General features: G+C 35.0%; 1 long non-coding RNA gene across 1 annotated transcript; it reads right to left on the bottom strand.

Moving 5' to 3' along the window:
- Nucleotides 1-15051: 15051 nt before the first annotated feature.
- LOC107970832 (uncharacterized) lies at nt 15052-69886 on the bottom strand. The gene is made up of 5 exons (XR_001713767.3): nt 69300-69886; nt 69026-69091; nt 59866-59953; nt 44936-45176; nt 15052-15228 (listed from the first exon to the last, which is right to left on the bottom strand). It is a non-coding gene; the product is annotated as an uncharacterized LOC107970832 (long non-coding RNA).
- Nucleotides 69887-72089: the final 2203 nt, after the last annotated feature.

Below are 72089 nucleotides of genomic sequence, written 5' to 3'. Positions count from 1 at the left end.
GTATATTGGGAAGCATATTAGTTTTCCTCTGCTACATAACAAATTATGACAAGTTTAGCAGCTTAAAACAACACAATTTATTACCTCACAGCTTCAATGCATCAGGAGTCTAGGGTCCTCACCTCAGGGTCATAAAAGTCTGCAATAAAGGGTAGTCTGATCAGTAGTAGTATCACTCAAAGTGGGAAAATCTGCTTCCAACCTTCCTCAGCTTGTTAGAAGTAGTAGTATCAGAAACTCAAAGGGGGAAAATCTGCTTCCCATCTTCCTCAGCTTGTTAGAAAGATTTATCTACTATAGAAGTGAGAGAACTGGACTTGGCATTGGTGGCTCATGCCGGTAATCACAGCACTTTGGGAAGCCGAAGTGGGTGGATCTCCTGAGGTCAGGAGTTCAAGACCAGTCTGGCTAACATGGTGAAACTCCATCTCTACCAAAAATACAAAAATTAGCCAGGCGTGGTGGCATGTACCTTTAATCCCAGCTACTTGGGAAGCTGAGGCAGAAGAATTTCTCGAACCCAGGAGGTGGAGGTTGCAGTGAGCTGAGATCACGCCACTGCACTACAGCCTGGGTGACAGAGTGAGACTCTGTCTCAAAAATAAAATAAAATAAAATAAAATAAAATAAAATAAAATAAAATAAAAAAGAAGTGAGAGAACTGTTACTTGAATATCACCAGTTGCCACCATCAGCTCCTAGAGCTCCAGAGACTCCTAGACGTTTCATGCCATGTGGCCATTTCCACAGGCCTTCTTATCAACATGGCGTTTTAATCCATCAAAGCCAAAAAGGGAGACTCTGTCTTCTCAAGAAGTGTTTAGTTCCTCCTTCAAGAATTTTGATTTAAGTTAGACCCTACCAGGATCACTTCCCTTTTGATTAACACAAAACCGATGATTTGAGACCTTAATTACACCTTCAAAACTCCATCATCTTTCCATGTACTATTGGTGATAGTAAGATCACTTGTCCTGCCCACACTCAAGGGGAAGGGATTAAACAGATGTGAATACCAGGAGGAGGCAATTATGGGCAGTCAACTTCGAGTGTGCTCACCATAAAAAGATGGCCATTATATTCTTTCTGTCCAACTATATAATCTTATTTGGTTACATTGGTGAAAAGTGTGGCATCTATTAGTTTCTAGATTTCTCTAATCATTTCTCAATATTGTGAAATTATTTTGTTAAAGATTGTCCAATAAATATCTTTAAATTTCTTCATTTATTTCTAAGAATTTCTCTCCTATATGCTACTTACTGTTTTGCATAATAAAATTATGTGGTTTTTTTTTAAATTTTCAATGAGTTGTATTTTTTTCAAGAAATAATTTTAACCTTGTGTTTATTTATATATTTTACAAGTTCATCTAGGCGATCCAGCCACAGTCAAGTTTACGGGCTGGTGATGTGCTACAATATAGCACATTCCTTATTTTTTTTAATTAAAAAAATCTCTTTGATATATTTATTTTCTTTAACAAAAACTTTTAGGTTCAGGAGTACATGTCAAACTTGTAAAGTGTAAACAGGTAAATTGAATGTCATGCGGGCTGGGCGTACAAATTATTTCATCACACAGGTAATAAGCATAGTACCTGATAGGTAGTTTTTCCATCGTCTATTATCTTCCACCTTACCTTCAAGTATGCTCCAGTGTCTGTTATTCCCTTCTTTGTGTCCATATATACTCAATATTTCACTCTCATTGATATGGTTTGGCTGTGTCCTCACCTAAATCTCATCTTGAACTGTAGGTCCCATAATCACCATGTGTCATGGCAAGGACCTGGTGGGAGGTTATTGACTCGCGGAGGTTACCTTCATGCTGTAGTCATGATAGTTACTGAGTTCTTACAATATCATATGGTTTCATAAGAGGCTTTTCTCCCACTTATTCTGCAGTTCTTGCTGCTGCCATGTGACGAATAATATGTTTGCTTTCCCTTCCACCAGGATTGTAAATTTCCTGAGGCCTCCCCAGCCATACTGAACTGTGAGACAATTAAACCTCTTTCCTTTATAAATTACCCAGTCTTGGGTATGTCTTTATTAGCAGCATGAAAAAGAACTAATACAATAAATTGGTACTGCAGAGCATGGGATGCTGCTGTAAAGATATGTGAAAATGTGAAAGTGACATAGGAACTGGGTAACAGGCAGAGATTAGAACTGTTTGGAGGGCTCAGAAGAAGATAGGAAGATGTGGGAGAGTTTGGAACTTCCTAGAGACTTGTTGAATAGCTTTGGCTGAAATGCTGATAGTGATATGGACAATAAAGTCCAGGTTGAGGTAGTCTCAGATGGAAATGAGGAACTTGTTGGGAGCTGGAGTAAAGGTCGCTCTTGGTATTCAAAGAGACTGGTGGTATTTTGCCCCTGACCTAGAGATCTGTGGAACTTTGAACTTGAGATAGATAATTTAGCATATCTGGCAGAAGAAATTTCTAAGTGGCAAAGTGTTCAAGAGAAAGCAGAGCAAAAATATTTGAAAAATTTGCAACCCGATGATGCAGTAGAAAAGAAAAATCAATATTCTAGGGAGAAATTCAAGTCCCCTGCAAAAATTTGCATAAGTAACAAGTAGCCAAATGCTAATTGACAAGGCAATGAGAAAAATGTCTCCAGGTTATGTCAGAGACCTTCATGGCAGCCTCTCCCATCACAGACCCAGAGGCCTAGGAGGGAAAAATGGTTTCCTGGGCCAGGTCCAGGGCACCCCTGCTGTGTGCAGCCTTGGGACTTGGTGCCCTGTGTCCCAGCTATTTCAGCCAATACTAAAAGAGGCCAAAGTACAGCTAAAGCGATTGCTTCAGAGGGTGCCAGCTCCAAGCTTTAGTAGCTTCCACATGGTGTTGAGTCTGTAGGCGCACAGAAGTCAAGAATTGAGGTTTGGGAACCTCTGCCTCGATTTTAGAGGATGCAATGAAATGCGTGGATGTCCAGGCAGAAATGTGCTTCAGGGACAGAGCCCTTACAGAGAACCTCTGCTAGGGCAGTGTGAAAGGGAAATGTGGAATTGAAGCCCTCACACAGAATCCCTACTAGGGCACTGCCTAATGGAGCTGTGAGAAGAGGGTTACTGTCCTGTGGACTCCAGCATGGTATTTCCACTGGCAGCTTGCACCGTGGGCCTGGAAAAGCTGCAATCAATGCCAGCCCATGTGAGAAATTATGTATTAATGTGTTTTGTGGCCTAACTCAATCTGTGTCTATTTTTTTCGAGAGTGAATTTTTATCATTTAAATTTTAATGAAAAAAATTTAAAAGTTTATATGTTATCTATTAAATACTTTTTTATTTCTGAATCGTTATAATATAATAATGAACATTGATTTAGAATCATAATATTCTTAAAATCTCTAAACAAAATTAACCTGAAATTCATAATCAAATGCTGTTCCTTGAAATTACATGAAGAATATTTAGAATGAGTTAAATTGTTCTAATAAACCAAGCACACACATATATATACAAGTATTATTCAATAAGTAATAACAAAAATATTATTTTTTAAACTCCATAATTTTCTTATAGAGTAAAAGTATGCATTTAAATTTTCCTTGTGCTTACTCATAGAAACTCATTTGCTAATATGAAGAATCCCCTAAGCCCTGGTCAGGTTTATTTCATACCATTAAACACTTGTGTTGATTTTATCTGACATTTAATTCTGTGCAAGCTCTAGCAGCTCTGTAACTCACATAAAAAGTGCAATTGCAAACATCCAAGTGGTGGAATTTGCAGTGATTCATAAGAGAAAATATTGTAAGCTACAGAAAATATAGGAATGTTGCCAAGACAATATAGCTGATGACTACTCTTATTTCCTCTCTCCTATCCACTGCCTACTATAAGAATTAATATCAGCATTCAGTTTTACAACCTTGGTAGGTTAATATTATTATGTAAAGTTCAAGAACTAGTAACAGCAGAGTAACTTTTGCTAGCTTCTAGTAACTAGTAACCTGGCATAAATATTACACAGTACTGCTTGTGATATTATAGGGAGGTCTCTTACAAGATCAAATTCATGAGAAAAAACTACAAGAAACAATTTTGTAGTTAGCATTTGTTCATATTAAAAACACAATATGGCATATTTCATTACTATTTATAACTGCCTTACCTATGAGAAAGTTATATACTACAAATTTACATCACAGAACAGAGTTGTTTCTTAATTGCAATCTCCAACATCCTGATAACCAAGAAGCTAAGGACACACACATACACACACACACACACACACACACAAACACATTTTTGTTTCTAATGCACAAGTTTTGGATGACAAGCTTACTATTTATTCAAAGCCACTTTTTACTTAATCCACTGTTACGATGGCTTAGGGACACTTAAAGCATCCATGTCCCATGAATTTGATGATAAGAACTGAAATAGATTGTATTAAGCCATTCTTGCATTGCTATAAAGAAATATGCCCAGACTGGGAAATTTTTAAGAATAGAGGTTTAATTGGCTCAGGGTTCTGCAGGCTGTACAGGAAGCATAGTGCCATCTGCTTCTGGGAAGGACTCAGGAAGCTTTCAATCACTGTGGAAGTCAAAGGGGAATAGGCACATCACATAGGGAGAATGGAGGCCAGCAAATGAGAGGGGTGAGGGGAGATGTCGCAGACTTTCAAACAACCTTGTCTTATGATAAGTCAGTATCGCAAAGACAGCACCAAGCCATGAGGGATCCACTTCTATGATCCAAACACCTATCACCAGGCCCCACTTCCAGGCATGGGGACTACAATCCAACATGAGATTTGGGTGGGGACAAATATCTAAACTATATCAACATGATATTATTAGTATCATGAAGGTGACAACTGGAATTAAGAAAAAAATAATCTAACCTGGAGTAAAACCAGAAAAATTGTCATTTTTACTTAATAATTTAATATACTCCTAAAAAGGTGTTACCACTTTAATAACACTCTGTAAATGTTAGAATAAACAAATAGTTATGAATTTTATGAATTTTCATCATTTTTAAATATGACAGTATTATGAAAAGATAAATGAAAGTTCAGATTGAATCTCTTTAAACAATTTTAACACTGATACTGTTTTTTAATTTTCAATGAATTACATAAGAATAGTAGCTAGAAAAATAATTCTAATTGAAATCTTTATTAAATGTTAAATGAATGATTATTTACTTATAAAATTTAAAGTCATAAAAATAATAAATGTCAATTTAAATAACTATTAAAACAGTTATATTATTATGTTTTGTACTTGGATGAATGATATGGATATTTGCATTAAAAATATTTCAGTAAAAAATCAATAAGTGAATGACAACATTTGAGAGGCTTCCTACAAGGAAAGGGTCTATAACTTTTAAAACATCTACTAGTTTACATTTGCTTACAATTTATTTTACATGCTGTTACTATTTCCAGACAGTTTTATATGCTGTAAAATATGTTCACTTTAGTACAGGCAGAATATTGTCATATAAAAATATAAAATCTAAATCCGAGAAGAGATTTTTGAAATGACTTCAAAATTGAAATCATTTTTAAAATATTTTATTTACTATATGAAAACCGAGCCAATGTATAGAGTCCTATGACTTTTCAGAAAATAATGGATGATAAATACCTAAAGAACTGCCATGTTTACCAAACTATAGAATTGCTATGTATTTCAGATGACCACCCCCCTCTAAAAAGCATCTTAGTAAACTAAGTAATGAGAAAATGATTTCCCAGAAATAATTTTTAGATAGAAAATCAAATCATATATACATGTTTTATTATGGTAAGTACTTTCCTAAGCGTGAAACAAAATGGTACTCTCCTCAAAAATATATATTATTTCAACACATTTTACAGTAAAATGAACTTATATCCAGGTTAAAAAAGCTTGCTATTTCACTTCTCATTACTAATAATTACAATAAGGCTTGAGAAAAATCAAGTAGAAACGTCAACATGAGGACTTCAAATGCTTTGCTGCTAAAGTTTGAAAATGTAACTGCAGAAATGAAACACCTTTTTTTTTTCTTGAGACAGAGTCTCGCTCTGTCACCCAGTCTGGAGTGCAGTGGCATGATCTCCCCTCACTGCAACCTCTGCCTCCCAGGTTCATACAATTCTCCTGCCTCAGCCTCCTGAGTAGGTGGGATTATAGGCGCCTGCCATCATGCCCGGCTAATTTTTGTATTTTTAGTAGAGATGGGGTTTCCCCCTGTTGGCCAAGCTGGTCTCGGACTCCTGACCTCAAGTGATCTGCCCACCTGGCCTCCCAAAGTGTTGGGGTTACAGGCGTGAGCCATCACGCCCGGTGAAACACATTTTTAGTATATATTTCCTTGTGGTAATGCAATAAAACAAAATTTCATAAATAAGCTGAGATTGTACTGCTTGTCGTTCTTTCCATTTACCGTATTGCATTTACTATTTGCCATGAAAATATGTGGGAAAGTATCTGTCATAGCGGCTGACAAAGAGTAGCCACTCAAACCTAGGCTTTTATTTACCTTCCTTTTTCATTGATTTCATTAGTCACCTGATTATGGTCCCTCCTGTAGATCATGCTTTGCTAAAATGGACATGCTTCAATATTAACAACTAATGTTTTAATTAGCTTTATTTAGGTAATATTTATATAGAACAAAATTCACCACATTTTAGTGTACAATTTCATGATTTTAAAATATGTAAACGTTAACTCCAATTAAATTTAGAACATTTCCAACACCTTACCAATTTTCCTTGTGATCCTTTGCAGATAAACTTCCTTTGACGCTGACCCTCAACAACATTCGATCTACTTATTCTTATCATTGTTTGGTCTGTATAGATTTTCATATAAATAGACTCATTTTTTTGTAGTCTATTGTGATTAATTTCATTTACAAAATGCTTTTGAGTTTCATTCATCTTGGTGCATGTATTGTATTTTCTCCTTCTTCATTGCTGTGTAATATTCAACTCAAAGTAATTCAGTTTGCTTATACATTTACCAGTCAATGTGTATTACTTTTTGACCCTATTTTTTAGCTATTACAAATAATGCTCCTATGAACATGTACATGCGAGTCTTTTTATAGACATGTGTTTCCGCTATTCTTGGGCTAATTACTTAGATAGATTGCTGGATCATATGGTAAGTTTATACAAAATTTAGTTTTAGTCTGTAAGAAATTGCCAAACCGTTTTATAAGTGGTTACATCATTTTTACTTCCGCCAGCAATTTATGAGAATTCCAGTCATTCCACATGAACACAAAAATCTGTTGAAATCAACAGATTTTTTAACTTTGGCCATTCCAATGGAATCTTATTGCTGCTCAAATTAAGATTTTTAAATGATTAAGGATGTTGAGCATAGTTTTTATGTGCTTATTTCCATTTATATATCTTCTTTGATGAAATGTCTTTTAAAATTTCTTGCCCAAGTATTTTATTTAACTCTTCATCTTATTGCATGGTGTTTATATATTTTTTAGTTTTTAAAAATGTTTGTGGCTACATAGTAGGTGTATATATTTAGAGGGTACATGAGGTATTTTAATACAAGCATGTAATGTGATATAATCACCTTCATTCTATACAAATGTATTATATTTATTTATTATACACAAATATATTTTAGCAATTTGTAGCTTGATTTTACATTCTCTTGACACTGCCTTTTAATGACTAAAAGTTTTAAATTTTAATGAAGCCAAATTATCTTTTTTTCTTTTACCGAGTATGTGCATTTGTGTGTTTGTCTTATATACTGTATAAGACAATTTTTTTCTAACCCAAGACAAATTTTACATCACAATTATTTTATTCTTATTTTGTTTAGTAAGCTTATAACTTCAGCGTTACTTTTAGATGTATATTGACCAGTCTTATTTCTATGCTCACACTGTAGCAGCAAGGGCACTTAGAAAAAAGCAAATATCTGGCTTCCAAATCCACCAAAAATCATACACTAAAAAATTCTCATAAACAGTTGTGGAATTCCAATATTGAACAACAAAAAATATAAATTACATCAATTTTAATTAATATTTTTGTATATTAGTCAATAACCTATAATAAAGATGTAACATGTATTTGTTTAATAATCTTATTATAATAAGTAGGTACTTCACATTGTTTTAACATTGAAAATAATGACACATTTTTCTTATAATTTTCTTCATATAAACATGTATTAGTGCTTTTTTAAGGTAGCTAATAGGAAGTAGAATTACGATATCACAGGATGATATGGTTTGAAGCTATGTCCCCACCCAAATCTCATGTTAAATTATAATCCCCAGTATTGGAGGTGGGGCCTGGTGGGAGAAGAGATTGTATTGTGGGGGAAGTTTCTCATGAATGATTTAGCACCATCCCTCTAGATATAGTGCTCATGATTGTGAGTGAGTTCTCCTGAAATCTGGTCATTTAAAAGTGTGTAGCACCTGCCCTCCTGATTTCTCTTGCTCCCGCTGTCAACATAGGAGATGACTGTCTCCCTCTTTGCATTCCACTATGATTGAAAGCTTCCTGAGGCCTCCCCAGGAGCAGAAACCGCTGTGTTTCCTGTACAGTCTGCAGAGCCGTCAATCAATTAAACCCCGTTTCTTTACAAATTACTCAGCTTCAGGTATTTATTTATAGCAGTGTGAGAATGGACTAATACACAGGGTAAGAGTATTTTGTAGATATCCTAAAGTTTAATAAATACTGCAAAAATGCCTTGCAATGGACTTTAATAATTTATACTCTCAACAATAAAAAATGAGAGTACTCTTTCTACATTGCCTTGCCAATATTAGATTGTTTCTAAAGATTGTATTTTGCCAGGCATACAAAAATATTATATTTCCTTTTATCATATGATTTTTATGATTTTTCTGTTTTCTATAAATTCAACATGTGTCGTATACTTATAGAAATTGGTTCACATATTGGCTAATTATCTCATTTAAATAATTATGAAAGTTCCTTAGGCTAATACACCCCAAAACATGCAAAACTCATGCACTTGCACTCAATAATATGTCTTATTTACTGCAAATATTTTTACTTGTGGTATCTTTGGGTTACAGATATTTTAAATTTGCTATTGTAAAGCTTTGAAAGTTATTTTTCTATATTTTAAGTATTATCTCTTGTATGTTATAGATATATATTCACTTCTATATTTCCTCTGGAATTTATATATTTTTAAATATTATTATTTAGATTTTTAAGCCAAATGGAAGATTTATCACTTAGAAAAAAATTTATTAGTTTTTCAAAATAATTTTTCATTCTTGCAGTCATTTATTTTTTTCTCTAATCTGAAATATCACCATTAAATTCAATGTAATTATATATTTCAGAACTCTGTTTAACTCATGTCAGCTGGCTAAGAAATAATCCATTTTGATTCATTGGTCTATTTTCTGGCAATATTAAAATGGCTTTTTTGTTAATAAACTAAATATAAAAATAGAGTAGATATAATAAAATGTATCTCATATATGTAACGTGTATGTTTATATGGGTTCGTATATTTAAATATATATGGGTGTGTGTGTGTGTGTGTGTATATACGTATATCTCAGTACAGTAACTAAGTTCTATATGATACATTGGCTAGGTCTATGAATAGGTTTTCACTGCTCCAGTGATTTTCAGGTGGGTAGAGAAACAGATTTATGCATGGAAGTTGGAGTATGCGTTTGGGGGCAATTTGAGCAGGCAGATAACATAGGAAATCTTATTATCTTATTCTGAGAATAGACAACACAAACATTTATAGTTTAGAATTGAATTATAAAACTGATTAAATTACCTTAATTCAATATGCAGCCCTTTCAAAGGGAGAGGAAATTAGGCATTTATGTAGTAAATTTTATTAACCCCACCATAACACAAAATTAACTTTTTCTCAAACGTGATGGGCACAGTGAAAAGGGACACAGTTAATTGATTTAGGCATAATTAAGAGAATGTATGTGTTTGTAAAATGCTTCTGAGTCAGTGGTGTAGAAGTAAAATAAGTTATTCAAGTGGATAACATGTATAAAATAAATTGCTTGTGAAGGCCATAGAGAAACCATCACTTAAATATTAGAAAAACTGATATTATCTACAGAGATTGAAAACTACTGAGAAGAGCATAATATTACATTGGATCTTCATAAATGTGAAGTGTTCCAAGAATTAAAACATTTCATATTTATAATCTAAATTCTATCATTATATAAAGTTAGTTTTTGTAAAAATTAATGCAAAATGTTACTTAGATTCATTTTTATCCTTACTATCTTTCATCTAATCATTCTCTTATTAACAGTGCATTTAATTCTTCGTTATATTGGAGGATATTGTTTTTCTCTCCTCCTTGGTGCTTAATCCATACTGAATGGTCTTTCTAATCTACCACTACCATTTTGTGTATGTTTATATTTTCATTCAGTTCTGTCAACATTTGCTTTATTATGTGAGGCTGTGTTACTAAGAGCAATTCATATCAGAATTTTTATATATTTTTAATAAGCCCTATTATCATTGTAAAATATTTCTCCTTTTTTTTGTGATACGGTCCCTGTATTAAAGTCTGATTTTTCTAGTATTAATAGACCTATCTTCCTTTTTATTATTGCTTGTCATATGTATTATGATTTCATCCATCTTACTAAGTATCTGAGTTTTATTTTTGTCTTAATCCAATTTGACAATATTACTCTTGCAACTACATATTTAGTTCATTTACATAAAATGTAATTGCTTACACCAAGGGCATTTATATGTTTGACTCCATTGTCTAATATTCTCTTGTTCAGATTTCATGCTTTATGAGAGGATAAACACATATTTTAAATCCATTTTTCTCTATTAAATTGTTAGTTGTATGTTATTAATATTTTATTAATTATTTTAGATACTAAATCATTAGTTCTTGACTTTTATGGCAGGGGTGCAACAGGGTCTAGCTCTGTCATCCAGGCTGGCATGCAGTGGTGCATACATAGCTCACTGCAGCCTTGTCCTCCTAAGATCAATCGATGATCCCACCTCAGCCTTCTGCATAACTAGGATCACAGGTGTGTGCAACCAGCCCAGGCTATTTTTAGTTTTTTAAAAACTTTTCATAGAGATGGGGTCCAATTTTGTTTCCCAGGCTGGTCTTGAACCCCTAGGCTCAAGCAATCCTCCCATCTTGGCCTCCCAAGCTACACACCCTGCCAGTTCTTGACTTCTTAAAGTCTAAAAGCAATCAGAAATTTTACAGTTTCTTTGATACTGCTGAAATCATAGACCACTTCACCAGATATAGCATTCTTTGTTTCACTTTGTTTTTGCTCTGTGGTTTTAGTTTCCATACATTTCAAGACAATTGCATTTATTTTTGTACTTTCAAAAATCACGTTTGCTCACATATACACACTGTCCTGTACTCTTTATTTCATGTCTTTTTTTCATATTTCTATCGGGAATCATTTTCCTTTTGCTGGAAATAATTTAGTATTTGTTTTAGATCGGGCTGACTTGTCATGCATTATTCTGGTTATGTATGCCTGGAAACATCAGTTTTGTAGCACTTTTTCTTCATTAGAAAATTACATTGACAGAAAATTTTCCTACGCTGTAAAATGTTATTCCATTTTCTTTTGGTTGGTCACCACTTTATTTTTATTTATTTATTTATTTATTTATTTGGGTAGAAGTCAAGTGAATGTCTACAATTGCTTTTTTCTGAAGGTAGTATTTAATCTTTACTCTGATAGTATTTTTGAGATTTTATTTTTTAAGTTTGGGTGAGAGTGTTTTGTTGCAATAAACCTAGTTGTGATATCCTTTGCTGCAGTTGTGATTTTTAATTCAGTGGTTTATGAAACTTTTTGAATATAAGTTGATATCTGGCATCATTTTGGGAAAATTCATAGTTATTAAGTTATTTTCAAAATCACTTTACCTCACTGTGTCTTCTGTCTGCTTTTAGGACTATAGTTAAATATGTGTCAGAATGTTTGAATGGTCCGAACCACATGTGTCGTAAGCTCTTTTTTCCTTTTCTCTGTTTGTGATCCAGCTTACATGCTTTTTTTTTTTTTTTTTTTTTTTTTTTTTTTTTTTTTTTGAGAGGAAGTCTTGGTCTGTCGCCCAAGCTGGAGTGCAGTGGCGCGATCTGGGCTCACTGCAAGCTCCACCTCCCGGGTTCACGCCATTCCGCCATTCTCCTGCCTCAGTCTCCTGAGTAGCTGAGACTACAGGCGCCCGCCACCACTCACGGCTAATTTTTTTTTTTTTTTGTATTTTTAGTAGAGACAGGGTTTCACCGTATCAGCCAGGATGGTTTCGATTTCCTGACCTCGTGATCTGCCTGCCTCGGCCTTCCAAAGTGCTGGGATTACAAGCATAAGCCACCGCACCCGGCCCAGATGTTCTCTTTTGACACGTATTTTAGTTCGCCAATGTTGTGCCCTCCCATATCTAATCTGCTCTTGCCAGTAGTCCTTGCCAGAAGTTCTTAATTCCATATTTTGCATTTTTAAACTTCTATTAATGTCAACTTTATACATTTTTATATTCTAGAACATTGTAGAAATTCTATTCTACTTTGTCTAGCTTGCCTACTTTTTCATCTATTTTCTTCATTTCTATTTTCATCATTTTTCTTTTCTTTCTCTTGAAGATATTTTTTATTTTAAACTTGCTTTTCAAAATAAAATATCACAATATGAAAATTTAAACGAGGCCACAAAAGAAAAAAAAATACATTGAATTTTCAGCTACCACTAGCATAAGAATTCTTCAGATTTTTTTTTTAATTTAGAAAAATTTCTGACAACCAGAAATTTAACCAAATAGTTAAACAAATTCTCTCCAATTAGAGCAGCTGATTTCTCATTGGTTAATGTAAAAACAAAAGTTATTATATTTAGATGTAAGCAAAGCATGATTCTTTTTCATGAAATTTAATTCCATTTGGAATTTAAATAATTTGATCCTTTCTTCAATTTAGCCTATATATCTTAAACTGAATATCACTAACAGTTTCCATATGTGACACTTTATTCTCAAAATATAAATTTGCGTTCACTTCATCTAAAAATGGTAAATCAGGAAAAAAAGACACAGTGGGGCCTGTGTGCATTTTACTTAGGTGCCAATCACTTTCACTGATTGAAGAAGATATGCAATTTTGACGGTCTACCTAGCACTAGGTAGTAAAAAGTCTAAAGCCTAATGTCTAGAGACTGCTTTGTGTTTTTAAAATATCTCACCTAACTTGATTCTACTTCATGTAAAGTTTATTAGCACCATTTATATAACTAATAATAATTCAAAGGAACATATTATTTATACCAATTGGCCAATGAGCAGATATTAGTGTCTCAGAGTATGAAGCTACTTGAACTAATTTTAATTCTTTAATATTATGTATCTGTCATCAGTACTCAAAATATTCCACTCTTTGTGAATACTGCCTCTCCTTGCATTGCCACATTCTATGATTATTCTGAAATTCATTGTAGGTTATTTTCAAATTGTCATACTCTGTTCTTCATGTCTATTGTCCTCTTTTTCAAAAGTCAGTAGTTTTCACCTTTGTATAATATCTTCAGCGATATTCTCCAATACATACAATTTTCTCTTTAACTCTGTCTAGTGTGCTAATTTAACCTAACGACTACAGTTTATTTTAATGATAATATATTTTATATCTGCCAAAATTAGACTTTGTAATTGTGTTCTACTTTTTCATTACAAAGTCTCTTCTCTGTTTAAAAATTTTTAATTATTTAAAATTATTTCACATTTAAAAAAATATTATTATATTATCCTAATTTTGGTGTGTCGTAATCTTTTTTGATGTTTCCCCTAATTCCTTTTCACATTTGATCTCTCTCTCTTTTTGTCTGTGTGAGTATATTTGTAATTTTAATCATGATCTTTCATCAGAGGCATTTTGTTTTGTAGAAGTTCCTTGCAATCTTGGTTTAATATTGTTTATATATAACTTTGATGTTTCTGTCTCCATTACCTCAGAAATCTCACTGGACTTCTAATTTTTTAACATTATTTTTAAAATGGAATACCTTTTCAGTTAATAAATGTGTATTGTGGATTATTAGGTGGAGTTTTGTAGATTTTTTTCCCTACTCAGAGCTTGAAGCATAGGTAAAATTTTCTACTGATACCTTTTTTTTTCCAAGTCTTTTTTTTCCTTTTATTTCATGGACGTAGCCCCTTATTTGTCCCACTTTTATTCAGATGATGTCACTTCCAGCTCCTTGTCTTCAATATTAAATCTTCAATACAGTTTTTTCCACCTCGTTATAAAATCTTCAGTCAGTAACCTTTAGACTCTCTGTCCCGTACCGGCACCTATTTAGGTTACTATTACATCACCTATTTAGGTTACTATTACATACCTGTTAGCTGTACTAATCTGGCTTTTAGTTTTTAATATTTTTGGTTATTCTGCAATTTTAACTTTATTATTCAGTTGCTTGATTTTATTTATTTTTTTATTATTATTATTTTTTTAGACTGAGTCTCGCTCTGTCACCCAGGCTGGAGTGCAGTAGTACAGTCTCATCTCACTGCAACCTCTGCCTCCTAGGTTCAGGTGATTCTCCTGCCTCAGCCTCCCTAGTAGCTAGGACTACAGGCACGTGCCACCACCTGGCTATTTTTTTGTATTTTTAGTAGAGATGGGGTTTCACCATGTTAGCCGGGATGCTCTCAATCCCGACCTTGTGATTTGCCCGCCTCGGCCTCCCAAAGTGCTGGGATTACAAGCATGAGCCACCGGGCCCGGTCCTGATTTTTTAATGTTATATTTTACTAGTCATTCTTGTTGAAAGATAAAGGAGGTTAAATCTACTTAGTCATTTTCTTGCTATTTCAGTTTAGTGACATTCAAGCCATGACACTTGGTCTATGTAGCATTTTCTCTGCATTACTTTCTCCCATAATTAAGACTCTAAGCCCAGAAATTGAAAATTGTCAATATAATAAAGAAAATTCATCTTGCATCTGGTCATTGAACATTCTGCACTCTTTTATCTGCAAAAAAATCACATGTTGGTTATGTTCTTTCCTATCTTTATTGCACTCCGTTTGATAAGCAGCTTTTCAAAGTGCTCTCTAGTTTTCAGTCTTACATGTCTTGCTGATTCTTCCTCCATTGGTTTTCTATTCATTGGATTTATTCTCTTATTAGGAGTCCTGGAAATAGGTGCAATTTTACATTTCTTCATGTAGTACCTGAATATTCTGTAAGATAGTCAAAGATGTTACTCTAAACAATACAAGCTCTTTCACAAATTCACTCTCTTGTTTAATAGTGTTTCAAGAACATTAGTTTGTGAATGAATATAGGGGTTCCACTTTGAAGAATTAGAGGGAGCAAGGGACCCTTTTGCATTAGATCCTCCAATTTATCAAACATCGTATTGTATCAAGCATTGTATTGTATCAAGCACTGTATGGTTGCCCAGAATTTCTCCTCTTAAGCCATATGAATTTATGGATGGCTCATTGTTTAACATTATTGAAGTGAGTCTGTGTAGTAAATCACAGGAGTACTTTGTTTAATTCTTAAGAAATCCTTGCCACATTCGAAACAAACCATTCTTGCTTATAGCGTATTTCTTATTAAAATCTGCTGTATTTGATAAATCATATATTTTTTCATGTATATCTGAAGCTGAGAGTTTATAGTTTGTTCGGAGAAAGGGAAAAACAACATATTTTGTTGTTTATCCACCATATTTTGTATTATGACCACACTAGGACAAGAGAATGATTTGTGGGCTTTCTATCATTTTATTTGCTCTGAAACAGGTTAAATAATATTTAAGCTATCTATCAACAAATTTTCAGAGGCTTATCTAGTCCATGCAATTTTTTTTTTTTTTTGAGGTGTAGTCTCGCTCTGTCACCCAAGCTGGAGTAAAATAGTGTGTTCTTGGCTGGCTGCAACCTCCGCCTCCCGGGTTCAAGTGATTCTTGTGCCTCAGCCTCCCGAGGAGCTCGGATTACAGGCACCCACAACCACATCTGGCTAATTTTTGTATTTTTAGTAGAGATGGGGTTTCACCGTGTTGTCCACGCTGGTCTCTTAACTCCTGACCCCAGGTGATCTGTCCACCTCAGCCTCCCAAAGTGCTGGGATTACAGGCACGAGCCACGGCGCCAGGCTTAGTTCATGTAATATTTTATAAATAAATTTGTGTTTATTTTAAAATTTATATAAGATAACTGATGGAGATATGTATGGCAAAAGGAAAAAGATATTTATCTGTGATTGATAGTATTATGAATGGTATTAATTTTCTCCCATACGCAATTTTAAATTTTCTAAATAACACATAAATAAATTGCTTATTTTTCTCTTTAATTAGTAAGAGATAATTGGAACTTCAATTGTGAAAGCCAGTATTTAAATAAAAAGTAAAAAGATGAGGGACTAGAAGAAACCTCAGTTTTATTTATACAATAAATTGCCACCTGATATATTTGAATTCTTACTCAAACTAACCTTGATGCAAAATTAGCTGATCATCAATAGGCAGCTTTCTATACTTTGCTCATAGAGCTTAACACATAACCAAACAATTTAGAGTTCAGAAAGAAGCCAATTAGTTTCAAACAATTTCATGGACAGACTGCCTTCTCAAGTGGGTCCCTGACCCTGAGTAGCCTAAATGGGAGGCAACCCCCAGTAGGGGCAGACTGACAGCTCACATGGCCGGGTACCCCTCTGAGACGAAGCTTCCAGAGGAATGATCAGGCAGCAACATTTGCTGTTTAGCACTATTCACTGTTCTTCAGTCTCCGCTGCTGATACCCAGGCAAACAGGGTCTGGAGTGGACCTCCAGCAAACTCCAACAGACCTGCAGCTGAGGGTCCTGACTGTTAGAAGGAAAACTAATAAACTGAAAAGACATCCACACCAAAACCCCATCTGTACATCACCATCGTCAAAGACCAAAGGTAGATAAAATCACAAAGATGGGGAAAAAACAGAGCAGAAAAGCTGAAAATTCTAAAAATCTGAGCGCTTCTCCCCCTCCAAAGGAACGCAGCTCCTTGCCAGCAATGGAACAAAGCTGGATGGAGAATGATTTTGATGAGTTGAGAGAAGAGGCTTCAGACAATCAAACTTCTTCGAGCTAAAGGAGGAAGTTCAATCCCATTACAAAGAAGCTAAAAACCTTGAAAAAAGATTAGACGAATGGCTAACTAGAACGAGTTTAGAGAAGTCCTTAAATGACCTGATGGAGCTAAAAACCATGGCACGAGAACTACGTGACAAATGCACAAGCTTCAGTAGCTGATTCGATCAACTGGAAGAAAGGGTATCAGTGATTGAAGATCAAATGAATGAAATGAAGCTAGAAGAGAAGTTTAGAGATAAAAGAGTAAAAGGAAATGAACAAAGCCTTGAAGAAATATGGGAGTATGTGAAAAGACCAAATCTACATCTGATTGGTATACCTGAAAGTGATGGGGAGAATGGAACCAAATTGGAAAACAATCTACAGGATATTATCCAGGAGAACTTCCCCAGCCTAGCAAGGCAGGCCAACATTCAAATTTGGGAAATGTAGAGAACACCACAAAGATACTCCTTGAGAAGAGCAACTCCAAGACACATAATTATCAGATTCACCAAAGTTGAAATGAAGGAAAAAATGTTAAGGGCAGCCAGAGAGAAAGGTCGGGTTACCCACAAAGGGGAGCCAATCAGACTAACAGCTGATCTCTCGGCAGAAACTCTACAAGCCAGAAGAGAGTGGGGGGTCAATATTCAACATTCTTAAAGAAAAGAATTTTCAACCCAGAATTTCATATGCAGCCAAACTAAGCTTCATAAGGGAAGGAGAAATAAAATCCTTTACAGACAAGCAAATGCTGAGAGATTTTGTCACCATCAGGCCTGCCCTAAAAGAGCTCCTGAAGGAAGCACTAAACATGGAAAGGAACAACTGGTACCAGCCACTGCAAAAACATGCCAACTTGTAAAGATTATCAATGATAGGAAGAAACTGCATCAACTAATGAGCAAAATAACCAGCTAACATCATAATGACAGGATCAAATTCACACATAACAATATTAACCTTAAATGTAAATGGGCTAAATGCTCCAATTAAAAGACACAGACTGGCAAATTGGATAAAGGGACAAGACCCATCAGTGTGCTGTATTCAGGAGACCCATCTCACATGCAGAGACACACATAGCCTCAAAATAAAGACATGGAGGAAGATCTACGAAGCAAATGGAAAACAAAATAAAGGCAGGGGTTGCAATCCTAGTCTCTGATAAAACTGACTTTAAACCAACAAAGATCAAAAGAGACAAAGAAGGCCATTACATAATGGTAAAGGGATCAATTCAACAAGAAGAGCTAACAATCCTAAATATATGCACCCAATACAGGAGCACCCAGATTCATAAATCAAGTCCTTAGAGACCTACAAAGAGACTTGGACTCTCACACAATAATAATGGGAGACTTTAACACCTCTCTGTCAACATTAGACAGATCAACAGGACAGAAAGTTAACAAGGATATCCAGGAATTGAACTCAGCTCTGCACCAAGCAGACCTAATAGACATCTACAGAACTCTCCACCACCAAATCAACAGAATATACATACTTCTCAGCACCACATTGTACTTATTCCAAAATTGACCACATAGTTGGAAGTAAAGCACTCCTCAGCAAATGTGAAAGAACAGAAATTGTAACAAACTGTCTCTCAGACCACAGTGCAATCACACTAGAACTCAGGATTAAGAAACTCACTCAAAACCACTCAACTACATGGAAACTGAACAACCTGCTCCTGAGTGACTACTGGGTACATAACGAAATGAAGGCAGAAATAAAGATGTTCTTTGAAACCAATGAGAACAAAGACACAACATACCAGAATCTCTGGGACACATTTAAAGCAGTGGGCAGAGGGAAATTTATATCACTAAATGCCCACAAGAGAAAGCAAGAAAGATCTAAAATTAACACCCTAACATCACAATTAAAAGAACTAGAGAGCAAGAGCAAACACATTCAAAAGCTAGCAGAAGGCAAGAAATAACTAAGATCAGAGTGGAGCTGAAGGAGATAGAGACACAAAAACCCTTCAAAAAATCAATGAATCCAGAATCTTTTTTTTAAAAAAGATCAACAAAACTCATAGACCACTAGCAAGACTAATAAAGAAGAAAGAGAGAAGAATCAAATAGACGCAATAAAAAATGATAAAGGGGATATCACCACCGATCCCATAGAAATACAAACTGCCATCAGAGAATACTATAAACACCTCTACACAAATAAACAAGAAAATCCAAAAGAAATGGATAAATTCCTGGACACATACACCCTCCCAAGACTAAACCAGGAAGAAGTTGAATCCCTGAATAGACCAATAACAGGCTCTGAAATTGAGGCAATAATTAATAGCCTACCAATCAAAAAAAGTCCAGGACCAGATAGATTCACAGCCGAATTTGACCAGAGGTATAAGGAGGAGCTGGTAACATTCCTTCTGAAACTATTCCAATCAATAGAAAAAGAGGGACTCTTCCCTAACTCATTTTATGAGGCCAGGATCATCCTGATACGAAAGCCTAGCAGAGAAACAACAAAAAAAGAGAATTTTAGAACAATGTCCCTGATGAACATTGATGCAAAAATCCTCAATAAAATACTGGCAAACCGAATCCAGCAGCACATCAAAAAGGTTATCCACCATGATCAAGTGAGCTTCATCCCTGGGATGCAAGGCTGGTTCAACATACTCAAATCAATAAACATAATCCAGCATATAAACAGAACCAATGACAAAAACCACAGGATTATCTCAGTTGATGCAGAAAAGGCCTTCGACAAAATTCAACAGCCCTTCATGCTAAAAACTCTCAATAAATTAGGTATTGATGTGACGTATCTCAAAATAATAGGAGCTATTTATGAAAAACCCACAGCCAATATCATACTGAATGGGCAAAAACTGGAAGCATTGCCTTTGAAAACTGGCACAAGACAGGGATGCCCTCTCTCACCACTCCTATTCAACATAGTGTTGGAAGTTCTGGCCAAGGTAATCAGGCAGGAGAAAGAAATAAAGGGTATTCAATTAGGAAAAGAGGAAGTCAAATTGTCCCTGTTTGCAGGTGACATGATTGTATATTTAGAAAACCCCATCGTCTCAACCCAAAATCTCCTTAAGCTGATAAGCAACTTCAGCAAAGTCTCAGGATACAAAATCAATGTACAAAAATCACAAGCATTCTTATACACCAATAACAGACAAACAGAGAGCCAAATCATGAGTGAACTCCCATTCACAATTGCTTCAAAGAGAATGAAATACCTAGGAATCCAACTTACAAGGGATGTGAAGGACCTCTTCAAGGAGAACTACAAACAACAAAATAAAAGAGGACACAAACAAATGGAAGAACATTCCATGCTCATGGATAGGAAGAATCAATATTGTGAAAATGCTCATACTGCCCAAGGTAATTTATAGATTCAATGCCATCCCCATCAAGCTACCAATGACTTTCTTCACAGAATTGGAAAAAACTACTTTAAAGTTCATATGGAACGAAAAAAGAGCCTGCATTGCCAAGACAATCCTAAGCCAAAAGAACAAAGCTGGAGGCATCACGCTAACTGACTTCAAACTATACTACATGGCTATAGTAACCAAAACAGCATGGTCCTGGTACCAAAACAGAGATATAGACCAATAGAACAGAACAGAGCCCTCAGAAATAATATCACACATCTACAACCATCTGATCTTCGACAAACCTGACAAAAACAAGAAATGGGGAAAGGATTCCCTATTTAATAAATGGTGTTGGGAAAACTGGCTAGTCATATGTAGAAAGCTGAAACTGGAACCCTTCCTTACACCTTATACAAAAATTAATTCAAGATGGATTAAAGACTTAAATGTTAGATCTAAAACCGTAAAATCCCAAGAAAACCTAGGCAATACCATTCAGGACATAGGCATGGACAAGGACTTCATGTCTAAAACACCAAAAGCAATGGCAACACAAGCCAAAATTGAGAAATGGGATCTAATTAAACTAAAGGGATTCTGCACCACAAAAGAAACTACCATCAGAGTGAACAGGTAACTTACAGAATGGGAGAAAATTTTTGCAATCTATTCATCTGACAAAGGGCTAATATCCAGAATCTACAAAGAACACAAATTTATAAGAAAATAACAAACAACCTCATCAAAAAGTGGACGAAGGATATGAACAGATACTTCTCAAAAGAAGACATTTATGAAGCCAACAGATGAAAAAATGCTCATCATCACTGGCCATCAGAGAAATGTAAATCAAAACCACAATGAGATACCATCTCACACCAATTAGAATGGCGATCATTAAAAAGTCAGGAACCAACAGGTGCTGGAGAGGATGTGGAGAAATAGGAACACTTTTACACTGTTGGTGGGACTGTAAAGTAGTTCAACCATTGTGGAAGACAGTGTGGCAATTCCTCAAGGATCTAGAACTAGAAATACCATTTGAGCCAGTCATCCCATTACTGGGTATATACCCAAAGGATTATAAATCATGCTGCTATAAAGACACATGCACATGTATGTTTATTGCGGCACTATTCACAATAGCAAAGACTTGTAACCAACCCAAATGCCTATCAATGATAGACTGGATTAAGAAAATGTGGCACATATACACCATGGAATACTATGCAGCCATAAAAAACGATGAGTTCATGTCCTTTGCAGGGACATGGATGAAGCTGGAAACCATCATTCTCAGCAAACTATCATGAGGACAAAAAAACCAAACACCGCATGTTCTCACTTACAGGTGGGGATTGAACAATGAGAACACTTGGACATATTAAGGGGAACATCACACACTGGGGCCTGTTGTGGGTGGGGGCAGGCGGGAGGAATAGCATTAGGAGATATACCTAATATAAATGAGGAGTTAATGGGTGCAGCACACCAACATGGCACATGTATACATATGTAACAAACCTGCACGTTGTGTACATGTACCCTAGAACTTAAAATACAATAATAAAAAAAATTTTCTATAATGTGTTTCACCATAAGAAAATAAATGATACAGTATATAAGAGTTCAAAGTATAAAAATCACCAAGTAGTAAGTTTTAGCATGATTAGCTAAAACTAATTAGCTAATTAGCAGGCTTATTTAAGTTAATTTAATTTAATTAGGCTTATTAAAGTTAAACGTCACTGGGATTTCTTATTATTCTATATTATTTGGAATATTTCTGTGTTAGAAATTAACTGAGTTAGAGTTTCCATCTTAATTAGTGAATAATTATTAAGGATCATCAAATAAAATAAATACAAAACACATCTGATCTTTATTAGTACCATACAAAATTGTACATAGTTTGAACATTAGTCAGTTTAAAATAAAGATGTATTTAATGTTAGTATAGTCATGTTGCAAATAATTGAAATGAAGTTTTCTGTGAATTACAAGATGAATATTTTTCATAACAATCTTATCTAACTAATGTTAAGTTAAATAACTATTCTTGGCTGGGCGCAGTGGCTCATACCTGTAATCCCAGCACTTTGGGAGGCCAAGGCAGGCAGATCACGAGGTCAAGAGATCAAGACCATCCTGGCCAACAGGGTGAAACCCCGTCTCTAATAAAAATACAAAAATTATCTGGGCGTGGTGGTGCATGCCTGTAGTCCCAGCTCCTCGGGACACTGAGGCAGGAGAATCACTTGAACCTGGGAGGCGGAGGTTTCTGTGAGCCAAGATCATGCCATTGCACTCCAGCCTGGGCAACAGAGTGAGACTCCATCTCAAAAAAACAAAACAAAACTATTCTTTATACAGTAACAATATCAGTTGGCCAAATCATTCAGTTTTAGGGAAATGACATAAAAATCATAGTTACTGCTCTTCTCAAAGAAAACATTTTGCCTATAAAAAGTAATGTCTTATAATCGTTTTAAATTTATTGGAAAATTGATGTAGTACAGAGAGTTCACATATGAACCCACACTCTATTTTCATGATTGTTGACAGTTTATTTTAGGATGGAATTTTTCTAGGATATATTAATACATCAATATTTATGCATTATCATTCAGTAAATTCTGTATGCTATTCAGATTTCTTCAGTTTTTGCCTAATACTCATTTTCTCTTCTAGGATCTCATTCAGGGTATCTGGTTAAATTTATTTAGTTGTCATGTCTGATTCAGGCCCTTCTCACTGTTCTGGCTTCTTAGATTTTCCTTATTTTTGATGACTTTGATTTTTGGAGCAATAAATACTGGTTAGGTGTTTTGTAAACTATTTCTCAAATTGGATTTTCCTATTTTTTTTTTAGACTATGGGTGTAGTTTTCCAGAGAAATAGAACCAATATGGTATGTATATATCTGTGTGTGTGTGTGTGTGTGTGTGTGTGTGTGTGTGTGTGTGTGTGTATAGATTTATTTTATAAAATAGACTCATGCAATTATGGAGACTGGTAAATCCAAAATCTGCTGAGCTTATGCCCCAATTAATTTCAAAGCTGAAATCTGCTGTAGAAACAGGAAAAGCTTATGCTCCAGTTCAAAGGTCAGTAGGTTGAAAAAGTATCTTACTTGAGAAGGAGTTAAACTTTTGTTCAATTCAGGCCTTCAACTGACTGGATGAAGCTCACTGCCATTATGGAAGGGGGTGGAAATTTTTATTTTATGGATTTTTATATAAACATAAATTTTCAACTCATATGATTAAATACCCAAAAGTACGACTGCTGAATCATGTGGTATAACTGTTGGACTTTGTGAAAAGCTGACAAACTGGCTTCCAAAGTGTGATACTATTTGTTTTAACCAGTCTACCCACTTAAATGTTTTTAATCTCATTCAAAAACACCCTCACAGAATAATGTTTGAACAAATATCTGGACACTCTACAACCCAGTCAAGTGAGTATATAAAATTAACTGTCACAAAATTTTAGGGAAAACAGACCATAGAAGCGCCATTACTATTACATCATACCAACAGCATCTTCTGTCAACATGACATTACTTTTTATTTTAACCTTGATCATCTGGCTGAGGTAGAGTTTGTCAGGTTTTTCATTGTAAAAAATACTTTTTCCCTCATTCCATACTGCATTCATTTGAGGTAAGACACACAGTGAAGGCCACACTTAATTAGTGGGGAGTAATGCTCTATTTCTCTGAGGGTAAACTATCTACATAAAATAATTGAAATCCTAAATAGGGAATTTTTGCTGTTCTTCCCCATTTATTTCTTAATTTATTTTTGTTGTTTAATTATTTATTTATTTTAGTATGGACTCATGGACATTATATGCTTTGGGTTATAATTCAATACTCTATTTTGTTGTTCAAAATTTTCCATTTTGGTTGCTTGAAGCTCTTTCAGTTAGCTTTTGTGTCTTTTTTACACATTATTTTAATTTTTTAGAGGACTTTCTTATTTCCTGGAGCCACAAGATGCTTTAACCTTATTTTTGTATATTTTGTTTCCCAGTCCTAGAATTAGCTTTCCCTAAAGAGCCCTAGTTCATTTTATTGGAAAACAGTATTAGAAATCACGATTTACATGTTAGGTGTGTGCGTTGCTACAAGAATATTATTCTTCTAGCCCTCTTCTTGTTAATGGAGGAAAGTAATATGTTTTAAAAGTTAGTATAAATGCGTTTACACTAACTCGTGTGTATATGCATACATGTAAATATTTCTATATGCACTCATCTTTATCTATATTAAGCTTAACATAGGTTCTTACTGATGTATCAAAATCGAATATAACACATGGATATTCTAGCTTTCTAATTAGCAGTAAATTTCTACACCAATGGTGAGAAACATGTCTGCTAACATCTACCATCAATTCAATTAATTGTTTAATTCCATCATACACGTATAATGGTTCCAATATTTTTAACCAGTATTCTCCTGATAATCATTATCAAATAGGGCACTGTGCTTAAGCACATTTCATTCAGACTTTTTATTCATTGCACCATTTCCAAAGTTAGTTAAGCCAGCACACTATCACGTCAGTGAGATTTTTAAATATATTTATAATACAGTTAGTGTTTTTTTTTTGTTGTTGTTTATTTGTTTGCTTACCATTCTAAATCCCAACCTGTGATATTCCAATCTCCTGTGTTTATAAAAAAAATTTCATTCTTTATGTTACAAAGCTCTATGAGTTTTGACAAATGAATAGTGGTATCTATTCACCATTACAGTCTCACACAGAATAGTTACACTGCTCTAAACGATACCCTGGATTTTACCTATTCAACTATTCCCCACCATTTACCTCTGGCAATCACTGATTTGTTCATCCTCGCTATTGTTTTGCCTTTTCCAGAATGTGATATAAATAGAATACTACAGTATGCAGCCTTTTCAAACTGTTTTTTTTAGTTAGCAATATTCAAATAAAATTATATTTTTTCAGGGCTTGAGAGCTATTTTTAATTATGATTACTAAACAGTACAACATTGCATGGACATACCACCGTTTGCTTTTGCACTCGACTTCATTGAATAATATCTTGGCTTCTTCTGTAATTTGATATTTATGTAAAATGTGTCTAATATTTGTGTCATGATTTTATATAAACATAAATTTTAAACTCAGTTGATTAAATACCCAAGAGTTCAGTTGCTGAGTCATAAACTGGCTTGCAAAGGACCATAATGTTACCAGCAATGAATTAGAGTTCCTGTTGCTCTGAGTCCTTGCCAAGAGCTGGTATTGTGGTATTACCAGTATTTTGGATTTTAACTATTCTAATATGTGTGAAGCAATAGCTCGTTGTTATTTTAATTTGTAATTCTCTAAGGACAAATTCTCTAAGGACTAAAGAATATTTTCATATGCTTATTTGCCATTGCATATTTTCCTTTGTAAGGAATCCCTTCAGATGTTTCGCTAAATTTTTAATTAATTTGTTTTCATACTGTTAGGTTAGGAATGTTTTTGGATTTTGGATGCAAGTTATTTAGCAGATAAGTATTTTTAAAATATTTTCTTCCAGTCTGTGGTTTGTCTTTTCATGCTCTTGACTTCTTTTTTTTTTTTTTTTGAGATGGAGTCTCGTTATTGTCGCCCAGGCTGGAGTGCCATGGCACAATCTTGGCTCACTGCAACTTCTCCCTCCCAGGTTCCAGCAATTCTCCTGCCTCAGCCTCCTGAGTAGCTGAGATTACAGGTGTGCACCAACATGCCTGGCTAATTTTTGTATTTTTAGTAGAGACGGGGTTTCACCATGTTGGCCAGGCTGGACTCGAACTCCTGACCTCAGGTTATCCACCCGCCTCAGCCTCCCAAAGTTGTGGGGTTACAGGCATGAGCCACTGCGCCCAGTTGACTGCATCTTTTACATACTTTAATTTTTAAATTTTACTAAAGTGCAAACTATCATTTTTTAAGTCATGCTGTTAGTATTATATTACAAAATTATTTACTCAACCATTGGTCACATGGATTTTCTCCTCCTTTTTGTAAAATGCATTATAGTTTTGCATTTTATATTTGGCTTTGAACCAATCTTCTGTTATTTTTTGTATAAGGTATCTCAACTCTGTAATGTTTAACTAATTAATATGTGTATTTTTTTGTGAATATCTTTCTGTCTTGAAAACTGTAGATTTACATTAAGTATCAAAATAGGGTAATTTGAGTCTTCTTTTTATATTCACAAGAATGGCATTGATTATTGTACATCTTTTCCTTATCCATAGAAACTTTAGAATCAATTCATCAATATCTATACTTGTCTATTAGGATTTTGATTGGAAAACATTCAATTAGAAGTCAAGTTGGGAAAAAATGTTATTACAATATTGAGACTTCTAATTCATGAGCATGATATAACTCTCCTAATTGCAATAATTTTTAATTTCTTTCATAGGCATTCATAGTTGTTTCTGTATAGATCCTATACTTATTTTTGGTAGATTTATACCTATTTCTTTTTGTTAAATGCAATTGAAAATTGTAGTTTTAAAATTACAAATTCTTTTGTGTTTATTGCTAGTATATAGGAAAACAATTGAACTTTGTATATTGACCTTGTTTCTCTCAGTCATACTATGCTTTCTTATTTTTTTTCCACGTGGGTGCTTTTCTAAATTATTTGGAATTTTCTGCATAGACACTCATCCCATTTGTGAACCGGGAGGCTTAAAAAATTTTTAAATAAACTGTATTTTTTAAAAAGCAGTTTTAGACTCATAGCAAAATTGAGCAAAAAGTGGAATTCTCATAAATCCCTTATCTCCACACATGAAGTCCACCCCATTATCAACATCCTACACCAGAGTGGTACATTTGTTGTAACTGATAGACATCATTATTACTTAAAGTCTATAATTTACATAATTACCTAATTTACATTAAAGTTTGCTGTTGTATTTATTTTTATTTTTATTTTTTTGTAATTTACAAATGTATAATGACACATACACACCATTATAGCATGATGCTGAGTGGTTAAACTGCCCTAAAAATCCTCTGTGCTTCTCCTATTCATCCTTCCCTCACCTCACCCCCTGGCAACCACTAATCTTTTTACTGTCTCCAGAGTTTTTTTTTTTTTTTTTCTTTTTCATAATGTCATACAGTTGCAACCATACAATATTTGACCTCTTCTATTGACTTTTTGTACTGACTAATGTGCATTTGAAGCTTGAAAGCTCATTTCTGTTTAGCACTGAATAATATTTCAATGTATGGCTGTATCACAGTTTATGTATAATTCACCTACTGAAAGATATCTTGCTTGCTACCAAGTTTTTGCAATTATGAATAAAGCTGATATAAATATACGTGTGCAGGTGTTTGTGTGAACAAGTTTTCAACTTATTTGTGTAAATACCAAGTAACGTGATTAGTAATTGTATTATAAGACAATGTTTAGTTTTTTAAGAAAATGCCAAACTGTTTTCCAAATCATTTGTACCATTTTGCCTTCCCATCAGTGATGAATGATAGTATTTCTTGCTTCACATCCTCACCAGCGTTTGGTACTAACTTGTATATTTTAGCCACTCTAACAGAGTGAACAGAGAGTTTTATTTCTTTTTTTTTTTCAATCTATGTACATTTTATTTGTTGCTTTTTTTCCCCCCAGACACCTAAGATTGCTGGTACGGTTTAACAACAGTGTTAATAAGCATAGAGGACATCCTTGTCTTTTTCCCATTCTTAGGATGAACATGACCAGGCTTTCACTATCAAGTGTATGAGCTGTACGTTTGACATAGATCATCGTTAGTAAGTTGGGTAAGGTCCTCCCTATTCCTAGTTTTCTATTTTTCTATTATGCATCGTTATTAGGTCTTTTGAAAATATTTTCTTTGCATTAATGCATAGGATTCTACAGTTTTTCTTATTCAGTCTGTCGATATAGTGGGATGCACTGATTGGGTTTCAAATACCGCAGCAAACGATGTCTTTCAAATATATCTCATTTAGTGGTGGTGTATATTCTAATACATTGTTGGGTTTACATAGCTATTATATTAAGATTGTTTGCATCCATATTCATAAGAGACATTGCTGTTCGTTTTTTTTTTTTTTTTTTACATATTTTTATATTTTGGTATTAGGGCAATGCAGACCTTGCAGAAGGAGATAGGAAGTGGTCACTGTTGCAATTTTTTTTTTTGACAGATTGCTGAGAATGGCATCACTTTTTACCCTGACATATTTGGTAGTATTCACTGGTGAGCCCATCTATGCCTACTATTTTATTTTTAGAAGATTATTAACCATTGATCTAATTTCTTTATGAGATAAAGAGCTATTTAAGTACATTTATCATACTTTGAGTAGGATGTGTCATTGATGGAATTAATCTATTTCATCTAAGTTGAAATTAGCCCACATTTGTTAGTAATCTTTAATTATTATTTTTATAAAGTTCATGAGATTGCTAGCAATGACCCTCATGTTATTTCTGATGTTAGTAATGTGTGTCTTCTCTCTTTTATTTTTAGTTATTCTGGTTAGAAGTTCATCACTTTTACTGATCATTTTTGCAGAATATGCTTTGGATTTTGTTAATTTTCTCTATTGTTTTCTTATTTTCAGCTTCATTGATTTCTGCTCTATTACTTTTTCCAGGTGAAATACTTTAGGTTTAAATTGTTATTTGTTCTTTTCCTAATGTAGAGCTAGGTTGTTGCTTTCTTTTTCTTTCTTATTTTTGTAACCCATACATTTAACATTATTGATTTTCTTTATCAGTGTTTATGTTGCATCCCATGAATAAGATGTATTTTCAATTATATATATGTATAAAATATATAATTTGTATTGAGAAATTATATATAACCTTATATATACAATATATATTATATTATATGTAATTTTTATTGAGAATTCCTTGACCCGCATGTTATTTAAAAGTGTGTTGCTTAATTTCCAAATATTTGGATATTTTTCAATTTTCTTTCTTTTATTGATTTCTAGTTTAACTTCATTTGGGTATTAAAAAAACAACATGTGAATTCTATTTAAATTTGATGAGGTGTATTTTATGACCCACAATATGACCTATGAAGGTGAATGTTCCATATGAGCTCAGAAAAAATATATATTTCACTGATGTTGTATTGAGTATTCTATAATTATCAATTGAATCAAATTGATTCATAATGCTATTCAGGTCAATTGTAAACTTTCTGATGTTCTGAAAGTTTAATATATCAGTTACAGAGGATTGTGAAAATCTTCACCTATAGCATTGGATTCTTAATTTATCCTTTCCATTCTGTCAATTTTGCCTCATGTATTTTGGCACTGTGTTGCTGGATGCATATGTGTTTAGATTTATGTCTCTGGTGAATTAACTCCTTTATCATTATTAGTATGTCCCTCTCCATTACTGATAATCCTTCTTTTTGTAAAGTCTGCTTTGTCTGGAATTAATACAGCTACATAGCTTTCTTTTAACTGGTCTTATTATCATATGTCTTTTTTTGTATCTTTTTTTCAAAGTGTCTAAGCTTTCTATTTAAAGTCAGTTTTTTGTAGACAACATATTATTTGGTCTTGTTTATTTATTCTATTATTTTTCTTTTATTTGTATATTTTGAATATTCCCATTCAAATGAATTATTAATTAGGTGGTTTTAATATCTACCATTTTCGTAAGTATTACTACTTTCTTGTTTTGTTTTTGTTCTTTCTCTCCTGCTTGTATGGTTCTATTTGAACATTTTTATGATAAAATTTTATCTCAATGTCCTTATGTTCTTAATGTCCAATGTTCTTAATGTCCATTATACTTATTTTATTGTTTTTAGTATATTTTTGACTAACCCAAGTCAATATTCAAATAAATCTTTATCAGTTTAAATGTAGTACAGATAATTCATAATTAATATTGCCAATTTTAGTTTTCCTTTTGTAACGTTTTGTTATAACTTCAAATATATCTCTATTTCATTGTTTCCTCTTTCTCATTTTTAATTGTGTGTATAGTATCACTTTTATAAAATTGTTATTCAGTTCAATGATCTGTTAATATATTCATTTTTTCCTCTTTGCATTTTGATTCGGCTTGTATCTACTGACCTATATAAAAGCTTACTAATATTTTCCTTGTCTGTTCCATTGTATAATGAGCCATAAAAGTCATTCTTCATTTCTGTTACAACATTCTTTATAGCTAGTATTTTCTTTTTAATTTTTATTACAGTTTATATCTCTCTGGCTTTGTTACTTATCTGTTCTTGCATAATGTCTACTTTTTCAATTAGAATCCTTAACATATTAATAAAAGTTATTTAAAATTCCCTTTCTAATCATTCCAATATCTGTCATGACTAAGTCTGGTTTTAATGATTGTTTTGTGCCTTTGGATTGTGGTTTTTAAATTATTATACTTAAGTTCTGGGATATATGTGCAGAATGTGAAGATTTGTTACAGAGGTATACATGTGCCATCATGGTTTGCTGCACTCATCAACCCGTCATCTGGATTGTGCTTTTATTTTACCTTTTGGCATGGCTTTTAAGCATTTGTTGAATTTTGGACATGTGGTATTTTGTACTAAGAACCAAGGTAAAAAGGCCTCTAGTATGAGGATTTATGTTAACTTGCCTAGTAATTAGTATTCTTCGCATTTTTAGAGCTGTTGAGAAGGGGCTACATTGTCTGGGCTAAATACCTGGAGTTTGTTATCTTGCGCCAAGAAAATTTAAGATGTGGACACACACGAGGAGATTAGGAGAGGAGGTTTAATAAGCAAAAGAAAGAGAAAGAAAAAGGATCTCTCTCTAGTGAGAGAGAGGGTACTTCCGTAAAGAAAGGATTGGCCCACGGCAGATGTGCCAGATTTCATAGTCAGGCTTGAGGAGGCAGTGTCTGATTTACATAAGGTTCACAGATTGGTTCGATCAGGTATGACGTTTACATAGTGCATGGGGAAGACTGGCTGCCCCACTCTAATCTTATTATGCATATAAATTTTCCCTTTGGCATGGGCCATCTTGTCTGCTCCTTACTCTACAGGTGGCTGACAAAGAGGAGGAAAAAAGGAGCCACCATCTTGAATATGATTGGCACGACTGCAGGTATCTATGTCTGCAGCTCGAATTTACAAGCTGCTCTGTGTTAGAAGGAAAAATAATTTGGGGCTACTTTTCATTAAAAGGAAAACCTTACCAAGGACTTCCATACCCTCACAATCTACCTAAGTAATTTCTTCTAAACTCCTTTATCAATGGAGTCAGATGCTTCATGTTCCTCACGTTCTTGCTTTTGTCTCCCCTCTTAACTTTGAATTCTCATACATATTACTGCCCACAGAGAGTTTGTGTCATGAAATATATTCAGTTGTAAGGCACTGTATTATGGTAGAGACTGGTTTGTGCAGCAATACAGTATGGGAGAGAGGATGCTCTCTATATTCTTCTAATTACGTGTCAATCTTTTACCCGGACTGTGTCTTTTGGCTGTTACTTTTACAAGTGTTTCTGCATTTACATAATTTTATTTTTGTTTATTCTACCCATTGTTCCCTACTGGGTTCCCTGGGTGGAGATTTTTCATATTTTCTTGAAGTTCTTCCCCTCACTGACTATTAATTTTTTGCTCCTTGCTCAGATAGGAAAGGTATAGAGGTGGCTAGAGTGAGAGAAAAGCCCTTCCTTAACTCTGATAAGGTTCTAACTAGTTCCCTTTGCAATATAGCCCATTGTTATGAAGCCTTCTCCATATTTCACAATGATTATACTTCTCTTCCATTTGCCAGAGACATGAGTAGGTATTTCTTGATTCTTCCCCAGAAAATCTTGTGAACTTCTAATAGGTAAAGTCCATGAAAGTGTAAGGCCCCCTAAGACCATGCTTCTTGGGACCTTCTCACTGACACACTAGTACACATTCAGTCTCTATTTGTCCAAATCGTCATTTAAATGCTATCAATTTATAGCTCAAGTATTTTCCCTTCCATATAAACAGATCCTAGCTGTTATCTTACTCACTGTTGGCTGTTGTAATATAATGCCATACCCTGGGTCTTAAACGACAGACATTTATTGCCTCACAGTGCTGGAATCTGGAATTTCAAGACCACGATGCCAACATAATGAGGTTATTGTATGCTTTCTATTCCTGGCTTGCAGGGGACTCCCTTCTTGCTATGTCCTCACATGGCCTTTTCTCCATGCAGGCATGAAAGAGAGCGAGAAAGAGAGCTATCTATAAAGCTTTCCCATCAGGAAAGCCCCACCTTCATGAGCTAATCCATTCCTAATTACTGTAACTCCCAAAGGGCCCAAGTGATGGTGAATATTGAGTGTCAACTCGATTGGATTGAAAGATGCAAAGTATTGTTGCTGGGTGTGTCTGTGAGGGTGTTGCCAAAAATAAAAATTAACATTTGAGTCTGTGAACTAGGAGGCGCAGATGCACCCTCAATATGGGTGGGCACCCTCTAATCATCTGCCAACATGGCTAGGATAAAAGCAGGCAGAAGAATGTGGAAGGACTAGACTGCCTAAGTCTTGTCGCATCCATCTTTCTCTGTGCTGGATGCTTCCTGTCCTTGAACATCAGACTCCAACCTCTTCAGCTTTTGGACTTTTGGACCTACACAAGTGGTTTGCCAGGGGCTTTTGGGCCTTCAGCCACAGACTGAAGGCTGCACTGTCGGCTTCCCTACTTTTGAGGTTTTGGGACTCAGACTGGCTTCCTTGCTCCTCAGTTTGCAGATGGCCTATTGTGGGACTTCACCTTGTGATCCTGTGAGTCAATACTTTTTAATAAACTCCCTTTTATGTATACATTTATCCTATTAGTCCTGTCCCTATAAAGAACTAATATACTTCATCTTTAAATACCATCACAATGGGGGTTAAGGCTTCAACACATAAATGTTAGGATAACACAAATATTTGCTCCATAACAGCTATGCTTTGGATGATCTTGTCTTTACAGATTTCAGGATGGTGGTTTGCCTGGCAAATTCTTCTATCTGTGGGTCTAAAAAAATTCAGTGATTTCAAATTTGTCTACCATTTTCTTATGGTGGGAAAGAAATAAGTATTTCTAATCTGTTTATATATCAGAAATGAAATCATAAGTCAGGTTTGCCTTTCTGTTGCCTCTATTATATACTTGTATTCTATTTCAATAATTTCTGCTCTTTCCTTAATAAATTCTTTTCTTCTGCTAATTTGGGTATAGTTGTTATTTTTTTCTAACTTCCTGAGATAGATATCGTAAAATAGAAATACATAGTTTTCAAAGTGTTTTCCTGAAGTTTGTCTGTCAACTGGAATGGATTTTCAAAGGTGTACATACATTGTATAAATTGTGTTTTTTCTATTTTTTTCTGTTTGTTTTACAAAGAAATATTTTAAAGTCTAACATATTAGAATTTTAAAAAATCTTTATGTTTGAAGAAGAAGAACAAAGTTACAAGGATTATGTGATTGATGGAGGTGAGAAGTGAAATTAGGATAAAAGTTTTTAAGAGTTTTCTTCAGGTGTATTAATAAATAATTAGAAAAGAAAAACTTGTAAAATATTGGATCTGTATAAAATATTGCAATTTTATAAGAAAGAAACAAGCAATAGATTTTTAAAATTAGGTAGTTGTCCCTGGAATAATAATAAAAACAGTTTAAAATAAGGTAAAAAATTAAAAACATATATAAGACAAAAGTGTATTTATATCATATAACCAACTCTATGTAAATGTGTTCACTATGTAGTTTTAGACAGTATTGCCTCATTCAGAAATAATGATGAATAATAAATACTTAAAGGTATTTCCAATAAAACTTTCAGATTTATATCTATAGAAAAAAATTAAAGCTCAGTCATCTAAATGAGGTGTTTTTGTTTGTTGGTTGGTTGCTTGGGTGAATTGTTTCAAAGAGGGCCTTGCTTTGCCACCCAGGCTGGAGTTCAGTGGCATAATCACGGCTCACTGCACCCTTGAACTCCTGGGCTTAAGCAATCCTCTCACCTCAACCTCCCAAGCAGCTGGGACTACAGGCATGCACCACCATGCCCTGCTGAATTTTTAATTTTTAGTGGAGGCAAGATCTCACTATGTTGCCCAAGCTGGTCTTGAATTCCTGGGCTCAAGAAATCTTCCTGCCTGGACCTCACAAAGTGATAAGATTACAAGCATAAGCCACTATTTCCAGCCATAAGGTTCTATTTCCAACGGAAATGGAACGTTTGCTCCTTAACAACTTTTTATTCTGCCACAAATAAAATTAAATATAACATTTAGCTTCAGTGTGCAGATTCAGACAGTGATATACATGGAGAATGTTTATAAAATCACATTAGCAGTAATGTTCCTAATATAATAACATGGGAGAGCCTTTGGTTTATCTTGAGAAGAGTGAAATGTTACAAATGTTTACCATGGAATGATTGATGGATATGTCTTAGCAAAGTTTGTACGTCAAATGAACATGTCTTAACACACTTTTTCCATTAATTTTCTTATAAAATGTCAAATAGATGCTACTGGCAAACAATTAGGAATTTCTGTGTTCCTAGTCTTATGTAAAAATACAACAACCTTTTTAAAATCACATAACTAAATTAAAAGATAATTGAAACCAAATTCATATTTATTAATAAGCGGTAATACTGAGTCAATCATGGCTATAACCACAGATACCCTTTTTCAGGGCATTTAGTATATGTTCTTCGCAGTCATATTTCTTCAGATTGGGTTGCTTTTCATTATTCTCACAAACATTTTATGTCATACTCATTCTTATTATCTCCATTTGTTTCTCATATAAGCAAAAAGCCTAGAGAGCTTAAATCCTTTGTTTAAGGTAAAATAAGCTGACAAATTGAAGACAGATTCCAGAGTTACACATCTTAGTTACTAGGTTACACCTGTTCCAGATACTGCTGAAAACATACAATGTATCACAGAAACAACAACAAGCCTGAAAATGAAACTATTTTACATGATCAAATTCTAGCATGCTGTTATCACATTCTAGAGATATCATTTATTATTTGGTGATAATAATCCTCAAACAAAACAACCTGAAACATTTTATCTTCATTAAAATTAATATACCATCATGTACCACAAAAAAACATTTCAGTTAACAATGAACTACAAATTCAGTGGGGTCATATAAGATTATAATTCCCTGTTCTACTGTTCTTTTTCTATAGTTAAGTATGTTTCGATATACAACTATTTATCATTGTGTTAAAGTTGCTTACAGTGTTCATCACAGTAACATACTGTACAGGTTTGCAGCCTAGGAGCAATAGGTTATACCATATAGCATAGGTGTGTTATTGGTTATATCATTTCAGTTTGTGTAGTACAGTCATGATGTTTGCACAATGATAAAATAACCTAACCATGCATTTCCTACAATATATCCTTGTCATTAAGTAATACATGATTGTTTTCTCAAAATATATGACCAAGATAATTCTTTCACATTTTTCTTAGTGGTTTATTTCGTTTTAAAAATCTTTTCACAGTGATAGTTTATTTGTAAAACTTAACCTAATGGTTTGCATGGTCCTTTAGAGCATAAAAATAGAATCTGAGATGAAGCTAATACTAACTTGGCTACTACTGATCTGTTTTAATGTTAAAATGTTAAACCAGTTAAGCTGTAGAAAATGGCATAGGCAGTCATTGGTAATTGAATGCCAAGTTTAATTATTTGATACCAAAAGAGTTTGAACACATATGTCTAACGTAATGTTTTCCAGTTTTTCTTCTTACATCAAGAACATATGAAGATATTCAGTCCTCTAAATATATCCACAGAAAAATAATTAAGCAGATATTTGAAGCATATGGATGTAAATTTTTTTACAAAGCGTCTACTTTATCATAAGCCTGTATTAAAATATTTATTTTAACACTACATTTTCTTCATAGGGAATTAGGGAACTGCCCTTTTTCTATTTTGTCTTTTGTTCTGTCTATTTTGAAAATTCAGAGAAGGTTCAGGAGCAATAAAATAGTATAGTTCACATTTATTGGAGACCAAGAAAAACATGATTTTAAAATAAAATAATATAAACTTTGGAAAATCTTAAATTTATTTCTTTCTTTTTCTTTTTCTTTTTGTAGAGATGAAATCCCACTATTTTGCCCAGGCTCATCTATAACTTCTGAGCTCAAGACATCCTCCTGCTTTGACCTTCCAAAGTGCTGGGATAGAGGTAAGTGCCCCATGTCCAGCTTAAAGCCATTTTTATGGTCTTCAGGCTGAAAGTGATATTCAGAAGAAGGCTGGGGAAAGGAAAAAATGTCAAACTAATGGCTCTGAGATTATTTTTTAATCCTAAAAAATTCATTAGTTTTGTTTCATCTACCATTAATGGGATACAATACATTAAAGTTTATAATAAAATTTATACATTTATAACTTGATTTATACATTTCTTGCTTTTTATAGAGCTAGCGGTACAGTTTGGCTGTGTCTCCACCCATATCTCAAATTGTAGCTCTCATAATTCCCACATGTTGTGAGAGAGACCCAATGAGAAGTAATTGAATAATGAGATGGGTCTTTCCCATGCTACACTCATGACAGTGATTAAGTCTCACAAGATCTGATGGTTTTATAAAGGGGAGTTCCCTTGAACACACTCTTTCTCTTGATTCTGGCCATGTACAACATGACATTGCTCCTCCTTTGCCTTTCACCATGATTGTGAGGCCTCCCCACGCAGGCAGAACTGTGAGAAAATGAAACCTCTTTTTCTTTGTAAATTACCCAGTCTCAGCAGCATGAGACTAATTTATTAGCAGTGTGTGAACAGACTAATACATTAAATTAGTATTAGGTGGTGGGGTGCTGCTGTAAAGATTCCCAAAAATGTGGAAGCAGTTTTGGAACTGGGTAACAGCCAGAGATTGTAACAGTTTGGAGGACTCAGAAGAAGACAGGAAAATGCAGGAAAGTTTGGAACGTCCTAGAGATTTGTTGAATGGCTTTGACAAAAATGTTGATAGTGATATAGACAATAAGGTCCAGGCTGTGGTGGTCTCAGATGGAGATGAGGAATTTGTTAGAAACTGGAGTAAGGTCACTCACTATACAAAGAAAGTGATGACATTTTGTCCCTGCCCTAGAGATCTGTTGAACTTTGAACTTGAGAGAGATAATTTAGGGTACCTCGGGGAAGAAATTTCTAAGCGGTAAGATGTTCAAGAGGGAGCAGAGCATAAAAATTGGGAAAACTTGCAGCCTGACAATGCAGTAGAAAAGAAAAACCCATTTTCTGTGAATAAATTTAAGCCTGCTGCAGAAATTTATATAAGTAATAAGAAGCCCAATGTTAATCACCAAGATAATGGGGAAAACATCTCCAGGGCATGTCAAAGACTTCATGGCAGCTTCTCCCATCACAAGCCTGGGGCCTCAGAAGAAAAAATCATTTTGTGGGCCTAGCCAAGGGCCCCTGTTCTGTGTGCAGCCTAAGGACTTAGTGCCCTGCATCCCAGCTGCTCCAGCTGTGGCTAAAAGGGGCCAAGGTACAGCCATGGCCATGGCTCCAGAGGTTACAAGCCCCAAGTCTTGGCAACTTCCACGTGGTGTTGATCCTGTTGGTGCACATAAGTAAAGAATTGAGGTTTGGGAACCTCCACCTAGATATCAGTAGATGTAGGGAAATGCCTGGATGTCCAGGCAGAAGTTTGCTTCAGGGATGGGGCCCTCATGCAGAACCTCTGCTAGAACATTGTGGTAGGGAATTCTGAAGCTGGAGCCTCTACACAGAGTCCTCATTGGGTACTGCCTACTGGTGTTGTGAGAAGAGGGCTACTGTCCACCATCCCCCAGAATGGTACATTCAATAGCAGCTTGCACCATGAAACTAGAAAAGCCAAAGACACTCAAAGCCAGCTCATGAAAGCAGCCAGGAGGGGTGGCTATACCCTGCAGTGCCTCAGGGGTGCAGCTTTCCAAGGCCATAGGAACCTACCTTTTTCATCAGCATGACCTGGATGTAAGACATGAAGTCAAAGGATATCACTTTGGAACTTTAAGGCCTAATGACTACTCTATTAGATTTCAGACTTGCATGTGGCTGTAACCCTTTTGTTTTGGACGATTTATCTCAATTGGAATGGATGTACCTCCTATTGTATCTAGGAATGCCTGTACCCCCCATTGTATCTAGGAAGTAACTAACTTGCTTTTGATTTTACAGGCTCAGAGGGGAAGTAACTTGCCTTGTCTCAATTGATACTTTGTACTGTGGACTTTTCAGTTAATGCTGAAATTAGTTAAGACTTTGGGGACTGTTTGGAAGGCATGATTAGTTTTGAAATGTGAGGACATGAGATTTGGGAGTGGCCAGGATTGGAATGATATGGTTAAGCTTTGTATCTCCACCCAAATCTCAAACTGTAGCTCCCATAATTTCCATGTGTCATGGGAGAGATACAGTGGGAGGAAACTGAATCATGGGCATGTGTCTTTTTTGTGCTGTTCTCTTGATAGTGATAAGTCTCACAATATCTGATGGTTTTATAAAGGGGAGTTCCCTTCCACATGTTCTCTCTCTTGCCTACTGCCATGTAAGGTGTGACTTTTCTCCTTCTTTGCTTTCTGTCATGATTGTGAGGTCTTCCCAGCTACATGGAGCTGTGAGTCCATTCAACATCTTTTTTTATTTTAAATAAATTACCCAGTTTGAGGTATGTCTTTATTAGCAGCATGAGAACAGACTAATACAGCTAGTAAAAATGATTGTTACATATAAGCAAACTAGTTGGCTGAATTAATATGCCTACAAATTATTCTATATGGTTTTATAACAAATATTTATTTTGAAGAGTCTCACAGTTTGTAGTTTATATATTTCAAATTAGATATTGATAAATAATTTATACTATACCAAAATTGCACTAAAATTTGCCTTTTATGGTTATCATCACACAGATAATATTAAATTTTATTAAGACTCAGGAATTTATCTTGCACATAGTAATTCATGGATTTAAAACACAATTTGAGCAGTTTTTACTTTTTAAATGCATATTCGTATATAGAAAATTTTATTTAGTTCCATCCTATGAGAATTTTTGCTGGTATATATGTGTCAGTTATTTATTTTGAGTAATTGTAATAAAATAATATAGGCAACCAATATATTATAGATTGTCTTTTAATAACTATAATCTTTAAAACTTGAATCTTCATGTGTTTTTAAAATGTCACCTTTCCAACTTATTTATTTTATTTATTTTTATTTTTTATTTTTTTGAGACAAAGTTTTGCTATTGTTGCCCAGGCTGGAGTGCAATGGCTCAATCTTGGCTCACCACAATCTCTACCTCCCAGGTTCAATCAATTCTGCCTCAGCCTCCCAAGTAGCTGGGATTACAGGTATGCACCACCAAGCCCAGCTATTTTTGTACTTTTAGTAGAGACGGGGTTTCTCCATATTGGTGGTCAGGCTGGTCTCAAACTCCCGATCTCAGGTGATCCACCTGCCTTGGCCTCCCAAATTGCTGGGATTACAGACGTTAGCCACCACACCCGGCCCAATTTATTTATTTTTAATAGTGAGATGAACGTGTATATGATCATTGAAAGCCTTAACTGAAGCCTCCTTGTCTATAAAATTTTCATTTATCCTTTATGTCCTGTTTCTTCCATCTGCACAGAACTCTCAGAACATTTGCTAATCAATACCCACAACTCACCACTAGATAAAGTCTTTATTGCTTCAGATGGGAAAGCTTAAGAACAGTTAAGTAACTTGAACAAGGTCAGTGGGAATTGGTTTCTGAGGTAGGGTTAGCATACAGGTCGATTATCCTCATAGCTATTTCTACATTCTCTGGGCATAGTTGTTCCAGACAGGCCAGTGACAAAGAATCTCTTTCAATTGTGCATCTTCATTACAAAGTTTAAACACAGCCAGAGACATATTTCCAATTGTACATTTCTGCATATTTTGACCAAGATTTTTTACAGACAGATTTTTTGGGAGGAACTACTAGAAAAAAGCCTCTGTCATTCACACACATACACAACACACAAACACAGACACAAACACACACACACACACACACACATATATAAAATACTAATATTCTGGTTTCTAATGTATTTAATGTTTATTGTTGTTTTTAGCTAAATGTTTAGAATCATGTTTCTGTCTAGTAACAAATGTTAAATGTATTCTAAAAGTGAACTTATACACTTATACCATGTTTCCTCTCTGTACTCTTTATAGAAAGCAGCATTAGAACTTACATTATTTTTCCACTATAATGAGATTTAGTTTTAGGTCTTATTCAGTTGATTGCTTCTTTAAAAACCCAAAGTTATGAATTGTTCTCAATAGTTTTAAAAGTATATCAAGTATGCTTAGATAATATTTTCAATATTTTATTATTACAGTACCTTGTTTTTCACAAATTGGATATATATTAACAAATACATAATTTTATGTCAAATGGTCTCTTAGTTATAGTAGAGTCTTTCTACTTTAGTATTCTACTATATTTTTTTTTCTGAAAGTACAATATACTATTTTCAGCATTATTTCAGCAGCACAGCTTATTTCTATGCTTAGCACATCCCACCTTCCCTTTAGTCTTGTGCATATTTTCCCCTTCACCCTTTTAGACTGACTGTAATATATAGGTCCAGTCAAATCTATGACTGTCTGAGCCACTTGGATGCCATATCCATTATTATTTTGCCTAGGGTCTTATGATCACTTTGACCAAGTTTCTAAAGCAGTCAACATTCATATAGTCTTCAAGTATTTAGCACTACTGCTGTCAGGGACACTTTGTAATGCTACATTACTTTCCTGACTGATTTGCTCTTAGTCATTATTTCTTTCAGTTTGAATCTCTCATCCTGTTTCCTGAACTAATATTTAAATAGTGTCTTCACTTTATGAATTTTACTTAATTTTAGCTTAATTATATGCCCTTTCAACTGATTTTTTTGTTATTAATACAATTTTTTTTCTTTTTTTGGATTACATAGAGTTTGTATATGACCTTGACACTCCCGTTAGTGCAAATTATAGCAATTTCCTACTTACTGACTTTAATATAATCACCTAAACTTAACCTCTGTGAGATAATTCACATCATCCAGTTTACATTATCATAACCTGTATGTTCCAAATATACAAGTAACAGAATACTTTCCCATTTTGTATCAATGGAGTTTGTTTCGCTTATTTCACCTAATGAATATGCCAGCTTCCTGTTAATTTTTTCCACTAATATCAAAAGAAAATATATTCTTTGAAAAAACAAATTTATATAGGTAAGTCAGTCATTTGTCCTAAAACCTGCCTTGAAATGGTAGGAGTATTGTGATGGTCATCTAATTGTGTATTAGTCATGATTTTAGGAAGTGTAAGTGTTATTTCTCATTGTTTCTTTTCAAAACAAAACTCCCACATATTGAAGTGCTATAGTAAGTATTAAAAATAATGAACTAAGATACAGCATATGCAAAGTAACTGATACTGTAAGGGTATTCAAAAAATATTACCCTTATTTTGCATTTTCCTCACTGAGTTGTTCTGGTTGGAAAATATATGCAACTAGAACAACTCAATGTACTGTTGGTTAGAATAAATTTAAGATCATCATGGTCATATATAAGTAAAAACCATCCATCATACCTAATACAAATTATTCTCATTAGTAATCAGTTTAATTTAAAATTTTCTATATTTGTGATACACATGGGTAATGGCTTTTTTCCCCATTGTTGCCTTCCATGATGTTTATTGACTCATTCTAAATTAACCTTTGAAAAACTCTCATCAGATTTAATGGCTTCTGGGGTTCAAATATAAGAACCGTTTTTATATTTCAATTAAATTTCTTACATTTTTAATTTAAAATGTTAATGCTTCACTTATTGAAAAAAATGTTATGTTCTAGTTAAATGTAAAACATTGATTCTGGATGCTTTTCAAAGCTTCTCCTCAACCCAGATTGGAAGTCAGTTTGGTACAGGCACTGACAGTAAAATAATTGGAAATGGTCTGTTTTTTAAATTAATTTTTTTGTCTCTCTTTTCTGGTTATTTCCAGGTTGAGGCAGTATTGTGTTGAGTTGATTAAAGGAAGGACTTATATTGTAATCATATTTGAATTTCTCTCCTGACTGCCAGAGTCCTGTTTATGGAAGCTGTCCAAACATAACTGTAGGCACATAGATTATTATCCTTATGGCAAACCATGCTTTTCACATATGCAGGGCATGGCTTTCATTCTTCCAGGGTGAACTTTTCTGACATGTCCATTAACTTTCAGCCCTAGTGGTATACCCCATGTCCTCTGATTAATGGTGCCTCCAAAATCTCTTAAGTGGATTTTTAAAAAGATATGTTATCTAAGAACCAACAGTCTCCTCTTGGCTCAGAAAAGACTCCTAAGATATTTTAGACTATATAAAAAGACAAAAGTGCAACCTGTCTTTGTTTTGTCACTATTTTTTGTGACATTACAAACTGTTCAAGAGACAGTAAGATAACAGCCTTCTTCTCTTGCAGAGTAAGAAACAGCCTTCCTTTCTAACAGAAATGGTCAGTTAGTCTGAGTGGTTCTCAAGGAAAACCACCTCACTTTGAAATTAACCATATATTTAATACACAATTGAACTATTTATGAAATACATACATATATATACACACACAAATACATGCTCTTCAAATTTCTAGTCTTGATGTTTACAAGTTGCCTGAGGACTGTCCCACCACTCCCATCAAAGCTAATGCATGTACCCTCTAATGAAGAGTATAAGCACAAGTTTTCCTTGTTTACATCTACCCAACTTTGTCCCTGCTCTGAGTCAGAGAATAAGATCCAGGCTTCTGGGGGTTCTGCAACCTAATCTAACACCTGAAACACCTGACCACTTCTACGAGGGAACACAAGTCAGGCATAAATCCCATCACAACCATTAAGCTGAATTTTACCTGCAAGCACCAAGTAGTTGCCTAGAGGCAAGCCTACATACCCATTGCAACAACTGCTAGCACAAGAGCATAATCCATGGTAACTAGAAGAGCTTCTCATGACTACTGCTACTGCCATCACCCATGCCCACCCAGATGCCACAGGAGGTTGAGGGCCTGCTCCCCTGACTGGTACACTCCTAGCAATGACTACAATTGGCATCCAAGAAAGTTACCCAGAAGGCCAATAATCTGCCTGCTTAAAACTGTCAACACAGGTGCCAGAATATGCTGCCCAAAGGCACAAGGATAGACAAACTTATCCCACCACTACTACCACTGGAACCTGAGGAAGGACCCATCACGCATTTCAGTCCCCAGCACAACCTTACCACAGCGACTACCGATAACCACACTCTAACACACCAAAGAATGCACAGAAACTACTAAGGCTATTTACAGCAAATGAAATTACAGAGAATTATACAGCGTCACACACCCAAAAGCCAAGTCAGACAGCTCTACCCAACCGATATTATCGTAATATCGTCAAGAAAAAGTTCCCCTCAACAAAAGTAAATTCAAAAATAAAAAGAATCTGCTGCTCTAGTTGTGCAGAAATCCACATAAAGATAAAGGAAACATAAAAAAGCAAGGTACTATGAATGGCAAGTTTATCAAAGAGACAGATACAGTCTTAAAAAAATCAGACAACAATTCTGGTAATAAAAATTTTTTAGAGGAATTATAAAGTATACTTGAAAGATTAGACAATAAACTATACCAAGCAGAAGAAAACAACAGCAGAATTTGAAGACAGGTGTTTTGAAATAATACAGTCATATTTTTAATACACATTTTTAAATAAATCTTTCAAGAAATTTGAAACCACATAAAGTAATAAAACTTAAGAATTATTAGTATTCCAAAGGGGAGAAATTATGAAAAAAGTTTAGAAAACCTATTAACGAAATCATTCAAAAAACTTCCCAAATCTATCAAGAGCTTTAGATACTCCAACAGAGATGCCTAGCAATTTCTAGAAACAATACATTGCAAAAAAAAGCACATCACCAAAAGTCATTGTTGCAGGACTTTTCCTTAGTTCAGCTAAAGACAGGGTCCTTGTTTCTCCCACAGCCACAAAAATTTATGCTTGCAGGTGTTTGAAGGGTGAGAAAAGCAGGGTTTTATTGGGTGAAAAGGAAGAAAAGGGGGAAACAGGGACACTTGCTAGGCCAGAGTCCCTGCTACAGTGCTTCCCACCTAGCCGTTTGAATCCCAGGTTTCACACAGGAGGAGAAAGGACTCCTCCTTGCTGCAGATAGCGTGAATTTCTGTGGCTCCACCCTAGCATGCATTTCCAGTGTGCAGGTCAGCTGGAGTATTTCTGGGGACCCCCCTCCCACCTGGCTGTCTCATTCCCCCGCTAAAGAAGTACATCTTACTGCCATTGGATTAAGTGTAAGAACAAAGACGGATCTTACCTGTTTCCTGTTGATAGGTGGCGCTGTCCTGGGGAAACGGCAGTCAGATCTCCCTCGGAGGCCTATCTAAGGGTTCCCAGCAGAAGGGGCCATCATCAGAGGCTCCAGTTTCATGACTGTTTGGGTTTCCTTCCCCTGAGCCCAATACTAAGCCAACCAGTTTAAGGTTTAGGAAATTAACTCTTTCCAGATTGGAGGATGCATCCAATGGGAGTGTCACATAGTACACAGACACAATTACCTATCAGTAAAGAGAGGACAGAGGAGAAAAAATTAAAAAAAAAAAAAAAAAAGGAAGGCATTTTTTTCAAAGGAGTCCCACGGGTTCAGGATGCATTCTAAAGGTATACAAACTGAGGATAAATGGCTACCCATTTAGAAAGAGGGGAGTGGGCATCCCTGGTTTCCTTTTCTTTCAAGCAGATACCCAGGGAGTATGAGGGAGAGAAGGAAGAACATTCTTTTTTCCTTCTTCCATCCTTGCATTCCCGAATTCAAGCGACCTAGGCAGGTGCTGCCATGGTTGTTAAAGCAGCTTGCACCCATGAAGCAAGGAGGGCCTAGAGAACAGGAATTATCCACTCTAACCTATGTCTGTTACCTACCTACTGTCAGTAGCCTTAGAGTTCCCTAGATCTCATTTATACCGTGGATACTAATGTGGTCTTTATCCATGAAACAGGAAGATTGGGGTTGGCTTATTGGCAGGAATCAGCCATGGTCAACTGTGCTGTGCCTTTAAACCTCTGTTGTCATTTGCCTCTGAATACCTCACATCCAGTTTTCCTTCCTAGGGCTTTGACCAGAAGCTTGGAATTGAGTTTGGGAAAAAATGTGCCTCAGGGGGTTGCATGGTCCTATCATAAGCTGAATGATAAGGTGAAACTGTGGAACAAGAGTCCTTCTCCAACATGGGAGAGGAAAAGATGTCTTGTGACCCACCCAGATAACTGGTGTCTATAGTTAAGCCTGCTAAGATTTGGATGCATGAGGCTTAGCTCTGATTAGCTCCCTTGGTCTTACTTTCCCAAAAAGAAAAACTCCAAGTAATGGGCATGGCGTTTATTCTCATCAACTGTCAGGATTTGCAGGATAATTGTTCAGAACTAGAATATTGATCCAGATTTTTGTATTACCCATTTCTCTTGTACTTTCTGAGTTCCAGCTGGAGATTGCTGGTAGGTTCACAGGAACGGGCAAGGTTAGTCTGAAATGTAGGTTAAAACTTAAAAACAACTAGTGAGTTTAGAATTTAATGAAAAATATATGATAAATTTTGACATGTGATTTCTCTCTCTCCAGTCGTGTTTATTAAAACACAAATCATCATAGGACTGAGTGGCTTGCAAAATAGACTTTAGTTTTATACTTGGTCTGATTATTTACAGAAAGTGCAGCAATAATAATTATCTCTACATAGGCTTTTGGGATTGGCTTTGATGGAAGCTCATTCCTTAAGTAATCTCAGAAAAGGCCTTTTAAAGCCAAGCCCAACTGTGGGTTTGCATCCTCAGTTACCTGTGAGTTGGGTGATCCTTTCCTCTTAAGGCCCCATAATAAACTGGAGCTCCTGGGCCTGTTAGAAAGTGACATTCTTTACTGACCACAGGTCAGACTCCCTGTACAGAGACTGTAAACAAGGGTTAGATGCCAGTCTCCCCACGGGGCTTTTATTTAGTCTGCAAATTGACATTGACTCCTTAAAAGGAAGCATATTTTTCCAGTAGAAGCCTTGGTAAAATAACCACTTTCTCCAATTCTGTTCCATAGCAAAAGAAAAAATGGATTCTTATTGCACTGATGTAAACAACTATATTTCCATAATAATACTCACAGTTAGTTTTCAAATTCTAGAGGAACAGGCAGAGAGAAACAAACATACTCCAAATCTTGATCACAGGAGTATATGTTACTTATTTATTAAAGGCCATAAATAGTTCAAAATAAGTTTCCTTGAGTGTGAAAAACATAACATGAATCAGCAATATTCCAAGCAAAAGTCAGAAAGTTTACTTTAGCTTCCTGAGTTCAGTTCACTTAGTTAACTCTTGTTTTGCTTGATATTCCTTAACATTTCAGCTCTTCATTAGTCCTGTATATTTTCCTTTATTCTAATGTTTCAATTTCCAATGTTATTGGAAGTCTGTATTTGAAAGCACCTTTTAAAGTTCTATAGTTTATTATAAACCATCTTTTGAAAATAATTAAAACAAGACAACAATTGTCTGTGTATAGCAAAATGTCCAGGGTAGTTGCAGTTATAAACACAATTGATAAAGAAGTTTAGTTACCTCTGGGGTTTAAAATAACATAAAAACCTTAATTATGATTGACAGCATATACTCAGATATTAGAATTTTAGAAATCCCATACAATTTTGGAACATACATCAGCATTATTTACCAAGATATAACCTAAAAAAGATTGAGCATCATTTTGGCCATCCTGTGTACCTAAATGTGTCAGCTAATCCTGTTTAGTTCTCTTTTATGGACACTTCAGGGGCCATCTGACATATTCGAAAAGCCAGCTACCAGGAAAGACAATTTTGAAACTGAAGTTAGCTTTTGGGAAGGCTGCTAAATGAGGTTTGAAACACTTGATATTATAAAATAGGATTTCAGATTACCATAAATTATTTTGCCAAAATGATGACTCAGATATTTGAAAGAAGCATAAACCTTTTATAACCCTTTACAAATTTTGCCAAAGAGCACATTAGTGCCTTAGGAAAACCTTGTTATGCTTTTATTCGAATGCTTAATTTACAGAAAATACATATAATACCTTTTTAAAAAAAAATTAATCAATATGTTCCCATGGAGAACCTCTTCTGCAAGATTAATTTCCACGATTCTTCCATCTCTTCTTTGAACCTTCAGCTTTTTCCTAATTTAACTCAAAACAATTATTTAATCCTAGGCAAAAGTTTACATTTCCATGCCTTCTTATAACCTTTTATTAAAAAACACATTTCAGCCAGGCGTGTTGGCTCATGCCTATAATCCCAGCACTTTGAGAGGCCAAGGTGGGTGGATCACTGACGTCAGGAGATCAAGACCATCCTGGCTAACATGGTGAAACCCCGTCTCTACTAAAAATACAAAAAATTAGCCAGGCGTGGTAGCAGGCACCTGTAGTCCCAGCTTCGTGGGAGGCTGAGGCAGGAGAATGGCGTGAACCCGGGAGGCGGAGCTTGCAGTGAGTGGAGATTGCACCACTGCACTCTAGCCTGAGTGACAGAGCGAGACTCCGTCAAAAAAAAAAAATTCACTGTTCAAATCTATTTTTAGTAGTTTTAGTTATCTCCTAGCAATTTTTAACTTTAAGGTAAAACCTGTTCAGTTTCTTTAATTGTGTCCTAAGTGCAGTCAACATTTGCCTTCTTAATTAGGGTTGTAGTTAGTTTCATATGTCCCCAGGCCCTACCAGTTGTGAAGCCGGGAAGTCAAATAGTTCTCAAAACCCAAAAAGCAGTTTGTTACCTTAAAACACTTAGCAAATCTTGCATCTGATCTGAATTTTACCAAGAGTCTTTAGGGAAGTTTTTATTTCTTAAAGATTAAAGTCACCCAAAAAGAAGGGCACCACAGATTTTATGTTCCCTTAAAAAATATTAGATCCAAGCATTTATCTTTCTTTAGGCCAAATTAATTAGTGCACTTTTTACAGACATTAGACACATCACACACACAGACAGGGAGGGGAAAACCCAGTCCCCAGGTGGGTTTGTTAAGAGACAGGGCTAGGAGAACAAGCATGTATCAAGTCTTAAACTTTCCCTAAGGCAGGATTGGTAAACAAAGTCTCGCCACCAAAGTTACAAGCTATCCCCTCAGGATGTAAAACAAAATGGAGGCTTCATTTCACAACCAAAATTTCACAGGAAATATAAACAGTAAAATTTGTGAGGCCTGGCCTAGTAAAAATGTCTTCTAAGAGGAAAAAAAAATCTTTAAAGGTTAACTGCTGTGGGGTAGTGAAGGGGAAGAAAAGAAAAGTGCAAAAATGCCTAGGAAAGAACCTTTTGTTCTTATGCAAGTGGTTCCTACAACAGGGAAAAAGTTTAACTACTGTCCAGTGGAGCCAAACCCCTTGGCAGAGGAAGAGAGGGTTCTGGTAGTGTGGTTGGAAACCAGCCAGCTGCCCCAGGCACCTTGGATCATGTAACTCCAACCCAGTAGAGAGGGGAGGGTAGAGGGGAGCTGCTGTTTGTCAGTCTTTTCCAAAAAGAAAAGCCTATGAAAAGGCCCCCAACCCCCTGGAGTGATACGGGTGTGAGGGTGCAGTTTCCTGTAAGCTCAGACATCTGAGGATGAAAAGGCTTAGAAGCCACAGTGAGAGGTTTCGAGTCCCCATTTTATTCACCATTTATCAAGCCCCACGTTGGGTGCCAAAAACTGTTGCAGGAATTTTCCTTAGTTCAGCTAAAGATGGGGTCCCTGGTAGAGTGCTTCCCACCCGGCTGTTCAAATCCCAGGTTCCACACAGAAAGAAAAGGGGCCAGGCTCCTCCTTACTGCAAACAGCGTGAATTTTTGTGGCTCTACCTCAGTGCACATCTCCAGTGCATGGGTCATTTGGAGTATTTCTGGGGACCCCCTCCCGCAAGGATGTCTCAATATTATAATCAGATTTTCTAAAGACAAACTGAAGGAAATAGTTCTGAAATCAGCAAGAGAAACATGTCCAGTCACCTCTAAAGGAAAGCCTGTAAGACTGATAACAACTGCTCAGCAGAGCCCTTACAGGCCACAAGAGAATAGGATGGCATATTCAAAGTGCTGAAAGAAACAAACAACCAGCCAAGAATACTATGTGAAGCAAGATTAAACTTTATAAGTAATAAAGAAATGAAGCCATTCTCAGACAAGCAAATGCACAAGTAATTAATCATCACAAGATCAACTATACAAAAAATGCTCTAAGGTATTCTAAATGTAGAAATAAAAGACAATCAATATTCACCATTGTGAAAGCACATGAAAGTATAAAACTCGTAGATAAAAGAATCACACAAAGGAGAAATAGAAAGGAATCAATTGCATTCACTATAGAATTCTACTTAACTTCAAAGACAGAGAAAAAGAAACATATAATTTATAAAACAAGTATAAAACACTTAACAATATGCAGAAACAAAATGTAAAAATCATTATTAACTTTGAACATAAATTGATTAAGTGGTCCCTTAAAATAGATTGGTGGAATGGAGTCTTAAAAATCATCAAACTATATGCTGCTTACAAGAAACTCACCTTATCCACAAAGGCATGTAGACTGAAAGTAAAGGGGTGGGGAAAGATGTTTCACACAAATGGAAACCAAAAGAGACCAGCAGTAGCTGTACTCAGATAAACTACACTTTAAGTAAAAAAATTTTTAAAAACTAAATAAATAAAAATAAATAAATAAGGTTATTATATAAAGATAAAGGGACGAATTCAGCAGAGAGATATAACAATTCTAAGTATGAATGAATCCAACAAAAGATAACTCAGATATATAAAATAAACACTATTAGATCTAAAGAAGGACATAGATGACAACAAAATAAAAGTAGGGGACTACAACACTCCAGTCACAACATTAGAAAACATTGAAAAAGAAAATTAACAAAAATTAAACAAATTAAATTTTAGACAAAATGAGCCTAACAGATATTTACATAACACTATGCTCAACAACTGTAGAATGTATATTCGACACATCAGCGTATGAAGCTGAGAGACCACGTTAGATAACAAAATAAGTCTCAACAAATTTAAAAGCATATAATCATATCTATTATCTTCTCAGATCACAGTTGAAAAATCTGGGAATCAATATCAAAAGGAACTTTAGAAAATATACAAACACATGGAAATTAAACATCATGCTTCTGAACAATCATTGGCTCAATGAAGAAATAAAGCCATAAATTTAATACAATGCAACAAATAAAAATGAAAACACAGCATACCAAAACATGTGGAATACAGCAAAAGCAGTGCTAAAAGAAAAGTTTATAGCATTAAAAACCTACATCAAATAATCAGAGATTACAAATTAACAGCCTAATGTCACATCTCAAAGAACTAGAAAAGCAAGAGTGGTCAAACACAAAATTAACAGAAGAAAAAAAAAAAAAAAACAAAGTTCAGAGCTTAATTAACTAAATAAAATAGAGACCAAAAAAAACAGTTAAAGGGATCAATGAAAAAAAAAGTTGTTTCTTCAAAAAGATAAACATAAATGACAAACTCTTAGGTAGACTAACCTAAAAAATAAGAGAGTTGCTCCAAATAGATGAAATTAGAAATGAAAAAGATGATATTACATTTGATGCTACAGATATACAAAAGGTTATCAGAGTATGAGAACAACTATAGGCACACAAACTAGAGAATCTAGAGGAAACAGACAAATTTCTGGAAACACTCAGCCTCCCAAGATTAAAGCAAGGAGATACAGAAAACCTGAAAAGTCTAATATTTAGTACAGATTGAATCAGTAATAAAAAAGTATTTGAATAAATAAAAGCTCAGGATAAGATGGATTCACAGCCAAATTCTACCAAATAAATGAAGAACTTCACCAATTCTTTTGAAAGTATTCCAAAAAATTGAGAAGTAAGGAGTAATTGGTAACTCATTCTACAAGGCCAATGTCAGCTTGATATCAAAATCAGAAAAAAGAAAAAATAATGAAAACAGAATATCAACATCCTTCAAGGAGAAAGAGACAAAAACCCTCCAATATGGTAGCAAACTGAATCCAGTCCCGCAGCACATGAAAAAGATAGTATGCCATAATCAAATGGACTTAAACCAGGTATGCAAGAATGATTCAACATATGTAAATCAATGCATGTGATACATCACATAAACACAATAAAAATCATCAAAATAGATATATAAAAAGCACTTAATAAAATACAGCATTCTACACAGAGAAGAAAAATGACTCAATATAATAAAGATCGCATATGACAAGGTGACACTCAACATCATACTGACTGGGGAAAATTTGAAAACATTTCCTTTAATAACTCAAACCAAACAAGGATATCAACTTCTACCATTTATATTTAACATGGTAGTATAATTCCTAGTCAGAGCAATCAGGCAAGAGAAAAAAAATACAAAAAACACAACCAAATTGAAAAGAGAGGAAGTCGAATATACCTGTTTGCTGAAGATGTGATGTTGTACCTAGAAAAACAAAACTGAAAAATGAAACATGCCTATATTTTATAAATGAATTCAGTAACCAATAACATCTCAGGATACAAAATTAACATACAAAAAATCAATATCATTTCTATACACCAGGATACAAAATTGGCATACAAAAAATCAATAGCATTTCTATACACCAATAATGATCTAGCTGATAAAATCAAGAAGGCAATCCCATTTACAATTGCCTAAAAATAACCCTAGGAATATATGTAAGCAAGAAGATAAAAGCTTTCTATAATAAAAAACTATAAAAAAACAGATATATTGTAGATAACAAAAACAAATGGAACAATATTTCATGCTCATGAATTGGAAGAATTAATATTAAAATAATCACACTGCCTAGAGAAATCTACTAATTTAATATAATCTCCATCAAAACACCATTTTTTAAAGAAAATTAAAAGGTACCATTTTAAAATTTATATAAAGCCTAAAAAGAGACTTTATAGTCAATGTATCTCAAGCAAAATGAATAAACGTGGAGGCATCAGATTACCTGACTTCAAATTTTACTACAAAGCTATATAAGCAAAACAGCATGGAACCACTATAAAAATAGACACATAGAGAACAGTACAGAATATGAACCCCAGAAATAAAGCCAAATATTTAAACTCAATTGATCTTTGATAAATTCACCAAGAACATACACTGAGAATAGGACATCCATATCAAAAACTGATGCTGGGAAAATTGAATTGTCATATGGAGAAAAATGAAACTGAATAACTATGTCTCAGCACATACAAAAGTCAACTCAACTCCTCCTTGTACCTCTGGTAGAATTCGGCAGTGAATCCGTCTGGTCCTGGAGTTTTTTGGTTGGTAAGCTATTAATTATTGCCTCAATTTCAGAGCCTGTTATTGGTCTATTCAGAGATTCACCTTCTTCCTGGTTTAGTCTTGGGAGGGTGTATGTTTCGAGGAATTTATCCATTTCTTCTAGATTTTCTAGTTTATTTGTGTAGAGGTGTTTATAGTATTCTCTGACGGTAGTTTGTATTTCTGTGGGATCGGTGGTGATATCTCCTTTATCATTTTTTATTGCATCTATTTGATTCTTCTCTCTTTTCTTCTTTATTAATCTTGCTAGCGGTCTATCAATTTTGTTGATCTTTTCAAAAAACCAGCTCCTGGATTCATTGATTTTTTTGAAGGGTTTTTTTGTGTCTCTATTTCCCTCAGTTCTGCTCTGATCTTAGTTACTTCTTGCCTTCTTCTAGCTTTTGAATGTGTTTGCTCTTGCTTCTCTAGTTCTTTTAATTGTGATGTTAGGGTGTCAATTTTAGATCTTTCCTGCTTTCTCTTGTGGGCATTTAGTGCTATAAATTTCCCTCTACACACTGCTTTGAATGTGTCCCAGAGATTCTGGTGTGTTGTGTCTTTGTTCTCGTTGGTTTCAAAGGACATCTTTATTTCTGCCTTCATTTCATTATGTACCCAGTAGTCATTCAGGAGCAGGTTGTTCAGTTTCCATGTAGTTGAGCGGTTATGAGTGAGTTTCTTAATCCTGAGTTCTAGTTTGATTTCACTGTGGTCTGAGAGACAGTTTGTTATAATTTCTGTTCTTTTACATTTGCTGAGGAGTGCTTTACTTCCAACTATGTGGTCAATTGTGGAAGAAGTGCAGTGTGGTGCTGAGAAGAATGTATATTCTGTTGAATTGGGGTGGAGAGTTCTGTAGATGTCTATTAGGTCCACTTGGTGAGCTGAGTTCAATTCCTGGATATCCTTGTTAACTTTCTGTCTCGTTGATCTGTCTAAAGTTGACAGTGGGGTGTTAAAGTACCATTCCTTCTGAAACTATTCCAATCAATAGAAAAAGAAGGAATCCTCCCTAACTCATTTTATGAGGCCAGCATCATCCTGATACCAAAGCCAGGCAGAGACACAACAAAAAAAAGAGAATTTTAGACCAATATCCCTGATGAACATCAATGCAAAAATCCTCAATAATATACTTGCAAACCAAATCCAGAAGCACATCACAAAGCTTATCCGCCATGATCAAGTGGGCTTCATCCCTGGGATGCAAGGCTGGTTCAATATATGCAAATCAATAAACATAATCCAGCATATAAACAGAACCAATGACAAAAACCATATGATTATCTCAATAGATGCAGAAAAGGCCTTTCACAAAATGCAACAACACTTCATGCTAAAAATTCTCAATAAATTAGGTATTGATGGGATGTATCTCAAAATAATAAGAGCTCCCTGTGACAAACCCACAGCCAATATCATACTGAATGGGCAAAAACTGGAAGCATTCCCTTTGAAAACTGGCGCAAGACAGGGATGCCCTCTCTCACCACTCCTATTCAACATAGTGTTAGAAGTTCTGGCCGGGACAATCAGGCAGGAGAAGGAAATAAAGGGTATTCAATTAGGAAAAGAGGAAGTCAAATTGTCCCTGTTTGCAGATGACATGATTGTATATCTGGAAAACCCCATCGTCTCAACTCAAAATGTCCTTAAGCTGATAGGCAACTTCAGCAAAGTCTCAGGATACAAAATCAATGTGCAAAAATCACAAACTCCCATTCACAATTGATTCAAAGAGAATGAAATACCTAGGAATCCAACTTACAAGGGATGTGAAGGACCTCTTCAAGGAGAACTACAAACCACTGCTCAATGAAATAAAAGAGGACACAAACAAATGGAAGAACATTCCATGCTCATGGGTAGGAAGAATCAATATCCTGAAAATGGCCATACTGCCCAAGGTAAATTATAGATTCAATGCCATCCCCATCAATGTACCAATGACTTTCTTCACAGAATTGGAAAAAACTACTTTAAAGTTCATATGGAACCAAAAAAGGGCCCGCATTGCCAAGGCAATCGTAAGCCAAAAGAACAAAGCTGGAGGCATCACACTACCTGACTTCAAACTATACTACATGTCTGCAGTAACCAAAACAGCATGGTACTTGTACCAAAACAGAGATATAGACCAATGGAACAGAACAGAGCCCTCAGAAATAATGCCACGTATCTACAACCATCTGATCTTTGACAAATCTGAGAAAAACAAGAAATGGGGAAAGGATTCCCTATTTAATAAATGGTGCTGGGAAAACTGGCTAGCCATATGTAGAAAGCTGAAACTGAATCCCTTCCTTACATCTTATACAAAAATTAATTCAAGATGGATTAAAGATTTAAACGTTAGACCTAAAACCTTAAAAATCCTAGAAGAAAACCTAGGCATTACCATTCAGGACATAGGCATGGGCAAGGACTTCATGTCTAAAACACCAAAAGCAATGGCAACAGAAGCCATAATTGACAAATGGGATCTAAGTAAACGAAAGAGCTTCTGCACAGCAAAAGAAACTACCATCAGAGTGAACAGACAACCTACAAAATGGGAGAAAATTATTGCAATCTACTCATCTGACAAAGGGCTAACATCCAGAATCTACAATGAACTCAAACAAATTTACAAGAAAAAAACAAACAACCCCATCAAAAAGTGGGCGAAGGACATGAACAGACACTTCTCAAAAGAAGACATTTATGCAACCAAAAGACACATGGAAAAATGCTCATCATCACTTGCCATCAGAGAAATGTAAATCAAAACCACAATGAGATACCATCTCACACCAGTTAGAATGGTGATCATTAAAAAGTCAGGAACCAACAGGTGCTGGAGAGGATGTGGAGAAATAGGAACACTTTTACACTGTTGGTGGGACTGTAACCTAGTTCAACCATTGTGCAAGTCAGTGTGGCGATTGCTCAGGGATCTAGAACTAGAAATATCATTTGACCCAGCAATCCCATTACTGGGTATATACCCAAAGGATTATAAATCATGCTGCTATAAAGACACATGCACACGTATGTTTATTGCGGCACTATTCACAATAGCAAAGACTTGGAACCAACCCAAATGTCCAACAATGATAGACTGGATTAGGAAAATGTGGCACATATACCCCATGGAATACTATGCAGCCATAAAAAATGATGAGTTCATGTCCTTTGTAGGGACATGGATGAGTCTGGAAACCATCATTCTCAGCAAACTATCACAAGGACAAAAAACCAAACACCGCATGTTCTCACTCATAGGTGGGAGTTGAACAATGAGAACACATGGACACAGGAACGGTAATATCACACACTGGGGCCTGTTGTGGGGCGGAGGGAGCGGGGAGGGATAGCATTTGGAGATATACCTAATGTTAAATGACGAGTTAATGGATGCAGTACACCAACATTGCACATGTATACATATGTAACTAACCTGCACGTTGTGCACATGTACCCTAAAACTTAAAGTATAATAAAAATAAAAAATAAAAAAAACAGAAGTCAACTCAAGATGGAATAAATATGTAAATGTATGACCTGATCTTCAAAAAGACTAGAAGAAAACCTTGGGAAAACTCTTGTGAACTTTTATCTAGGTGAATAATAGATGACTAAGTTCTCAAGCACAAGCAATAAAAAACAAAATAGAAAAATATAACTAAAGTAAACTCAAATGTTGCACAGCAAGAAAAATAATATGTAGACTGAACAGACAACCTGAAGAATTGGAGAAAATATTTGCAAATTATGCACATGGCAGGAGTCAAATATCCAAAGTACACGAGATACTCAAATGACTCAACAGGAACAGCAAAATAAAATAAACAGCCCCATTAAAAAGGAGGCAAAGAATATGAATAGACACTTGTCAAAAGAAGACATACAATGGCCGACATGTGTATTAGAAAAAGAAACTCCACATAACTAATTGTCAGAGAAATGCAAATTAAAACCACAATAAGATATCATCTTACCCCAGTCGGAATGGCTATCGCTAAAAATGTAAAATATAACTGATGTTAGCAAGGCTATAGAGGTAAGGGAACTCTTATACACTGTTGGTAGGAAGGTAAATTATTACAACCATTGTGAAAAATAATATAGAGATTTCTTGAAGAGCTAAATGTAGAACTACAGTTTGTTCTAGCAGTCTGACTAGTGAGTATCTACCCAAAGGAAAATAAATCAATATAGGAGATAGAGCAAGATGCCTGAATAGAACATTTCAGTGATCATTTTCCCCACAAGAACACTGTATTGAACAACTATTCACAAAAGAAAGTACCATCACAAGTTGCAGAACTCAGGAGTATAACCACAGTGCCTGGTTTTTACATTGTATCAAACAGAAGCATTGAAAGAGGTAGGTAAGACAGTCTTAAATTGCCTACACTGCCTCCTCCTGTTCCCTGTCAATGCTGTGTGGCATGGAGAAAGAATCTGTGTGTTTGGGGAAGGGAGAGCAAAGTGATTGGAGGACCTTGGGTTGGAATTCAGGGCTACCTGTCACAGCCAAACTCTTTCCATTTGAGGGGGAAAAAAAAGGGAAGATAATGAGGACTTTGTATTGCAACTGGGACACCAGCTCAGCCACACTAAAATAATGCACCACATAGAGTTCTGAAGTCCTGATTCCAGGCCCTAGTTCCCAGAAGACATCACCTACTGACTAAGGAGCCCATCAACCTTGAGTAAACATTGGCAGTTTCTAGGCAGTAGTCACCACAGGCCTGAGAAGACTGTGGAAATTGAAAGAAACTCCTTCTGCTTATGTAAAGGAGGGAGAAAAGTAAAGACAACTTTGTCTTACAACTTGGGTACCAGCTCAACCACAGTAAAATAATGCAATAAGTAGATTGTGAAAACCCCTGATTCCAGGCCCTATCTCCCGAATGGCATTTCTAGATATATCCTAGGCCACAAAGAAACCTGCTGCTCTGAAAGGAAAGGTCCAGTACTGGAAGGATTCCTCAGTCATCGCCATAGGACTTGGGTAAGATTCAGTAAACTGCTGGCTTAAGGTATGACCCAACATAATCACAGAGGTGGTGGCCACAAGAAAGCCTGCATTATTCCTATCCAACTTCAGGCAGCTTAGCACAGGAAGAGAGACTAAATTTGTTTGAGGAAAACTAAGAGAAAAGAACAACAAAAATCTGTCAGGTAATCCAGGGAATTCTGGATCTTACACAACACCACCAAGGCAGTACTTTAATAAGTCTCCGAGAGTCACAGCATTCCTGGGTTTGTGGCTTGGCCCTAATGCAGATATAGTTGCAGTGGCAAAAAAAAAAAAAAAAAAAAGGTAGATCATAATACTCAAATCTCTGAATACCTGATAAGCCTTCTATAAAAGGACAGAAACAAAAATGCCCAGGCTTCAAATATTAGAATACATAACAGATTCTTCAGTGTCCAGGTCTTATAAGCATCAAGACCATCCAGGAAAACATAACAGAACTTAACATGTAGAAGAAAGAATTAGTTAGATTGCAGACAGGCTATGTGAAAATACAGAGTCAGAGGAGACAAAAGAAAAAAATTTAAAAATGAAGCACAGCTACAAGATATAGAAAATAGCCTAAACTCAACAAATCTAAGACTAACTAATCTCAAAGAGGAGGTAGAGAAAGAGTTTGGCATTGGCATAGGCATAGAAACTGTATGCAAAGAGTTAATAACAGATAATTTCAAAACCTAGAGAAAGATATGAATGTTCAAAAACAAGAAGGTTGTAAAACACTAACTAGATTAAATTTACTTAAGAATACCTCAAGAAATAGTGTCAACAGGATTGCTACAATTTCTTCTTTGAAAGTCTGCTAGAATTCTGCTGTGACTCCGTCTGTTCCTGGACTTTTTTTGTTGGTAATTTTTTATTAAAATTTCAATCTCACTGCTTGTTATTGGTCTGTGCAGGGTATCTAATTATTCCTGATTTAACCTAGTTTATGTGCCTAAAGGCATTCATAGTATCCTTGAAGGATCTTTTATATTTCTGTGGTGTCAGTTGTAATATCTTCTATTTTGTTTCTAATTGAGTTTATTTGGATTATTTCTCTACTTTTTTTGGATAATCTTGCTAGTGGTCTATCAATTTATTTATCTTTTCAAAGAACCAGCTTATTGTTTCATTTATCTTTTGTGCTTTTTTAAAAAAAATTCATTTAGTTCTGCTCTGATCTTGGTTATTTCATTTTGTCTGCTGGGTTTGGTTTTGTTTTATTCTTGTTTCTCTAGTTCCTTGAGGTGTGATTTCATTTTTGACAGAATGATCATTCACGAGCAGGTTATTTTATTTCCATCTATTTGCATGGTTTTCAAGGTTACTTTTGGAGTTGATTTCTAGTTTTATTCCACCGTGGTCTGAGAGAGTGCTTAATATAATTTCAATTTTTTAAAACTGAGGTTTGTTTTGTGGCCTATAATATGGTCTATCTTGGAGAAAGTTATATGCACTGATTAATAGAATATATATTCTGGGTTTTTTGGATAGAATTTTCTGTATATACCTGTTAAGTCCATTTGTTCCAGGGTATAGTTTAAATCTATTGTTTCTTTGTGTTTTGATAACCTGTCTAGTACTGTAAGTGAAGTATTGAAGTCCCCAACTATTATTGTGTTGCTGTCTATCTCATTTCTTAGGTCTATTAGTACTCGTTTTATGAATTTGGAAGCCCCAGTGTTAAATGCATAGATATTTAGGATTGTGATATTTTCCTATTGGACAATGTCTTCTATCATTATATAATGTCACTTTTTCATTTTTTAACTGCTGTTGCTTTAAAGTTTTTTTTTTGTCTCATATAAAAATAGCTACTCCTTCTTGCTTTTGGTGTTGATTTGCATGGAATGTCTTTTTCCACCTTTTTACCTTAAGTTTATGTGAGTCATTTTGTGGCAGGTGAGACTCTTGAAGGCAGCAGATAGTTGGTTGGGAAATTCTTGTTCATTCTGCAATTCTGGAAGGAAGGAAGGAAGATGGGAGGGAGGGAAAGAGGGAGGGAAAGAAGGAAGGAAGGAAGGAGGAAAGGAGGAAGGAAGCATGGAAGAAAGAAAGGAAGGAAGATGGGAGGGAGGGAGGGAAAGAGGGAGGGAAAGAAGGAAGGAAGGAAGGAAGGTAGAGGAAGGAAAAATAGTGTAAAAATAATGCTTTATTTAAAATCCAAACAAAAAACTTATACATTTGTATTAAATCATTATATTCTATCTAATAACCAACTTAATTATGTAACATTGTTTTCAAATATTGAAAACAATGGAATTAGTATCTGCTAGATTTAAGCAAAAGAGCTTTGGAAATGTATATTTAATCAATTATAAAAAAGAAAAATATGTCCAAAAATGCTTCTGTCCGATTAAGAAATACCATTACATAGAGTAACTTCTAATACATTAATTCCAAACTATCTTTAAGTATTGCTTGACATTATACATAATAAATCTGTGCTAAAAAGTCTCCAATGTCCAAGAACTTGTATAATATTGAAATGGGCTCAATGTAATAAGAGAAAGAGCAATTTAAATTTCAACACTCAGAAGTCCAAGCCTACTGAGAAAACAACTTATTAGTAAACATCAAATGCTTCCTACAGAGAAACAATTTATTTCCCACAGAGAAAACAACATATGAACAGAAACTTCACTAAATACACAATCTGGTTCTAAGGAGCAGATGCTGATCAATAATTCAATATCTAAAATCAAATAATGAGGGAGTAATGGTAAACATTTATTTATGAAGTAGTAAATTGTGTCTTTGTCTTTCATGTCTAAAAAACAGAAAACTCTACAACATATGCTGTTTCCCTGTTTTCATACAAAATATACATTTAGTAAATTGGAGAGTAATTGTCAACAAAGTGAAATACATTTAAATATATATTATTCACTGCAGGGAGTATTTTCATTAAGAAGAAACTCAATTATTACTTATAATTTACTAACCTGATTGGTAGTAAAACTACTTTTCTGCTAACTCCACCAAGTAATAAACAGGTGAAGTCTGAACACGGAAGAGGGAAGCAGAATATTTTAATTTTGTCTTTCTAGCAATAAGGGCATTAATACATGCCATTTATCATAATTGGTGATACAGTTTTTACTGTTTCTTTCCATTTATTTTTATCTCAAGCTATATTTTGTAGTTGTGTAAAATAATTTAAAACCATGGCCATTAGAGGTAAACCATGTATTACCTCTAACACAATAGGTAATTAAAATACAAGGTGCTGGTCTTGACTTTCTCCAATCTTTGCATGGAAAATTTAACCAATCTGTAAATCTTACACTACAAAACAAACAAACAAACAAAAGCACCCTAATTTACTGATCATGTCTCCACTTTGCAGAGTAGAATGTTCTTGTTTGGCTAGAATCATTCCACAAATATTTATTAAGAACCTATTATGTGCCAGATAGTGGCAGTGTTCAAGTCCACTGAGATATATAAGAGATTACATGTACCACACTGCATAAAGATGCTTCCCCAGATAAGGTTAACAGTCTAATACAGAAAATAAATAAATACATACATATAGCAAGCAAGAAGACTTTGTATTATGTTATAAGTTGATAGCTCAAATGGAAAAACGGTATAGTAGGGGTGTTTGTTGTGAGGCAGGAAACAATTTGTTACATTTTCATTTGGTACAATGTATAATGTCATTGAGGAGGTTCAAAGATGATTGAGATAGACATTCCAAGTTTAGAAGTTTATTCCGTGTAAAGGAATAGTCAGAGCACAAATGTAAGTATGCATGAAGTATTAAAACCTTGGGTCCATCATGGTTAGAACCAAGAATACATGGGAAAAAGTATTACGAAATAACGTTATTGAAGTAAATAATGGTGAAATTAGGCAAAGTATTGTAGTCTTTTTAATGACTTTTTTTCTGAGTTAAACCGGAAACTATTGTAGGATTTTGAAAAGAGACTACCATGATCTGACTCACTGTTTTTTTTGTTTGTTTTGTTTTTGTTTTTTTGTTTGTTTGAGACACAGTCTTGCTCTGTCACCAAGCTGGAGTGCAGTGGGGCGATCTCGGTTCATTTGCAACCTCCACTTCCCAGGTTCAAGTAATTCTCCTGCCTCAGCCTCCCAAGTAGCTGGGACTACAGATGTGTGCCACCAACCCCAGAATTTTTTTGTATTTTTTAATAGAGATGGGGTCTCACCATGTTGGCCAGGGTAGTTTTGATCTCTTCACCTCATGATCTGCCCACCTCGACCTCTGAAAGTGCTGGGATTACAGGCATGAGCCACTGTGCCCAGCATGTGTTTTTGTTTGTTTGTTTGTTTGGGTTTTTATTTTTTTTAAACACATTAAAAACTTGATACTATGTGGAGAAGATTATGTACGGACAAGGGCTGAAGAAAGTACTGTTTGCTAGTAGGCTATTTCAGGCAATTAGGTGAATGGTAATTGTGTTTCATCAGATTCGTAACAGTGGGAATAGTGCAATGAAATCACTATGTATATATATTGTGTATATATTATGTATATATTGTCATGCATTTATAAATATTTATAAATTATACATATGTATTAAAAATCTAAAATTGCTTTTGGAATTTTTAATTATTAAGTAATTTTAAAAAAGTTTTGGTGGGTACATAGTAGGTGTCTATATTTATGGGGTTCTTGAGATGTTTTGATATAAGCATTTGATGTGAAATAAGCACATCATGGAGACTAGGGTCTCCATCTCCTCAAGCATTTATCCTTTAAGTTAAAAACAATCCTATTATGTACTTTAACTTATTTTGAAATATACAATTAAGTTATTATTGTCTATAGTCACCATATTGTGCTTTCAGACAGTAGGTTTTATTCATTCTTTCTATTTTTGTACCCATTAAACATCCATGCCTCCCCTCAAAATCCCCACTACCTTTTCCAGGCTCTGGTAACCACCCTTCTACTTTTTATTTCCATTAGTTCAATTGATTTAATTTTGGGATCTCACAAATAAGCGAGAACATGTAATGTTTGTATTTTTATGACTGGCTTATTTCACTTAACATTATGATATCCAGTTCCAACCATGCTTTTGCAAATGACAGAATCTCATTCACTTTTATGGGTGAATAGTACTCTACTGTGTATATGTACCATATTTCCTTTATACATTCATCTGTTTGTGGACACTTAGGTTGCTTCCAAATCTTAGCTATTGTAAACAGTGCTGCAACAAATATGACTGCAGATAGCTCTTCAATATGATGGTTTCCTTTCTTTGGGCTATGTACCCAGCAGTGGTATTTCTGAACCATATGTTAGCTCAATTTTTAGATTTTGAGGAACCTCCAAACTATTATCCATAGTAGTTGTGCTAAATTTCATTTCCATCAACAGTGTACAAGTGTTCCCTTTTCTCCACATACTCATCAGCATTCATTATTGCCTGTCATTTGGATATAGACCATTTTAACTCAGGTGATATCATATCTTTTTGAAGTTTTGATTTGCATTTCTCTTACAATCATTGATTTTGGGCACTTTTGCATATGCTTGTTTGCCATTTGTATGTGTTCTCTTGAAAAATGTCTATTTGAATCTTTTGCCCATTTCGATTGAACTTCTAGATTTTTTTCTATAGAGTTGTTAGTGCTCCTTATGTATTCCGGTGATTAATCCCTTGTCGGGGGGTAGTTTGCAAACATTTTCTCCCATTCTGTGGGTTGTCTCTTCACTTTTTCGATTATATCATTTGCTGTGTGAAAGCTTTTTAACTTGTTGGCATCTTGTTTTTCCATATTTGCTTTGGTTGCCTGTGTTTGTGGGATATTGCTCAAAAAATCTTTGCCCAGATTAATGTCCTGCAGATTTTCCCCAGTGTATTATTGTAATATTTTTGTAGTTTGAGGTTTATATTTGAGATGTTAATCAAATTTGATTTTATTCTTTTATAAAGCAAGAGATAGTGGTTCAGTTTTATTCCATTGCTTATGGCTATCCAGTTTTCCCAGCACTATTTATTAAAGAGACTGTTTTTACCCAGTGCATATTCTTGTCAACTTTGTCAAAAATGTGTTCACTGTAGGTGTATGAATTTGTTTTTGGCTTCTCTATTCTGTTCCATTGGTCTATATGTCTGTTTTTATTCTGTTCCATTCTGTTCCATTGGTCTATATGTCTGTTTTGGTTACTATAGTTCTATAGTAACTATACTATACTATAGTTCTATAGTATAATTTGAAGTCAGGTAATTTGATTTTTGCAGTGTTTGCTTGTTTGTTTGTTTGTTTTGCTTATAGGTATTCAGGGTTCGTTGTGGTTCCATATAAATGTTAGGGTTGTTTTCTCTACTTATGTGAAAAATGTCATTGGTATTTTGATAGGGATTGCATTGAATCTGTACATCGCTTTGGGTAGTATGGACAATTCACAATAATTGATTCTTCCAGTTTATGAACATGGAATATTTTTTCCATTTTTGATGACCTCTTCACTTTTCTTTATTAATGATTTATAGTTTTTATTATAGAGATTATTCACTCCTTTGGTTATTTTCTAGGTATTTAATTTTATGTGTGGCTATTATAAATTGCTTTACTTTTTTTCTTTCTTTTTCACATTGTTCACTGTTGGCATATAGAAATGCTACTAATTTCTGTATGTTGATTTTGTATCCTGCAATTTTACTGAATTTGTTTACCACTTTTAGTAGTTACCTTGTGAAATCTTTACATTTTCTCAAATGTAAAATCATATCATCTACAAACAATGACAATTTGACATTTTTTGTCAAATTTAGATGCCCTTTGAATCTTTATCTTGTCTAGTTGCTCTATCTAGAATTTCCAGAGTTATGCTGAACAACAGTGGTGACATTGGACATCCTCATTAACTTCCATATCTTAGAAGGAAGGTTTTCAAGTTTTCCTTATTTAGTATGATACTAGCTGTGGGTCTGCCATATACAGCTTTTATTATTTTGAATTATGTCCTTCTATACCCAGTTTGATGAGGGTTTTTTATCATGAAGAGATGTTGAATTTTATCAAATGCTTTTCCAGCATCAATGGAAATTATAATATGGTTTTTATTCTTCATTCTGTTGATATGATGTATCATGTTGATTAATTTGCAAATATTGAAACATCCTTGCATCCCAGAAATAAATACCATTTGGTCATGATTAATAATCTTTGAAATGTATTGTTGAATTTGATTTGCTAGGTTTTTTGTTTGTTTTGTTTTAGGATATTCACATCAGTATTTATTGGAGATATTGGCCTGTAGTGAATGTTATTGCTGTTGTTGTTTTGATATGTTTTTGTCTGATTTTGCTGTCAGAGTAATACTAGCCTCAGAGAATGAGTTTGGAAGTATTCCCTCCTTTATTTTTTGTAATAATTTGAGTAAGATTTATATCAATTCTTATTTAAATGTTTTTTAGAAATCGGCAGTGAAGCCAGTAGGTCTCAGAAATTTCTTTATTGAAAGATGGTTTATTACAGCTTTGAATTTGTTATTGGTTACTGGTTTTTTCAGGTTTTTAATTTTTTCCTGGTTCAATCTTGGTAGATGGTGTGTGTCTAAGAATTTGTTTATTTCTTCTAGAGTTTCCAATTTATTGGCATATAGTTGCTCATGGTAGCCACCAATGAGCCTTTGAATTTCTGCACTATCAGTTGTAATGTGTGCCTTTTCATTTCGGGATTTATTTATTTAGATATTCAATCTTTCTTTCTTAGTCTGGCTTAAGGTTTGTCAATTTTGTTTAAATTTTCAAAAAACATCTTGATTTTATTGATTTTTTATTTCAATTTTATTTATTTCTGCTCTAATCTTTATCATTTTTTTCCTACTAAGTTTGCTCTTGCTTTTCTATTTCTAAAGATGAGTTGTTGGATTGTTTACTTGAAGTTTTTCTGTTTTTTCGATGTAGGTACTTGTAACTATAAACTTCCCTCTGAATACTGCTTTTGCTCTATCCCATAGGTTTTGATATTTTTTTCATTATCATTTATTTCAATAAAATTTTTATTGGCTTCTTAATTTCATTATTGACCTACTGCTAATTTAAAAGCATATGGTTTAATTTCCTTGCATTTGTATAGTTTCCTAAATATTTATTGTTACTAATTTTTAGTTTCATTTCATCATGGTCAAGGATGATGCTGCATATTATTTCAATTTTGTAGAGTAGTTTAATACTTGTTTGGTAACCTAACATATGGTCTATCCTTGAGAATGATCCATGCACTGAGAAAAATACTGTGTATTTGTATCTCTTGGATGAACTCTCCTGTAAATATTTGTTAGATCCATTTGGTCTATAGTGCAGATTAAGTCTGATGTTCTTTTGTTTATTTTCTGTTTGGAAGATTGCCCATTGCTGAAAATGGGGTGTTAAAGCCTTCAGCTATTATTGTATTTGGGCCTATCTCTCTGTTTAGCACTAATAATATTTACTTCCTGTATTTGTGTGGTCCCATGTTGGGTGCATATATATTTAAAATTGTAATATCTTCTTCCTGAATTGACCCCTTTATCATTATATAGTGACCTTCATTGTCTCTTCTTATAGTTTTTGTCTTGAATTCTGTGTTGTCTGTGCTTTTTTGGTTTCCATTGGCATGGAATATCTTTTTTCATTTGTTTATTTTTAATGTATGTGTGTCTTTATGGGTGAAGTGTGTTTCTTGTAGACAACAGATCAGTGGATCTCATTTTTTCATCCATTTAGCCGGTCTATGTCTTTTGATTGGAGAATTTAGTTCATTTACATTTAATGTTATTATCGATAAGAACTTACTCCTGCCATTTTATTTTCTGTTTCTTTTGTGGTCTCTTTCTTTTTTTCATTTCTATCTTCTCTAGTGAAAATGATTTTCTTGGTGAGATGATTTAGTTTCTTGCTTTTTATGTGTTACATATCCATTGTATGTTTTTTGGGTTGAGGTTACCATGAGGCTTACAAATACTATCCTATAACCCATTATTTTAACCAGATAAAAACTTTTCACTATTTGCATAAACAAGCAAGAATCCAAAAGAAAACTTATGAAGAGTCTTCTTAACTGTTTCCAACTTTTTAACTTTTTATTGTTTCTATTTATATCTTTCATACTATGTCTTGAAAAATTATTGTAGTTACTATTTTTAATTGATTCATTGTTTATTGTTTATTCTTTATAATTAGGATAAACATAGTTTATACCCCACAGTTACAATGTTATAATATTCTGTGTTTTTATGTATACTTACTGTCGTGGATAAGGTTTTTTAACCTTTATGTGATTATTTATTCTTCATTAATTTTCATTTCTTTCTGATTGAAGTACTCACTTTAGGACTTTTTTTGTAGAATGGGTTTTGGTCTGGTATTTATGAAATCCCTCAGATTTTGTTTGTCTGGAAACGTCTTTATTTCTTATTCATGTTTGAAGGATATTTTTGTTGGATATACTATTCAGGTGTTAAAGTATTTTTTCTTTAGCACCTTGAATATGTCATGCCACTCTGTCCTGGCCTGTAAGATTTTCTCTGAAAAGTCTGCTGCCAGATGTATTGGAGCTCCATTTCATATTATGAGCTTATATTATTTCGCTGCTTTTAGGATTTTTTTTTATCATTGATCTTTGGGAGTCTTATTATTAAATACTTTGAGTTACTTTTGTTGGGGTTAAATCTGCTTGGTGTTTTATAATCTTCTTGTACTTGGATATTGATATATTTCTCTAGCTTTGGGAAGTTCTCTGTCATTATCCATTTGAATAAACTTACTATCCCTATCTTTTTATTTACCTCCTCTTTAAAGCCAGTAAGTCTTAGATTTGCTTGTTCTAGTCTATTTTGTAGATATTGTAGGTGTGTTTTATTGTTTTTTCTTTCTTTTGTCTCCTCTGACTGTATATTTTCAAATAGCCTGTCTTAGAGTTCACACATTGTTTCTTCTGCTTGATCTATTCTGCTATTACAGGACTCTGATGGATTATTCAGTATGGCAATTGCATTTTCAGCTCCAGAATTTCTGCTTGATTCCTTTTAATTATTTCAATATATTTGATAATTTTGTCTGATAGAATTCTGAATTCCTTCTCTGTGTTATCTCGAATTTCTTTATTTCCTTAACACAGCTATTTTGAATTCTTTGTCTGAAAGGTCACATATTTGTTGCTCCAGAATTGTTTTCTTATACCTTATTTAGTGACCTATATGTTGAGACCATGTTTTCCTGAATGGTGTTGAGGGTAGCAGATGTTCTCTGATGTCTGGCCATTGAAGAGTTAGGTATTTATTGTAGTCTTCACTGTCTAAGCTTATTTGTAGTTATTTTTCTTGGGAATGCTTTACGTGATGTGATCTAAGCTGTTTATGCTTTAGGGGGCACCCAAAGCCCAGTGACACTGTGGTTTTGCAGACTCATAGAGGTACCATATTAATGATCTTGAATAAGGTCTGGGAGCATTTTCTGGATTACCAGGCAGAGTCCCTTGTTTCTTCTCTCAAACATAAAGAGCCCCCCACCCCCATTCTCTCTCTCTCTCTCTCTCTCTCTTTGTTCTGAGCCACCTAAAGTTGTAGGTGGAGTGACATAAACACCTCTGTAGCCGTCACCACTATGACTGCACTGGGTCAGAGATGAAGCCAACATAGCTCTGTGTCTCACCCAAGGCCTGCTGTAACCACTCCCTGGTACTGCCTATGTTCACTCAAGGTCCCAGGGCTCTACAATCAGCAAGTACCAAAGCCAGCCAGGCTGATGTTTTTCCCTTCAGGGCAATGAGGTCCCGCAGGACATGGGTGGGCCCTGAAATACCATCAGGACTCAGGGTCTAGGATAGAAAAACTTAAGAGTCTCCCTGATTTTCTATTGTGTTGGGACTGAACTGGCACTCAAACTGCAACATGCAGTTCTTCTCATTCTTCTCTCCCCTTTCTACAGACAGAGGAACCTCACTTCATAGCCAACACCCACTCTGGCCACAGGGATTAGTACCAGACTACCACCAATGTCCTCTTAAGGCCCAAGGTGTCCGAAGTCAGTTTGTGGTGAATCCTTCCTGGCCTGGTACTCACCCTTCAGCGTAGTGGGCACCTCTTTGGTCCAGGGCAGGTCACGAAATGCCATCCAAGAGTCAAGTCCTGGAACAAGGAACCCCAAAGCCACCTTTGTACTCTACCCCCCATGGTGGTATTGGTAACTTAGGTGCAAGGCAAAATTCCCTTTTACTTTTCCTTCTGCTTCCCTCAATCAGAAGGAGTTTTGCCCCATAACCACCACAGCTGGTAACCTGAAGTCAGAAAGTCTCAGAGGCTCACCAAGGCCCTTGATGTAGTACCTGGGAATTACCTGGGTCTCCTCACATAGCAGGTGATAAATGCTGGCAGGTCTGGGTCCTTTCCTTCAAGGCAATGGCATCCCTTCTGGCCCAGAGTGTGTCTAGAAATGTTATCTGGGAGATAGGGCCTGGAATGGGGGCCTCACAACTCCAACTGTTGCCCTGTCTTGCTGTGGCTGAGCTGTTATCTAGATGTATAAAAAAGTCCTCTCCACTTTTCCCTCTCCTCTCCCTAAGCAGAAGACAGGGGTCTCTTTTGGAGCCTTATGTTGTGCAGCTTGAGTCTAGGGAATGGGTGATGCCAGCAATCCCTTGGCTGCCACAGCTGGTGTCTCAGTATGTCATGTCCCCCGACCCTCAGTCCATTGTCTATGAGCCTAGTACAGCCCTAGAATTCAACTGTATGTTGCAGTCCTTATGGCCTCGACTGCATTTCAGGTTTACTTAGAGGCTGAGATTATTTTGACCCTTCGTGGCAAGGTTTCAGCACTCAAATCTGGACCACTTGTATCAGCAATTGCTCTCTGACTAGGGATGGTTTAAATGCTCCCTTTGTAGGCAAGCACCTGTTGAGTTTGGTCTGGTTTATGTTTCCGCTTTAACAGGACAGCATTGAATTCAGAGCCTCACAATTGCTGTGTTCTACTTCGCCTGGCAACCAGAGATGATCCCTGCAACATGCTGCTGTTGCTGGGAGTGGGAAAGAGGTGGCATCGGCAGCTCAAGACTGATTTTTCTATCTCTTCAGTGCCTCTTTCAACAATATGAAGTTCAAACCAGGTACTGAGGTAGTGGGAGTGCTTATCTAGTTTTTGGCTTTTAATAAGTTGTTTTTTCTCCATAGATAGTCATTAATTTGGTGTGCTTGATGGGAGGCTGATTAGTGGAACTTTCTATTCTGCCATCTTGCTCTCCATCTAGCCCCTACTTTTGGATTAGATGTCTGGTATGTGAGATAAAAATACCTAAATGACCCTAAGATCTTGTCTGAGTTACTGGACAGATGAACATAATGTCAACAATGTTAGGAAAGAAATACGAGTTTCAGGTTTCAACATGTTAAATTTGCTCTTTAATTCAGAGGTTGAGTAAGTATTTGATTATGTATTAGAAGTTTAGGAAGCATCCTGGAGTACTTCTTTAATAAAAAGATACTCCTTTGATTGTTATTCAATAAGCCTGTTATTTAACCAGGTACTGTGTTTATAGTACAAGTCAGTGTTACATTCAAAGTTTAAATATGTATGATATTTTATTTTGGATAAAATAATGCAAATTTAATTTATCATATGAAAGTGTGCTTCTCACTTAAAGATAGTTTTTTTTTTAAATTATAATTGAAGTTCTGAGATACATGTTCAGAACATGCAGGTTTGTTACATAAGTATACACGTGCCATGGTGGTTTGCTGCACCCATCAACCTGTCATCTACATTAGGTATTTCTCCTAATGTTATCCCTCCCCTAGCCTCCCACCCCACAACAGGCTCCCTTGTGTGAAGCTCCCCTCCCTGTGTCCATGTGTTCTCATTGTTCAACTCCCACTTATGAATGAGAACACATGGTGTTTGGTTTTCTGTTCTTATGTTAGTTTGCTGAGGATGATGGTGTCTACCTTCAGACATGTCGCTGCAAAAGACATGATCTCATTCCTTTTTATGGCTGCCTATTATTCCATGGTGTATATGTGGCACATTTTCTTTATCCAGCCTGTCATTGATGGGCATTTGGGTTTGTTCCAAGTCTTTGCTATTGTGAACAGTGCTGCAATAAACATACGTGTGCATGTGTCTTTATAGTAGAATGGTTTATAATCCTTTGGGTATATACCCATTAATGGGATTGCTGAGTCAAATGGTATTTCTGATTCTAGATCCTTGAGGAATTGCCACACTGTTTTCCACAATAGTTGAATTAATTTACACTCCCACCAACATTGTAAAAGTGTTCCTGTTTCTTCATGTTCTCTCCAGCATCTGTTGTTTCCTGACTTTTGAATAATCGCCATTCTAACTGGTGTGAGATGGTATCTCATTGTGGTTTTGATTTGCATTTCTCTAATGACCAGTGATGATGAGCTTTTTTTCGTATATTTTTTGGCCGCATACATGTCTTCTTTTGAGGAGTGTTTGTTCATATCTTTTGCCCACTTTTTGATGGGATTGTTTGCTTTTTTCTTGTAAATTTGTTTAACTTCCTGGTAGATTCTGGATATTAGCCTTTTGTCAGATGGATAGATTGAAAAAGTTTTCTCCCATTCTGTAGGTTGCCTGCTCACACTGATGATAGTTTCTTTTGGTGTGCAGAAGCTTTTAGTTTAATTAGCTCCCATTTGTCAATCTTGGCTTTTGTTGACATTGCTTTTGGTGTTTTAGTCATGAAGTCTTTGCCCATGCCTGTGTCCTGAATAGTATTGCCTAGGTTTTCTTTTAGGGTTTTTATGGTTTTAGGTCAAAGATGTAAGTCTTTAATCCATCTTGAGTTAATTTTTGTATAAGGTGTAAGGAAGTGGTCCAGTTTCAGTTTTCTGCATATGGCTAGCCAGTTTTTTCAACACCGTTTATTAAATAGGGAATCCTTTCCCCATTGCTTGTTTTTGTCAGGTTTGTCAACGATCAAATGGCTGTAAATGTGTGGTGTTATTTCTGAGGCTTTGTTCTATACCATTGGTCTATATGTCTGTTTTGGTACTGGTATCATGCTGTTTTAGTTACTGTAGCCTTATAGTATAGTCTGAAGTCAGGTAGCATGCTGACTTCAGCTTTGTTCTTTTTGATTAAGATTGTCTCGGTTATACAGGC

The sequence above is a fragment of the Pan troglodytes genome, chromosome 2 (genome assembly GCF_028858775.2).
Source record: "Pan troglodytes isolate AG18354 chromosome 2, NHGRI_mPanTro3-v2.0_pri, whole genome shotgun sequence".
Lineage (NCBI taxonomy): Eukaryota > Metazoa > Chordata > Mammalia > Primates > Hominidae > Pan > Pan troglodytes.
The sequence above is the reverse complement of the archived record's forward strand: the minus strand, read 5'-3'. Positions and strand labels throughout refer to the sequence as shown.